At 61.3% G+C, this 68193-nt stretch overlaps 2 protein-coding genes across 2 annotated transcripts in view; both read left to right on the top strand.

The window, feature by feature from the left end:
• Positions 1-7523: 7523 nt before the first annotated feature.
• Positions 7524-30234, top strand: ASPG (asparaginase). The gene is made up of 16 exons (XM_040257605.1): positions 7524-7605; positions 12873-12981; positions 13501-13612; positions 15432-15557; positions 16377-16460; positions 17038-17164; positions 21744-21856; positions 22850-23032; positions 23136-23249; positions 23722-23838; positions 24475-24570; positions 24750-24913; positions 27234-27320; positions 28945-29044; positions 29391-29471; positions 29933-30234. Exons 1-16 carry the CDS (start codon positions 7524-7526, stop codon positions 29999-30001), a joined length of 1764 nt encoding a protein of 587 aa, XP_040113539.1. The 3' UTR covers positions 30002-30234.
• Positions 30235-54323: 24089 nt separating this feature from the next.
• Positions 54324-68193, top strand: part of KIF26A (kinesin family member 26A) — a 37230-nt gene continuing 23360 nt past the window's right edge. Inside the window, exons 1-3 of the mRNA XM_040257604.1 lie at positions 54324-54578; positions 54727-54972; positions 66150-66578. Coding sequence (XP_040113538.1) covers positions 54324-54578; positions 54727-54972; positions 66150-66578 — 930 coding nt within the window. The remainder of the gene's footprint in view (positions 54579-54726; positions 54973-66149; positions 66579-68193) is intronic.

The following is a 68193-nucleotide window of genomic DNA, read 5'->3' as shown; positions in this document are numbered from 1 at the left end:
AGATAGATTACTGTGGTATGCTTCACGTATTTTTATTTATTTGCTTGGCTGCATTGGACCTCAGTTGCCCCACGTGGGATCTTTCCTTGCAGCACAGGGACTCTTGGCTGTGGCATGAAGGATCTAATTCCTTGATCAGGGATCAAACCTGGGCCCCGTGCATTGGGAGTGTGGAGTCTTAGCCACTGGACCACCAGGAAAGTCCCCTGATTGGCAAATTTAAGAACATCATCTAGAACCTAATTTCTTTCCTCAATAGGACACGTGACCAGTCCAATGAACAAAAATACCTTCAGCTTTTCTGTAGTAAGAAAATAAGAGTAGGTAAACTTAGACTTACTTAGCAATGAATGTTCCAGTATCTTGTTTAGAAATTATATTTAACGAATTCCCACCATTTATCTTAATTTAGCAGTTTCCAGTTACCAGCAATCTGGAGGAACTATTTTTGATGGTCCCTATTATGTTATTTTTCTTGCTGTCAAATTTTGCAACAGGAATAAAATCTTAATTGATTTTTAGGTATAATAAAAGTGTTATACTCAGTGTTGATGACCCTAAAGATATGCCTATATTAATTATACCAACAAGCTTAAACTTGGTTTCATTCATTAAAAATTAATCCTGGATAATTGCGACGGTTGGATGGCATCGCTGGCTCAGTGCACATGAGTTGAGCAAACTCCGGAGATGGTGAGGGACAGGGAAGCCTGGTGTGCTGCAGTCCATGAGGTCGCAGAGAGTCGGACACAGCTCAGTGGCCGAACAACAGCACCTGTGATCCTGAAGTTCATTTGAGCTTGTTTTATATTTCTGAGCATTTACAGAGCGGCTCGATTCCCCGGAAGGCACTTAAATACAGCGCTCTTCCAGGTTGGGTCCGGCAGTACCGCCCACCGACAGCACGCACGCGCACAGACAGCACGCAGACTCAGACCCCACAGTCCCGGTTCCAGCGGCAGCCACGAGCATGCGCAACAGTACAAGACCCAGCCAGCACAACAGAACGGGGGATACAGCCGATATTTTATAATGACTGTCAGGTAAAAAATAATCAGTTGATCTAAGAAAGAAATGGAAACTTTTCTTCAAACCAAATTTAAGGATTTTAACTCAGGAAGAGCATTTCAGACAGCTCTGAGAACTGTTCCTCCCGGTTAGAAGCCAAGGCACAGTTACAGAAACTGTTTGGGACAGAAGTTGTTCAGTCGCTCAGTCGTTGTTGTCTGAGTCTTTGCGATCCCATGGACACCAGGGACGCCAGGCTTCCCTGTCCTTCACAGACTGCAACGCTCCAGGCTTCCCGGTCCTTCACCAGAAGGCTGTACATCAAATGACGTATTTTTGAAACACTTTACATTATCCAGTCTAGGCATCATCCTGATGGGTGGTGTGAGCACTTCCCCCTTACAAGATCAAGAAGGAATGTTGTCGTTTAAGGAGTTGTCTTGTTGATGCAATATCATGGTAATCCAAGTCTATGCACCGGCCAGTAATGCTGAAGAAGCTGAATTTGAACAGCTCTATGAAGATCTACAAGACCTTTTAGAACTAACACCCCAAGAAGATGTCCTTTTCATTATAGGGGACTGGAATGCAAAAGTAGGAAGTCAAGAAACCCCTGGGGTAACAGGCAAATTTGGCCTTGGAGTACAGAATGAAGCAGGGCAAGGGCTAATAGAATTTTGCCAAGAGAACCCTCTGGTCATAGCAAATATTCTCTTCCAACAACACAAGAGAGACTCTACACATGGACATCACCAGAAGGTCAATACAGAAACCAGACTGATTATATTCTTTACAGCTGAAGATGGAGAAGCTGTATACAGTCAACAAAAACAACACTGGGAGCTGACTGTGGCTCAGATCATGAACTCCTTGTTGCAAAATTCAGACTTAAATTGAAGAAAGTAGGGAAAACCACTAGACCATTCAGGTATGACCTAAATCAAATCCTTTACGATTATACAGTGGAAGTGAGAAATCCATTTAAGGGACTAGATCTGATAGAGTGCCTGATGAACTATGGATGGAGGTTCGTGACATTGTACAGGAGACAGGGATCAAGACCATCCCCATGGAAAAGAAATGCACAAAGGCAAAATGGCTGTCTGAGGAGGCCTTACAAATAGCTGTGAAAAGAAGAGAAGTGAAAAGCAAAGGAGATAAGGAAAGATATACCCATTTGAATACAGAGTTCCAAAGAATAGCAAGGAGAAGTAAGAAGGGCTTCCTCAGTGATCAATGTAAAGAAATAGAGGAAAACAACAGAATGGGAAAGACTAGAGATCTCTTCAAGAAAATTAGAGATATCAAGGGAACATTTCATGCAAAGATGGGCTCGATAAAGGACAGAAATGGTATGGACCTAACAGAAGCAGAAGATATTAAGAAGAGGTGGCAAGAATACATAGAAGAACTGTACAAAAAAGATCTTCATGACCCAGATAATCACGATGGTGTGATCACTCACCTAGAGCCAGACATCCTGGAATATGAGTCAAGTGGGCCTTAGAAAGCATCACTACGAACAAAGCTAGTGGAGGTGATGGAATTCCAGTTGAGCTATTTCAAGTCCTAAAAGATGATGCTGTGAAAGTGCTGCACTCAATATGTCAGCAAATTTGGAAAACTCAGCAGTGGCCACAGGACTGGAAAAGGTCAGTTTTCATTCCAATCCCAAAGAAAGGCAATGCCAAAAAATGCTCAAACTACCGCACAATTGCACTCATCTCACATGCTAGTAAAGTAATACTCAAAATTCTCCAAGCCAGGCTTCAGCAATACGTGAACCGTGAACTTCCAGATGTTCAAGCTGGCTTTAGAAAAGGCAGGGGAACCAGAGATCAAATTGCCAACATCTGCTGGATCGTCCAAAAAGCAAGAGAGTTCCAGAAAAACGTCTATTTCTGCTTTATTGACTATGCCAAAGCCTTTGACTGTGTGGATCACAAAAAACTGTGGAAAATTCTGAAAGAGATGGGAATACCAGACCACCTGACCTGCCTCTTGAGAAACTTATATGCAGGTCAGGAAGCAACAGTTAGAACTGGACGTGGAACAACAGCCTGGTTCCAAATAGGAAAAGGAGTACGTCAAGGCTGCATATTGTCACCCTGCTTATTTAACTTATATGCAGAGTACATCATGAGAAACGCCAGGCTGGATGAAGCACAAGCTGGAATGAAGATTGCCGGGAGAAATATCAATAACCTCAGATATGCAGATAACACCACCCTTATGGCAGAAGGTGAAGAAGAACTAAGAGCCTTTTGATGAAAGTGAAAGAGGAGAGTGGAAAAGTTGGCTTAAAGCTCAACATTCATAAAACTAAGATCATGGCATCTGGTCCCATCACTTCATGGCAAATAGGTGGGGAAACAGTGGAAACAGTGGCTGACTTTTCTTGGGGGGGGACTCCAAAATCACTGCAGATGGTGATTGCAGCCATGAAATTAAAAGACGCTAACTCCTTGGAAGGAAAGTTATGACCAACCTAGACAGCATATGAAAAAGCAGAGATATTACTTTGCAATTGTTATGCCCAAGTCGCGAAATCTCCCAATGACCACCAGGGAGCCAATATCTGATGCAAAAGCAAGAGAGTTTTTATTACCAAGCTCGAGCTGGGGCTCCCACCAACACCGACGCAGCAGCTATAGGGAGGGAGCCCCGAGTTTTGGGTTACACTGCTTTTATAGGGAATATTCAGGTAAAAGGATAAAAAGGGAGTGTTCAGGCTTAAGGACAACTGATTGGTTACTTTGGGGGGGGTTCAGGCTGAAGGGTAACTGATTGTTTACTTTCTTCTATAGGGTTTGTATGTGAATTCTTGATTGGTTTTTACTTTCAAGGTAAATCACAAGTTCCTGAACGTAAAGTCAGGAGGTTTAACCTAAGGGCCGATTGGCTCGTGAACAGTGGGGCAAGGTTAGGTAATATCCAAAGTCTAAGTCTGTTTGCCGGGAACCTTTACAAAATGGAGTTCTTTTACAAGATGGAGTAGCTTAGGCTGTTCACTAACAAAGGTCCATCTAGTCAAGGCTATGGTTTTTCCAGTAGTCATGTATGGATGTGAGAGTTGGACTATAAAGAAAGCTGAGCACCGAAGAATTGATGCTTTTGAACTGTGGTGTTGGAGAAGACTCTTGAGAGTCGCTTGGACTGCAAGGAGATCCAACCAGTCCATCCTAAAGGAGATCAGTCCTGGGTGTTCATTGGAAGGACTGATGCTAAAGCTGAAACTCCAATACTCTGGCCACCTGATGCGAAGAGCTGACTCATTTGAAAAGACCCTGATGCTGGGAAAGGTTGAGGGCAGGAGGAGAAGGGGACAACACAGGATGAGATGGTTGGATAGCATCACCGACTCAATGGACAAGAGTTTGGGTGGACTCTGGGAGTTAGTGATGGACAGGAAGGCCTGGCATGCTGCAGTCCATGGGGTCGCAAAGAGTCGGACGCGACTGAGCGATTGAACTGATCTTGATGCTGGGAGGACATTGGTCTTTATGGTTGAGTAGGTATTCCTGCTATGGCAGAAGTCTTGATGCCCAGCAGGGCCCTGTGGGGCTCCCAGGCACAGAGGCCTTTTTGTCCCCCATTTCTTATAGGCAAGACTCCAGCCTCCCTGACCTTCCCTTTGTTCCAAACAGCAGGTTCTAACGGTTGCTAATCGGGAAGGAGCAGCTATGAAACCACCTGAGGCAAGATTAAAGGGCCAGAGAGGCTCATTCAGATATAGAAACTCACCAGCTGAGACCCTGCGCACACCTTGTCAGCAACCCCACCCTTCTGAAACTTGGCCGAAGGAAGAATGCAGGACTGTTACTGCCTTGATCCTTATCGCATACCCCTTTGTTGTTCCTGTTAAATGCTACATCCTGTTAGACTCTTCGCAACCCTTTGGACTGCCCCCTTCCAGGCTCCCCTGGCCTTCACTGTCTCCATGGGTTTGCTCACACTCATGTTCATAGAGTCGGTGATGCCATCCAGCCATCTCATCCCGTGTCTTCCCCTTCTCCTCCCGCCCTCAATCCCTCCCAGCATCAGGGTCTTTTCCAATGAGTCGTTCTTTGCATCAGGTGGCCAAAGTATTGGAGTTTCAGCTTCAGCATCAGTCCTTCCAATGAATATTCAGAGTTGATTGCCTTTAGGATAGACTGGTTTGATCTCCTTGCTGTCCAAGGGACTCTGGAGTCTTCTCCAGCACCACAATTTGAAAACATCAATTCTTCAGCATTGGCCTTCTTTATGGTCCAACTCACATCCATACATGACTACCAGAAAAACCATAGTTTTGACTGACTATAGGGACCTTTGTCAGCAAAGTGATGGCTCTGCTTTTTAATATGCTGTCTAGGTTTGTCATAGCTTTTCTTCCAAGGGGCAGGCATCTTTTAATTTCCTGGCTACAGTCACTGTATGCAGAGATTTTGTTGTTTTTGTTCAGTTGGTCAATCGTGTCCGACTGTCTGCGATCTCATGGACTGCAGCATTCTAGGATTCCCTGTCCTTCACCGTCTCCCGGAGTTTGTTCAAACTCGTGTCCGTTGCATCAGTGATGCCATCCAACCATCTCATCCTCTGTTGCCCCCTTCTCCTCTTGCCCTCAATCTTTCTCAGCATCAGGGTCTTTTCCAATGAGTTTGCTGTTCACAAACTCATTGGCCATCTCTGATGGCCAACGTATTGGAGGTTCATTTTGGAGTTCAAGAAAATAAAGTCTGTCACTGCTTCCACTTTTTCCCCTTCTATTTGCCATGAAGTGATGTCCTAGGATAGGATGCCATGTTTTCTTAATGTTGAGTTTTAAGACGGCTTTTTCACTCTCCTCTCATCAAGAGGCTCTTTTGTCCTTCAATTTTTGCCATAAGGGTGGTATATGCATAAGATGGAGAAGGCGATGGCACCCACTCCAGTACTCTTGCCTGGAAAATCCCAGGGACGGAGGAGCCTGGTGGGCTGCAGTCCACGGGGTCGTTAGGAGTTGGACATGACTGAGCAACTTCACTTTCACTTTCATGCTTTGGAGAAGGAAATGGGAACCCACTCCAGTGTTCTTGCCTGGAGAATCCCAGGGATGGTGGAGCCTGGTGGGCTGCCGTCTATGGGGCCGCACAGAGTCGGACACAACTGAAGCGACTTAGCAGTAGCAGCAGTACCAGTGGTTCAGACGGTAAAGAATCTGCCTCTAATGCAGGAGACGGGGCTCAGTCTCTGGGTTGGGAAGATCCCCTGGAGAAGGGAATGGCAACCCACTCCAGTGGGTTCTTGCCTGGAGAATTCCACGGACAGAGGAGCCTGGAGGTCTATAGTCCTACGGGTTGCAAAGAATCAGGCCTGAGCAACTAATGCTGACAAGTCAAGTTCTAAATTACCCAACCTTTTGTTTTGTCTTAGGATAGGAGTTGGGCTTCCCTGGTGACTCAGAATCTGCCTGCAATCCAGGAGACCAGAGTTCAATCCCTGGATCGAGAAGATCCCCTGGAGAAGGGAAGGGTGGAATTTGCATTTTTAAAAGAGGGACTAGATAAGAGTTCCTAGAAAGGACCAAGTAGAACATTTACATCTGAAAGACAGAGGAGGAGAAAAGCAAGTCTCTCCCAAGAAGACTTTGATCCCTTAAGGCCCCCCCCTTTTTTTTTCTCACTCTGTCTGGCCATAAAATAGAAATTTTATTTCATCACTTCCAGGAATCAGAATCAAGTCCAGAGGGCTCTCTCTGGAGAGGAATCAGTTTTCCACCAAAACATGTGGTTCCCTGCCCCTGTGTGGTTCCCCTACCGGGCCTTGGTGTGCTGCCCCCCGGGAGGGCTACACAGACTGGCTTCACTTGGTTCTTCCTGGTACTCTCCATCCTCCTCCTCCATCTCCTGGAGTGAAAGGCGTGTGTGTGTGTGTGTCTGTGTGTCTGTGTGTCTGTGTGTGTCTGTGTGTGTGTGTGTGTGTGTTCACGCTCTGTTGTGTCCGACTCTGTGGTGTTCCTCTCTCCGAGGGATTTCCTAGGCAAGAGTACTGGAGCAGGTTGCCAATTCCTTCTCCAGGGGATCTTCCCAACCCAGGGATGAAACCCGTGTCTCTGGAGATTCCAGCCTTGGCAGGCAGGTTCTTTACCACTAGCGACCCTGGGAAGCCGGGACTGCGACGGGTGGGCTCTATGTGGCCCTGGAAGGGGTCCCCTCGGGCTTCTGGACAGTGTGAGTGGACCGGCTGGGGTCTCTGCCTGCCCCGCCTTCCAGGGCACATGGTCTACAGTGCTGGGTCAGGGGGAGCGCCAGGGCCTGTGGGGGAGGGCCACCTGCTCTCCGTCGGTGAGGCCCAAGGCCTTTGTGCCACAAGTCACAGCGACTCAAAAAGCCCCGGGCCACTGGGGCCGCTGGGACCTGTCCCTAGTACCTCCCCCTTGCTCCGACACTCCCCGGCGGCGGGGACAGGGACAGGCCCGACCCTGCGGCGAGGGCCCGCCCCCCAGGCCCCGCCCCGCCGGCCCGCCCGTCCCCTCGGAGCCCTGGGTGGCGGGCATGGCGCGCGCGGCCGGGCCGGAGCGGCGGCTCCTGGCCGTCTACACCGGCGGCACCATCGGCATGCGGAGCGAGCGCGGCGGTGAGTGGGGCGGGCGCCCGGCTCGGGGTGGGGGGCGGAGTGGGGGTCGTGCTCCCGCCGGCCGGCCTTTGACCCGTCCTGACCCCCGCTCCGGTGGGCGCCCAGGGCCCCCCTGGCTCCCCCGGTGCTGCCGCCGGTTCCCCTCTGCCTGAGCCCGGGGGCATGGCTCCCGTCGGACCCCCGTCCCTGCACAGACGGGCTGGTGGGCAGGTGCTCAAGGGCTGTCCGGGCCTCTCACTCTGGACACCAGGGGCTGCGGGGCGACCCGGCCACTCCCCACTGTCCCTGGCCGGCCCGCCGGCTCTGGGCAGTGCTCACTGGCACCAGGAGACCGGGCGGTAGCGTTCGCTCTCCTCTGCCCTGGGGCTCTGACGGGATTTGGGTCAGGGAGGGGTGACTGCTGGGCGGGGGAGGGCCTGGTGTTGGGGGGGCGCTGGGCCGCAGGGCCCCGGGGCAGGGGTGTCCTGAGGCCGGGCAGAGTGCCTCGAGCAGGAACCTGGTCCGGGGAGCCTGCAGGGGTGGGCAGGGCCCCGCACGCACCCCCAGGGTGTTGCAGCGTGGCCTCCACGTGGGCCCTGGGTCCTGGGTGTGGGGGTGCTCGCCCTCCAGGAGGGGCCCAGACAGCCCCTCAGCCTGTCTGGAGCCTTGCCCTGCACTCTGGAGCGGGGGCGCTGGCCCTCCCCCGCCTGTGTCCCCCGCCCTCGGCTGCTCCCTGTGCCCCCAGGCCCCCCGCTGGCCTCACTCCTGGGGCCGCCCCACCCTGCCCTGGGGTGTCCTCCTACTGGGAGCTCTCCCAGCTCCCCAGGGCCCTCCACCTCCCTCAGAACCAGCTGTGCCCCTCAACAACCCCCAGGGCCACAGAGCATCCTCCACGCCCACCCCCCACCACGAAGTTCCCCTGAAGCAGCTCCTCAGATGCCACGAGCCCTTTCTTGCCAGCGACTGCCTCCCGTCCTCTGTCCTTGTTAATGGCCCCCTCCCCCGGCCCCGCCAGTTCACAGATGGTTCCAGGCACCGTCTATGCTGGGCCCCGGGGCTCAGACCCCCAAACAGCCCTGTCCAGGGGGGTTTTCCACATCCTTCCGTACCCTGGGGGGGTCACTCCTCCTGGGCTGCAGGACTGGGGCAGAGAGAGGGGAGCAGGCAGGCTCTGCCAGTGTCCTCAGATGGCCCTGACCCACCCCGGTCGCTGCCCAGCCCCCCAGGCTTGGCACTTGGCCAGCTGTGATGCCTGTCATCCCATTGAACTCAGCTCATGGGTGTCGAGGGTCCGGGCTGAAGGGACTAGGGGGACTCTGACGGTGACCCCATCTGTACTGCACTGTGTGCCCCCCATCACTGCCCCCGCCACCCGGATGCCCCCGGCTCACTCCCACAGGCCCTGCATTTGCCAAAGAGCTTGCAAATCCCCTTGTCTGGAAGGGGCTATAGAAAGATGGAGTGTGGTGGGCAGTGACCTCCAGGCAGGCCAGTCTCCCAAGATCCCTCAGGGCAGCGGCCCCGGGCCGGGAAGGAGCGGGCAGGGGAAGAAGGGCAAAGGGGGCGCGTGGAGGACGCAGGCCTGGGGCGTGGGGACCCCACTCCAAGCCCCGATGGAGGCCAGGCCGCCCAGCCGCTTCAGGCCCTGTCTGTCTGGGGATTCCGGTCGTGGGGTCAATAATTAACCGGCCTGGCTCTGCGGGTATGGGCGGTGAGGGGCCGCCAGCTCCCGTGGCTGTTTGGATTCTCACTGTTGGGAGCATTTCTGCGCCTGCTGGTCAACAGTGGCCTGTCAGGCACGCAAGCCCTGCCAAAGGTCAGGATGCTGAGGGGAGGGCAAGGCCGCAGCGGCTGGGGACAGCCCTTGCCTGTCCCCTCTCTGAGGTCAGAGATGATGTCACTGGTCAAGGGACATCGTGAACATGAAATCAGTCGATGACAGCAAGCCCAGGGTCAGCAGCACCCCGGCCGGAGACCCTGATGCCCCGTGTGCCCCCTGTGGGCCCGGCTCCCGGCGGGCGGAGCCTCGGGGTCCCCAGGGGCCAGGACCTCCCAGGAGGCCACAGGAGGGCCCGGCAGCCCAGCCTTGTCCTGAGAGGCGATGCCCACGGCTTCTCCTGCCCTTGGCCTGGACGCCCTTCACTGAACAGGCTGCCGCGCACTCCCTGTCCTGGGGGCAGACTGGCCCTTACCGGAGAACGTGTCTGTGGGGCCGCTGCCCGTGACCAGTTCCCCGCTTGCACAGCAGGGAGACAGGGCCCTGTGGGGCCGCTTCTGCTTGCGGAGGGCCTGAAGCTTGGAGGCCTCGTTAAGAAAAAGAATCTGATTTACAAAATCAGAATTAGATGTGAAAACAGGTGTTTGTTTATTAGTAGTTTTGTTTTTGCTGCACTGCATGGCAGGTGGTATCTTAGTCCCCTGACCAGGAATCGAACCTGCGCCCCCTGCAGGGGAAGTCTTAACCTTTGGACAGCCAGGGAAGTTTCCCAAACCCCTCCCCGCTTTTTTTTTTTTTTGGTAACAAGTGTTTACTTAGATTGATGAAGGAAATAACAAACTTCCCATTCTTAAAAGCTAATAATATTACAAAATCCACAAAAATATTTTTTATTTGTTGATTTCCTGACACTCTCACCACCGTTTTCCCCACATTTTTGGCTGCTTTGTATGATGCGTCGGCAGAGTTTTGCCCCAGGAGAATAGAATGGAAGCAGTGTGGCCTCCTCTTGAGCCGCCCCGCTGGCCATGGGGCGGGATGTTCCCGGAAGTCAGGGCCCCCCCACCCCCGTGCCCACCCCCCTGCCCCGAGGCAACCAGCAGTGGCCTGGCCCTGGGGCGGGATGTTCCCGGAAGTCAGGGCCCCCTCGTGCCCCACCCCTGAGTCCACCAGCAGTGGCCTGGCCCTGGGGCGGGATGTTCCTGGAAATCAGGGCCCCCCACGCCCACACCCCTGAGTCCACCAGCAGTGGCCTGGCTCTGGGGCAGTGACCGTGTGCACCACCCGCCCTGTCTGTGGATCCTGATTTCCACGGCCCTCCCCCAAGGCCACCCACTGCAGGGGAGCTGGTGCAGACAGTGGTGGGGGAGCCTCCTGGGCCTGCCCTGACCTGGGACCCCAAACCAGGGCCTTGGGCAGCAGGAGGGCCCTCTGGAGACCTCCCCCACCCCGCCGGCTCTGCTCTGTCCTTCCTCCACCCTCCCCTGTGGGCGCTGAGCCCCCTCACAAGGACACCGGTGGAGGCCAGGAGCCAGCGCCATCTCCTGAATGCACGCCCATAGAGACGTTGCCTCTCGGTCCTGGGGCTCGGGGGGCACCTCCGCGGGCTGTCTGCTCCCCTGCTGCAGGTGGGTGGGTGGCCCTGGGCCTCCCTCAACGCCCAGGTCTGAAGTCGGGGCCTCCCCCCGGCAGCAGGGCTAGAGTCCAGAGCTTTGTGCAGCAGCCACGTGTCCCGACCATCCTCCAGCATCTTGGGAAGGTGGCCGGCCGGCGGTCTCGCACTGATGTTCCCTGAACCATGTTGCTTCTGCAACAAAGCGTATGGAGCCCCCACGGGAGCTTCCTGGGTGGAAGAAGGGGTGGCTATTCAAGGTGCCCCTTCCCCGAGGTATCCTTCTCTGGCTGGGGAGACGGCACCCTGAACTCTGAGGCTGTGCTTCCTGCGGGGCTAGTGGGAGCTGGGCCTGGGGTTTAACAGGTAGACGTGTGGAGGGGGTGCTAGGGCAGGAAGCCCAGCCTGCCACCCAGAGTCTGCGGCTTCTGGCCCGCAAACATTGCTGCTTTGGTTCCCTGGGTTTGTGATGATTTGTTCCTCGGAGGGGGAGGCACAGGGAAGCTGAGCCCTGCTCCGAGCTGCAGGGTGGGGACAGGGGCATCAGTGAGCTGGGGGTGGGGGTGGGGAGGAGGGTCTGATGCTGGGCCCACGACCCCAAGGAAAGGAGTGCGTGGCTGGATTCACGTCTGGGGAGAGATCCTGGCTGCCAGCCTGAGGACGAGACACATGCCCAAGAAGGGGCTGGGGTGGGCGGGTGGGGTGAGGGTGGGGGCGGCGGGTGGGGCAGCTGTCTGGCTCCACAGAGGGGAAGAGGCACAGGCGAGGTCAGAGAGATTCAGTGTCAGGCCCCACCGGCCGTTGCGGGGTCCCCCAGCCGGGGGTGTGGGCTGGGAAGACTCCTGGTTGTTATTGGCATGAACCTGAGTTCTGCCAGCCGCTGGGTGAGCCTGGACCAGACCTGCTCCAGCACCTCCAGGAACGACCCGCGACCCCCGAACTCACCCCACGCCCCACCTCCAGGCTGAGATAATGAAGGCTGCTGTCTAAGCTGCTAAACTTGGGGCAGCTTGTTACACAGCAGCAGGAGGCTGATACACCTGGCAGGGGGCGGAGACTGGGAGCAAGCTCTCCGCCCAGGGGCCTGTTGCTCCTGGTCCTGGAGGTCTTCTGTGTTTCAGCAAAGAGGCTTTTCTGGAATCGGGGGGAGGTGGGGTGCGTGTTGTCCTTGCTGCTGCGTCCGGGTGTCTAGCATGGCCAGGCACGTGGGCGATGCCCAGCAAAACCTCAGTGAGGAGGAGTCAGCCCACCTGCCCCAGGTCACGGAGGTCGCAGGGAGCAGGATGGGACAAGAGGCCAGGGCCTGGATGCAAAGATTCTTCTGGGAGCCTCCGCTGAGGAAGTTGTTTGTTTCCAGGAGACACTTGGGGCTTCTTAGGGCATGTGCTGTTTCTGCCTAGTGCCTCCTTAGATGCGTGCTTCTGGCCAGGGAAGGAGAAGGGATAACCTGGGTGTGTGTGCAAGGGTACCAGGACCTGGACATCAAGGAGGGCTTCCTGGAGGTGGTGCCCTGTGCCTGGAGGGGCAGCATCTGCCGGGTGAGAAGGGGTACGGAGCGGAGGGCGTCAGGCAGAGGCAACAGTGTGTCCTGGGCAGAATGGTGCGGATGTTCTGGGAAGCTGGAGAGTGGTGCTGTGTGTGTGTGTGTTGTGAGCCTCGCTGGGGCCGTGGGCTCGTCTGGAGGTGGAGGTGTTAGCCCGGATGTGGCCGGAGCCCCTGGTAGACCCCTGGGCTGTCTGGGGGGGAGCGGTGGCCCAGGCTCTAGGCAGTGGTCCACACTTGCCAGGGCCCTGGGATGGCTGCAGGCCTGAGCACCCAGTCCGACTCCCTCAAGGGCCAGAGCTCATCCGCAGCGCCCAGCCCCTGTCCAGCTCGGGGCCCAGCCCCCAGCAAGGAGCAGGGGTGGGGGGCCCTGGTGTTGGCTGCCAGCCCCTGACCCCCCGCCCGCCCCACCCACAGTGCTCGTCCCCGGGAGGGGCCTGGCCACAGTTCTGAGGACGCTGCCCATGTTTCACGACGAGGAGCACGCCCGGGCCTGTGGCCTCCCCGAGGACACCCTGGTGCTGCCGTGAGTGGGCGCTCCCCTGGGTCCTGGGCACGGATGACCGCCAGCTCTCATGGGGTGGGGGGCACCCTGAGCCTGGCACCTGTTAGGCCGAGTTAGCGGGCTGTAGCTTCTCAGGGTGTCTGCAGTGAGCTGCTGGAGGGTGCCAGCCCCACTTTGGTGGCTTTAGAACTGACCACAGTCCCCTTTAAAGTCCCTCAGGGGAGGCGGGGGCTGGCCCCGGGGTCCCCCCCTGCCCCCAGAAAGGTCCTGCTTCCCAGGTCGGGGCCCAGGCTGCCCGGTGCTCATCCCTGCTGGCCGCCAGCCCCTCCTGCCAGTGGCCCTGCTCCCGGGGGTGTCCTCCTGCCATGGAGCAGCCCCTCCTGGGGACCATGGTCCCTGTTCCAGCAGCCTCAGGCGGAAGGGGGTGCTGTGGAGGTTCAGGGCCTGAGGCCACGGCCCTGGGTGCCCGACTGGGCGGAGGGGACGGAGCCGCTGACGGAGGGGGTGCTGAGTGCGAGCCTGCCGTCCGCCCTCCCGCAGGCCGGCCAGCCCCGCCCAGAGGGTCTTCTACACGGTGCTGGAGTGCCAGCCCCTCTTCGACTCCAGTGACATGACCATCACTGAGTGGGTGCAGATCGCCCAAATCATCGAGGTGACCAGGGAGTGCGGGGAGGGCTGGGGGAGGGGTGTGGGGGGCTCCCACGAGCCTCTCTCCTGCACCCTGGAGGGGCGCATCGAGGCCCACGCCCAGCTGTCCAGTGAGGAGATGGCACAGGTGGCCGTCTCGCTTTGAAAACTTAGCTTGTCCCAGTCCGTGTCCTGGGTGGAGACGCGAGACACCTCTGCAGACTGACAGCTCCACGCCTGGCCCACCCCGCTCTGTCTGCCCCAAGCCCACCCTGGAGTGCAGTCTTAGTGGGTTTAGGGCTCGTGGTTTAGAGCACCGAGCGGACGCCTTACCTGCAGCCAGAGCCCCCCATCCCCATCAGCTCTCCTCTCCATCCCCCCCACCCCACCAGCACCGGCCCCAGCTACTGCCTCCCAGGGTGGGGGCCCTCCCGGCCTGTTTCTCACCTCCCCCCCTTAAGAAACCCCGCTCCCCAGAGAGAGGCTTGTCCCTGAGGCACCCTTCCTGGCAGCCGGGGGCTGGCCCCAGTGCCCCCGGCCTGGCGCTGCCTCTGGCGGGCTGGGCTGTGGCCAGGGCAGTCTCCCTGGTCTCCGGGCAGCAGCGCCCACAGCTGTGGCCTGACGGCTTTTCCGGGCATCTAGGACTGCCGTTCAGCCCAGTTCAGTTCAGGCGCTCAGTCGTGTCCGACTCTGCGACCCCATGAACCGCAGCACGCCAGGCCTCCCTGTCCTTCACCAACTCCTGGAGTTCACTCAGACCCATGTCCATTGAGTCGGTGATGCCATCCAGCCAATCTCATCCTCTGTCGTCCCCTTCTCCCGCCTTCAATCTTGCCCAGCATCAGGGTCCTTTCCAATGAGTCAGTTCTTCACATCAGGTGGGCACAGTGTTGGAGTTTCAGCTTCAGCATCAGTCCCTCCAGTGAATGTTCAGGACTGATTTCCTTTAGGACGGACTGGTTGGATCTCCTTGCAATCCAAGGGACTCTCAAGAGTCTTCTCCAACCACAGTTCAAAAACATCAATTCTTCGTTCTGCTGTCCAGCCATGCGCAATTTCCTGGTGTGGCCGGCAGAGGGCGGCCCAGTCCACCATGGGTCTCTGCTCCCATGCAGCTCTGAGCCGTGCCTGGCTTGGTCTCTCCTTGGGCTTCAAGAGAGGTCCTGGGCCCCATTGTTCCCCACAACCACAGCCCAGGCCAACTGCCCCCTGAGACCTTGGCTGCTCCCACGGAGGCGGTGGCTGGGGGGTGTCCCTGCAGAGCTGGCCTGCATGCCAGGGGGGCCTTCTGACTCCCCGGAGGGGCCGTCCCCATGCCTGCTGTCCGCACCCTGCCCACCTCCAACATCTCATCTTCCAGCGCGGGCTATGCCTCGTGCCTGTTGCTTGTGTGCATGCCTGGCCTTCCCACTGGACCAAGAGGCTGGTAGGCTTCCTTGCCTTGCAGCCCCTGCTGCCCTCGGGGGCAGTGGTCATTCAGTAAGGGGCCCTCCAGAGCACTGAGCTGGGCCCGGTGCTCTCGTCCAACTGGCAGTGTGCTCAGGAGCCCAGGTCGGGCATTGTGGGAGGAACCTTCCCACCTCGGGATCAAAGTGCCTGGAGACCCCCGCCAAGATCTCTCGGGGCCAAGGGGTGTCACTGGGAGACCCCTGGGGGTTCAGGGGAGGAGGCTGTCCTGGAAGAGAGCAGAGCACAGGGGCAGGGGCTCCGTTCCCTGCGGGCCTCCCCGGCTGGCAGTGACCAGGGCCCGGCCCGTGCGTCCCTGAGTTCCGCCAGCCACGTGTGGGGGCACCAGCCCCTGCTCCCAGGAGCTGGGCCGCCTGAGCTGGCCGCCGCCCCTGCAGAGCCACTACGCGCGGTACGACGGCTTTGTGGTCATCCACGGTACCGACACCATGGCCTTCGCCGCCTCCGTGCTCTCCTTCGTGCTGGAGAACCTGCAGAAAACTGTCATCCTCACCGGGGCCCAGGTACCTCTCCGGGTGCCCGCTGGGCAGAGGCCACATGGATCGGGGCCTTTCCCAGGCCACAAAGCCACTGCGAGGGCAGGCAGGTCTCCGGCTCCGTGCCCGGTCCTGTGGGTCCTGGTGGTTCTGCTTGGCCAGTGCCCGATCAGCGCCCGGATCCTGCCCACTGCCAGACTGCGGCCCTGCTTTGTCCCCTCCTCCCCCCGCGCTGGCCCCGATGGGACGCTCCTGCTATAACCAGGGCAGATGAGGCGCAGAGGCCGGGCAGCTGGCCCACGTCCACCAGCCTTATGAGCACCCAGGATAGTGGCTCAGCCCAGGGCGGTTCCATTGGAGGTCCAGGGGGACCCCTCCTCAGCCGACCCCTCTGCCCATGCCATGGCAGTCCAGCCCTTTTCCGCCTTCCAGTGTAGGGGTGGGGAGCTGGGTACGCATCAGTCACCCCTGGGGCATCGGCCCCACAGCAGATACGGGGCAGGTCTGTGACCTGGTGCTCGGAGGCCCCACCTGAAGCTGCTTGCCCTCGCCTGCACCTGCGGTCGGCCCCTGGCTCCCCTCTGCCTGCCCGGCCCAGGCACTGGCTTGGGCAGCGTGAGAGCCGGGCCTTGGTGCCCTGGGGGCCAGGGAGCTGGGCTGGGCAGCGACGGGTCCCAGGGCATTGTGTGCTCCCTGAAGCGTGAGGACTGGCTAGCACCCGGCAGGGGGCAGTGGGGTCTGGGGGGAGCAGAGGGGGCCAGGCCAGTGCGGGAGGAGCGCGGTCAGCAGGTGCTACCCCCTAGCGGCAGCGCCCACCGGCCCGAGCCCGCCCCGGCTTCTCCCCAGGTGCCCATCCACGCCCTGTGGAATGACGGCCGGGAGAACCTGCTGGGCGCCCTGCTGCTGGCCGGCCAGTACGTGATCCCCGAGGTACCGCCTCCTCCTGCGGGCGGGGCGGGGTCTGGGGTGCAGCACGGGGTGGGGGCTGGCGCCTGCCTTGGGGGACGCAGCTGAGGGGGCCGGCAGGGCTAAAGCTCCGTCTTTCACCTTGAACGTGAGAAAACGGGAAAGCAGCAGGCAGCGGGAGCCCGTGCCCGCGTCCCACCCCAGACACCTGCGGCTGGCGGCGCGGGGGGCTTTCCCGGGCTCTGCGTGTGTAACGTACACATATCTAACTTGTCCCAGCCGAGGACGTGGTGCGTATGTCCATCTCCATCACACACACGTGAACGTGCCTGTCCCCATAGAAGCAGGCCCTTCGGGGCGTGGTTTTGGGACCTCCTCTGGTCCCTCTGCACCTTGCCCTGCCGCGTGTTGGCACATCTCAGGGGAGGGGAGGAGCCCTGGGAGGCGGGCCCGCCGTGGAGAGGAGCTTCACGAGCGCCATTCGGAGCCCCCGCCCCAGGAACGGCTCCGGAGTGGGGTGGGGGTGCCTGGTGGGTGAGGGGAAGCTGGGGGGCGGCCCGGGCTCCCCGGCTCTGAGCCGCGGCCCCCTCCCGCCCCGCAGGTCTGCCTGTTCTTCCAGAATCAGCTGTTTCGGGGCAACCGGGTGACCAAGGTGGACGCGCGCAGGTTCGCGGCCTTCTGCTCCCCCAACCTGCCGCCTCTGGCCGCCGTGGGCGCTGACGTCAGGAGTAAGCGCGCAGGGCCTGCGGTGGGGGCGCGTCCCGCCGCAGCTGCTGCGGGGCCCGTGGGCGGCCCTCAGCTCTGCGGAGAACCCGAGGGGGCGGGTGGGGGAGCAGAAGGCCGCTCAGAGTGCGGACGCCCCCAGGTCACCCCGGCTCAGAGCCAGGCCATGTGGGGGCCAGCCTCGCGGGTGCCCCGCCCCAGCCACGGGGCCCCAGGCCCAGGAGCTCCTCAGTGGCCTCGCGGGGACATGGCTCCAGTGCGGTGACCGCAGCCTGGGGACTTTCAGGGGACCCTTTGCCCCAGCCCCCCTCCTGGAGCTGTCTGATGCCTCCAGCTGCGGGTGGGTCCTGATATCTCCCCCTGAGGCCCCCACGCTTGCCCTGGGGAGGAGAGGATCTCTGCCAGGTGGCTGTGGGCCACAGCGGGCAGGGGCGGGGAGACCCTTGACACTGCAGCGGGCAGGAGCGGGGAGACCCTTGACACTGTGTGTCAGAACTGCACACCGAGAGGGAAGGGACGTGCAGGGTGGTGTCACGGCCCGAGTCCTGAGTCCGTTCCGGTGCCTCAGCCTGCACTTCCCTCCCCCTGCCCACCCACCCTCCCTGCTTGTCCACATGCCCTGGAGGTTGGGGAGGCCCAGAACACATCTGTGTGTGTCTGTGTCTAAGGTGTGTGTAGCATGGCCGGGGTCTGGGGGTCAGGCAGAGGGCACGTGCTTGCTGAGGGTGAGAGTCAGGAAGGCTTCCTGGAGGAGGGGGCGCATGGGCTGGTGCTGGTGGATGGATCTGCCTCCGGGCTGTGCTGAGTGGTGGCGCTCAGACCCTCCTGCCTCGGTGCCAACCAGCTGAGGAAGGAAGAATGGGCACGAAGGTGGGGCGGCCTCTGTGCAGGCCTGCCTGCCCCGTGGGGCTGAGGCTGGGGCTGGCCCCTCACTCCTGGTCTGAGGCTCAGAGGGGAGCTTCCAGGACACAGCCCGCTGAAGGGTGCAGAGGAGTCCACCCTGGATCCCAGGCCCCGGCTGGGGCCACACCAAGCCCACGCTGGCCTCGAAGCATGGGGCATGCTGGTGCAAGTGGCTGGGCGGGTGAGTGGCTGACAGTGGCCCTGAGGGGCGAGACGTGGACCCCCCATGCCTATGAACCCGGGAGGAGCGTGTCCTCCAGCCCGGGGCAAGGGTGCCCATGTGGTGTCAAGGGCCCCAGGCAAGTCCTGGCACAGGTGCTGAGAAACGCCGGGCTTTGCCCGGGGCATGCCCGGCGGAGCCCCTCACTGCTTCCTGCTGCATTTCCCGGCCCTCTGTGAGTCCGGGGCTCGGGAGGGGCTGAGCTGTGCCAGGAGGGGAACACAGGGTGCTGCCCCCGACGCTGGTCCCGACACGCCTGCCAAGTGGCCACGGCACATGTGGTCACCTGGGTCTCCAGGAGCCCCGGGTCCTCCCTGGGAAGAAACCCGGGCCCTGGGGAGGGGGAGTCAGGCCTCCAGGCTCTGGCCAGTGGGGCCCCAGTGGCTGCAGGGGACTGGGACCCACCATCCCCCAGCGCACCGGGCTCGGCCGCGTCAGCCTGAGGCCACGGTCAGGACTGAGCGGGAGCCCGCCTGGTCGCAGGGGGCCTCACACAGCCTCCCTCCCCCTCGGCCCCTCTGAACGTGAGGGCAGTGTCCCTCGGTGGCCGGCAGGCCCAAGTGGACGGACTCGGGGTCCCGTGGGCTCTCAGGGGATGGGCTAGTCGTGTGGTGGGTGTGGGCCCTCTTTGTCTCCACAAACCCTCCTCTGCAGCCAGAACTCCTGGCTGCCTGGCCCTAAAATAAAGGACACCACTCCTTGCTGCTGCTGCAGCCACGCTCCTTCTGAGCCCACCCCCAGCTTCCCCCAACACTCAGCTCCCTCCTCTCCCACCCCCAGCTGCCCCCTCCTCCCAGCTCTCTGTGAAAGGGCAGCGTGTCTCTGGAATGTTCCTTGGTTCATTATTACATGACAGTTACTTTTCATTTGCAAAAATGGGTACAATAAAGGACAGAAATGGTATGGACCTAACAGAAGCAGAAGATATTAAGAGATGGCAAGAATACACAGAAGAACTCTACAAAAAGACCTCATGACTCAGATAATCACTAGAGCCAGACATCCTGGAATGTGAAGTCAAGTGGGCCTTAGGTAGCATCACTATCAACAAAGCTAGTGGAGGTGATGGAATTCCAGTTGAATTATTTCAAATCCTGAAAGATGATGCTGTGAAAGTGCTGCACTCAATATGCCAGCAACTTTGGAAAATTCAGCAATGGCCACAGGACTGGAAAAGGTCAGTTTTCCTTCCAATCCCAAAGAAAGACAATGTCAAAGAATGTTCAAACTACCGCACAATTGCACTCATCTCACATGCTAGTAAAGTGATGCTCAAAATTCTCCAAGCCAGGCTTCAGCAATACGTGAACCATGAACTTCCAGATGTTCAAGCTGGTTTTAGAAAAGGCAGAGGAACCGGAGATCAAATTGCCAATATCCACTGGATCATCGAAAAAGCAAGAGAATTCCAGAAAAACACCTATTTCTGCTTTATTGACTATGCCAAAGCCTTTGACTGTGTAGACTACAAGAAACTGGAAAATTCTGAAAGAGATAGTATTACCAGACCACCTGACCTGCCTCTTGAGAAATCTGTATGCAGGTCAAGAAGCAACAGAACCGGACATGGAACAACGGATTGGTTCCAAATTGGGAAAGGAATACGTCAAGGCTATATATTGTCACCCTGCTTATTTAACTTCTATGCAGAGTACATCATGCGAAATGCCAGGCTGATTGAAGCATAAGCTGAAATCAAGATTGCCGGGAGAAATATCAATAACCCCAAATATGCAGATGACTCCACCCTTATGGCAGAGATTGAAGAGGGACTAAAGAGCCTCTTGAAGAAAGTAAAAGAGGAGAGTGAAAAAGCTGGCTTAAAACTCAACATTCAAAAAACAAGGATCATGGCATCCAGTCCCATCCCTGCATGGCAAATAGATGGAGAAACAATGGAAACAGTGACAGACTTTATTTTGGGGGGCTCCAAAATCACTGCAGATGGTGACTGCAGCCATGAAATTAAAAGACACTTGCTCCTTGGAAGAAAAGTTATGACCAACCTAGACAGCATATTAAAAGGCAGAGATATTACTTTGCCAACAAAAGTCCATCTAGTCAAAGCTGTGGTTTTTCCAGTAGTCATCTATGGATTGGAGAGTTGGACTATAAAGAAAGCTGAGCACTGAAGAATTGATGGTTTCGAGCTGTGGTGTTGGAGAAGACTCTTGAGGGTCCCTTGGACTGCAAGGAGATCCAACCAGTTAGTCCTAAAGGAGATCAGTCCTGAATATTCATTGGAAGCACTGATACTGAAGCTGAAACTCCAACTTTGGCCACTGACGCTAGGAAAGACTGAAGGCGGGAGGAGAAGGGGACGACAGAGGATGAGATGTTTGGTTGGCATCACTGACTCAATGGACGTGAGTTTGAGCAAGCTCCGGGAGTAGTTGGTGATGGACAGGGAGGCCTGGAGTGCTGCAGTCTCTGGGGTCGCAAAGAGTCAGACACGACTGAGCAACTGAACTGACTGAGCATTCCTCTGGTGGAAACGAGCAGGAGGCAGGCAGGCTTACACCCGCCACAGGACGGGCTGTTGGAGGAGCCCTGGGCGGGGGTCCTGGAGCCCCCATTCCCCTCTGAGTTCTGCACCTGACTCTGGGCGGCCTCTCAAGCCCCTTCCCCGCTCTGGGCCTGGTTTACCTGGGCTGGATGAAGGGGTCTCCTTGGCACCTGCTTCCTCAACAACCTCTCGAGGGGTCTTGGCACCCACCCTCTGCCCGCTTGAGGGGCCAAGAGGATGGGACTCAGGCTCCATGCCATGCTCCTGAGGGTCAAAGGCCAGGCCTGCTGCCCAGACCCCTGCCCCTGCCACCCGCCTGTGGGTGCAGCAGGAGGGCTGGGAGGCTGTGGCGATGGGGTCCCTACAGAGTTGTGGCCTCTAGGCCCACGGAGAGCCTGAAGGCCTGCGGGTTCTCTGGGGTGCGGGCACTGAGCCCGCAGGCACTGCCGCTCCACTCTCCTCGGGGCTCAGGAGCCAGAAACCTGCCCTGGGTGTGGGGAGTGGGCTGGGCTCACGTTACCCCTAAGACTCTGGGGTGCATGAGATGGAGGTTTTCCCAGAGGTGCGGGATCCTGAGGACTCATTCACTCGTTCATTCATGGACCTGCTGGGCTTGGGGCCTGGTGGGCGCCCCGCCAGGGGCCTGTGAGTTTGGCTGCTCAGAGGCTGCCGCCCAGCCTGCTCCTGGGGCCCCGCGCCCTGCCCGCTCAGCGCTGCAGCAGTCGTGCCCTCGCCGGGGAGGCCCTACCTCCGAGCCACCCCCGCCTCCCGTGCAGGGCCCTCCTGCCCCTGGGCCCCATCCCACCACTTGGTTGGCTGGGGCTGGGTTGCACCGATTGCCTGAGCGGGCTGAGGCGGGGCAGGGCAGGAGGCTTCAGAGGTGCCAGGGGGAGGCGGGGCCCGGCCGTGGCCCCAGACGGCCTAAAGTCTGCTCTTGGTCCGTCTGTCCCCGCAGTCAACCGGGAACTGCTGTGCAGAGTCCGCGGGCAGGGCCGGCTGGTGGTGCACAGCAGCATGGAGCGGAACGTGGGCCTGTTGCGCCTCTACCCTGGGATCCCCGCCTCCCTGGTAGGGACCCCCGCCTCCCTGGTAGGACCCCCGCCTCCCTGGTGGCACCCCAGGGCTTCACTCCATGGGGGCTATTGGGCCGTCAGGGCAGGACCTGCATCGTCTGGCGTCATCCAGCAATGGGTCCCAGACTCCAGTCTGCTGGTTCCTGGGTAGCTGCCAGGAATAGGTGAGCTTTCACCTTTGGCTTCTACCTGGGAGAGAGCTGATGGCGGTTCTGATAAGGGCTGAAGGTTCTTGGAAGTCTTGGACAGCAAGGAGATCCAACCAGTACATCCTCAAGGAAATCAGTCCTGAAGTACTGATGCTGAAGCTGAAACTCCAACATCTTGGCCACCTGATGCGAAGAACTGACTCCTTGGAAAAGGCCCTGATGCTGGGAAAGATCGAAGGCGGGAGGAGAAGGGGATGATAGAGGATGAGATAGCTGAATGGCATCACTGACTCAATGGACATGAGTTTGAACAAGCTCCGGGAGTTGGTGAAGGATAGGGAGGCCTGGCGTGCTGCAGTCCATGAGGTCGCAAAGAATTGGACACAGTTGAGCCACTGGGCTGAACTGAAGGTTCTGATGGGGACATAGCCAGGGGGGTGGACCCTTAGCACAGGCTAACAGCTCAGCCTCAGCGGTGCCCTGAGCTCAGTGTGTCCAGCTGCAGGGCCCGTCTCCTCCCGCTGGCGTGCTGGGAGCACCGCCTGCCATGTGTCAGAGCTTCGGGCTGGACAGAGGGGCCGGGAGGGTGGTGGGCAGCCCAGCTGGGCTGGGGGCCCTGCCCTCAGTGAGGCCCCTGACAGCCCCTTCTCATGTCAGGCTGGCTCCCTGTGACCTCTGACCTGTATCCACAGTGTTCATGGCCCTAATGTTCAGAAGGGGACGGGGGTCACTCAGCGAGGATGTGGAGGGGAGCAAGGTGGACAGTCCCCGCTGCCCGGGGGCCAGCCTGTTGGTCCCCGTGTTTGGTGGAAGCGAGTCCCTTCCTCCCACCCCCACAGGTCCGGGCCTTCCTGCAGCCCCCCATGAAGGGTGTGGTCATGGAGACCTTCGGCTCCGGGAACGGGCCCACCAAGCCCGACCTGCTTCAGGAGCTGCGGGCGGCGGCCGAGCGTGGCCTGGTCATCGTCAACTGCACCCACTGCCTCCAGGGTGCCGTCACCTCCGATTACGGAGCCGGCGTGGTGGGCGTGGGTGGGGGGCCGTTGCTGGCGCCTGGGGCGGGGGCAGGGGCGAGCCCTGGTCGCCAGCCTCCTTCACGGTCCCCCCGCGCCCCCACGCCCCCAGGCCTTGAGTGGTGCCGGGACCGTGCCGGGCTTCGACATGACGTCCGAGGCGGCACTGGCCAAGCTGTCCTACGTGCTGGGCCTGCCGGGGCTGAGCCTGGACGGCAGGAAGGAGGTGCGTGTGCCTAGCCGGGGGGGTGTGCCTGGGCTTTGCGGGGAGGCTAGAAGCGGCCCCCATGACCTGTCACCTCCCCCAAGCCCCATACCGCCCCACAACCCCACACTCTGTTGGGGAGCCCCACGCCCCACACTTTCTCAGGGAGCCCCAGGTCCGCCCTGCTCTCAGGGTATCCCCACCCCAGTGCTTCCCCGGCTGGCCGCTTGCTCTGGGCAGAGGCCACCAGGGCCCAGGGAGACCCTGAGCTGGAGGCTGGAGGGTGGGCTGAGCTGCTGTGGGGACCTGGCTTGGCTCAGCTCTGGGCCCCAGGATGGAGCCTGATGGAGGCATTTCAGGTCTGGGGGCCCCCTCTCCTGGGGGCTGGGGGTGCCTGGCCCGCCTGGTGGGCCTGGACTGCTGGGTCCAGGCCCTGGTGAGCTGCCCGGCTCTCTCTGTGTGTACCCCCTCTCCCCTGGCCCGTGCACCCCAGCTGCTGGCCAGGAACCTGCGTGGGGAGATGACGCCGCCTGCTGCGGATGAGCCCCGGCCCTCTCTGAAGGGCAGTGTGCTGGGGCGCGGGGTCGCCCAGCTCCTCAGCCTGAGACAGGTGCAGTGTGGGTAGGGGCCCGGGGGGACGGGAGCGGAACACCCCCAGGCATAGCCTGCTTCTGGGCCGGCGGGGGGGCGGGTGCAGGCAGGGCTCGGCGGCAGCCGAGAGGGCTGGCAGGGACTCGCGGGCAGACATCCAGAGGGAGCTGGAAGGGGCTGGGCGGTCCAGAGGGGTTCTTGCAGTGTGCAGACCGTGGCTCTCGCCTGGTGGGGCAGCCCAGGGCCGGCAGGGTCAGCTGGGGCGAGAGGGAGGTCTGCTCTGAATACTCCCTGGAGGAGGGGCCAGACTGGGGCCCCTTCCCTTCTCGGCCAGGGTGCCTGGGCCCGAGAAGGGGCTGAGGGCTGGCCTTTGGGCCTGGGTTGTGGGATTCAAGCTGAACCAGGCTCCCGGCAGTGACTGGGACCTCTTCGTGACCCCCCTCACCGCCCTGCTTCTGAGCAGTGTCCAGACCCAGTACGGGGGCACCCCGTCTGGTTGCTGCCCCTGGGGCCCACCGTGTGCCTCAGTGTCCGCCCTGTGGAGTGAGCGTGGGGACAGGCCTGTCCCAGAGGGCGGTGGGGGAATGGGCAGCAGCCATACGGCAGAGGCCTCGGGGAGGGGCAGGGGTCCGAGGTGTTGCTGCCACCTCTGCAGGAGGCCGATGAGGTGTGGGGCGCCCTGGTGCCCAGCCTGGCCTGTGCCGCGGCCTATGCGGGCGACCTGGAGGCCCTGCAGGTGCTGGTAGAGCTGGTGAGTCTCTCATCCGCCCTTGGGGACCGGCCCGGCCACACAGGGCCCAGGGGTGGGCTGGATCTCCTTTCCCGGGGACTGCTCCCCTTACTGCAGTCGACGGGGCCTCGTGACTCTGCTGGGGTGTCCCTTCCCCGTGGCCTTCCCTCGGTGGGTGATGGACCCCTATGTCCCCCCAGGGCAGTGACCAGAGCCTGGAGGACTTCAGTGGCCAAACCCCACTGCACGCGGCTGCCCGGGCTGGCCAGGCTGGGGCCGTCACCATGCTGCTGCAGAGAGGGCTGGACGTGAACGCCCAGGACAAGGGCGGCCTCAGCCCCCTGCTGCTGGCTGTGAGGGGCAGGTATTCGGCAGCGGGCACCGTGGTGGGGGTGCAGGCACGGGCACTGCCCGGGGCCAGGCCTGGACGGAGCTGCCTCCCGGGGGCCTTGGGTGTGCCTGTGGTCACATGGCTTCCCCGGGCAGAGCCAGGGGGCACCGAAGACACCTGCTTCCTGGAGCCTTGCCCCCTCCGGCCTGGGCCCTTGGTACCAGCAGTGACCCTGCCGGTCGTGGGCAGGGCCCAGACTGGGAGGACTGCTCGGGGCAGGGTGGTTAGGGAGGGCTTCCTGGAGGTGACTGCCGAGCTGAGCACACCAGGTCCAGCAAGACCCTGACCAGAAAAGCATAAGAGGCCTTGTGTGTCCCCGCACCCTCTGCCTGAGGGGCTGGGGTGAGGGGGAAGGGGGAGCCCCCCACCCAGCACTGGGGCGAAGCAGGTTACAGAGCAGCTTGCGTAGTGCTAGTGGGCAGGGTGGGCGCAGGTGCCCTAGGGAGTGGAGGCAGCCTGCCTGATATTTGGGGGTGGTCCCCAAGCTGGCCCTGTCTGACAAACCCTGGCTTTTTAAGGCAGGTCCCCAACCTGAGTATTTCCGGGGAGGTTTCCCACCTCCCCTCCACAGGTAGAGACTTGCCCAGCCGAGTCCTTACTGAGGACCTGGTGCCCTGGGCAGTGCGTTTGGGCACCTGATGCCCAGTTCCTTCTGAGGGTTGGAGGGCACGGGCCCCTCTGCAGCCAAGGCCAGAGGCTGGGGCCACCTGGAGAGGTCACCTGTGTTGCGGGGTGGCCCCCGGCAGGGCTGGCTGTGTAGGGATCAACACGAGCTGGGGGTCACCCCCAGGAGCCAGGGCCTCAGGCGCTGAGCCCAGCCCCTGGGCAGGCAGCGGGCCAGCATGAGGGCAGAGGTGTGGGCATCTGGCGGGTGAACACGCACCCCGTGTCCTCTGCTGGGTGGGGGTCCCCTTGCCTCCACCCAGGCCCACCTGGCCTCTCTCTGAGGGTCAGCCTCGCCTGCTCTGCTGGTCCTTGGGGACTCGCAGTGGCCGGCACGTGGGGGGCCTGGAGGGCGCCTGGCCCCTCCCTCTAGGGGTGTAGGTCCCTCGGAGGCCGGGGACTTTCTGGGAAGACCGGCGAGCCTGGTGGCGCTGCCATGCCCTCCCCTCCCCCTGTCCAGCCGCCCAGAGCCACGTCACGCACGCCTGTGTGCGCACGCACATGCTGTTAGACGCCTGTGTGCGTGTGTGTCTGGAAACTTTCCTTCCCAGTGTTTTTGCTGTTGGTGAGTCGCCCAGTTGTGTCCAACTCGTGGCGACCCTGGGGACTGCACGCCCGCCTTCCCTGTCCTTCACGCCCATCCTGCTTAGTCTCCTCCTTCTGAGAGCTGAGCTCTGTGTGGCGTCTGCAGCAGGCCCCGCACCCCTCCCCAGGGGCTCTCAGCCTGTGGGAACCTGGTTTGTTGCTGGGGATTTTCTGAGTCTCACGGAGAGTCCAAGCCACCAACCTCTTCAGGTTGGCCCTGGGCTGGGGTGCCTCGTAGCACCCCCCCCTTCCCGGGGGCATCAAAGGTTTTCAGAACAGGCCTGGCAGTGGACAGAGGGGTGGGGTGCCTGTTGGGTGTGCCCGCGGCACCCAGGCCAGGCTGATTTGGCTGCAGACTCCAGGCTGCTCGTCCTGGGGCGTGGGTGGGTAGCGCGGTGAGCTCACCCCATCCTGGCCCCACCCCCTCGTCCGGGCCGCTGTCACAACACCTCCCCCTCCTCCCAAACCGGTCTCACCCCCCAGAGGGCCCTGCTGTGCCCTGAGCAGGGGGTGGCCCCACCCTGGAAGGCTCTGGGCTGGCGGTGGGGGCCAAGCCTGTGGAGTGGGGTGACTGTGCAGTTGATGGTCCTCCCCCTGGCCCGGCTCTCTGTTCCCCCGCCTCACCGAGCCTCACCCCCACCCCGTGAGCCCATGGAGGCTTACTCCACACGCGGGGCTCAGGCCAGGTGCCCCTGGACACCTGCGGTCATCTGGGCCCTGCTGCGGGCCAGCCTGTCCCCGCGTTCTCTGTTGGTATCTCCTCGCCACCCCACCCTCAAGGGCAGAGCGTGGGCCCAATGGACTCAGTCTTTTCAGACTCGACCTGAGTGTGTGCGAGCTCCACAAGGGCGGTCCCCCAGGCTGGGCCTTCCCGGTGCCCACAGCTGTGCCCTCGGGTGGGCCTGGGCCTTGAGCTGTTTGGCCTGGGCTGAGCCCCAGCGTGGGTCTGGGTGCATCTGGCGGGTGTGGGCTCCTGGTCCTGGCCTGCTGGCGTCTGGCAGATGCTACCTCGGGCAGGAGGTCACCCTGCTGTTTCTCACGGCAGGCATCGGGGTGTCATTGGGCTGCTGCGGGCAGCTGGGGCCTGCCTGTCCCCCCAGGAGCTGGAGGACTCGGGGACGGAGCTGTGCCGGTGAGGCTCGCAGGCGCACCTGTGCTTCCTGAGACATGGGGGTGCCTGGGGCTCCGAGGGGGAAACCAAGCACTAAGGAGGGATGGTGGGCTGTGGGCGGAGCTTCACACGGGGAGAGCCCGCCCTGCCCTCCGTCTGCACCAGCTGGGCCCTTGGAGGTGGGGGGTGGGCAGGTGGCAGCCCAGGGTCCTCTGACCCCCGGGCCCTCCCTGTGGGGTGGCCTCCCCGGTGCCCCCCAGCTTCTCTCATGTCCAGCCTGGGGCGCGGCAGGCCAGGCCCGAGGCCTCTAGGTTGGAAGCGAGGAGGGTCGTCGGGAAGGGGAGGTGAAGGCAGCAGAGGCCGGGGCACCTGCAGAAGCCAGGCTGGGGGGCTGGGAGCGGCGCTGAAGTCAGAGCCCCCAGGGTTGGTGGCTGGGGCTGCATCTCAGGCTGAGTAGGTGGTGGCGGGGGGTGGCTGCCTGCTCACCAGGATGAGGACCTGAAGCTCCAACCCCCCGGGTCCCCGCCGGCCAGCCTCTCCCCGGCCCCCTGCCTTGGCTCCAGCGAGGTCTCACCCCGCCCGGGGATCCCCATCCTGTACAGAGTGGGGTGCACAGACCCCACCAGGTCCCCAGTCTCAGCCCCTTCCCCCTGGAGTTCAGTGTCCCCGAGCAGACGTATCCTGCTGACTTTTCAGCGGTGACAGGGCTGGGGGGTGGGGGTGTGACCCACGGTGACGGGACCCAGGCAGGAAGGGCTTGGCTCCAGAGAGACTCCTGGGGTGACCCGGCTCAGGGCTGCACCCCGGGTGGGCCTCGACGGCTCCTCGATTGACAGCCGGGGAGGCAGGTGGAGGGGCAGTGACAGGTCCCACGGGAGCAGGTCATCCAACCTGAGCTGCTTGGTTGGCCTGAGGGGGCCCTTGACAAGCTCCCCGAGAAGTGAGTGTGTGGGAACCAGCGTGAGAGGCCTGGGGCCAGGTCCGAGGGCTGCTGGCGGTGCGTCAGCATGATTCACCTTAGAGACGACCCCGTGCCCTGTGGGGGCTGCTGCTGTGGGCTCCTGACTCAGAGGAAGTCCCAGGGTCGGCCCTGCCCTCCCCGCAGCCAGCTGGCACCCCTGGTGTGGACCCCGCCCGTGGCTCCTGGTCCCAGGCTCGGGGGGCACCTCTGAGAGCAGGGGGAAGAGAGAGGGCCGCCCCTCGGTGCCCCCACCTCTCCAGAGTGGGCAGGCCCAGACCCGTTCCTGGCCAGCCTGCTGGTCCAGAGCCCCCGACCCCGGGCCCCTGTGTGTCCCTCTTTCCACTACTGGGCTGCCTCTGACTTTCCTCCCGCCCCCGTGGGCCCTGCCCAGGGAGAGCTATCTTGTGAAAGATGAAACTGGCAGGCGGTGCTCAGCCAGTGGGGTGTGTGTGCACGTGCACGCGTGTATGAGCACTCGTTTGTGTGTGTGTGTGTGCCCTTTACCTGAGTCACAACCACCCTCACGGGTGACAGACACCAGAGGCCAGGCTGCTGGCCGGACCCAGGGACCCTGGTCCCTGCTGGGTCAGCTGTTCGGGGCTGGCTTTGCAAGGGAGCCCACGGGCAGTTGGCCGGGCACCCAGGAGTCCCCGACAGCTCCCCCTCTTCCCCTCCCCCTCCCAGGCTGGCATCCAGGGCGGACTGCGAGGGCCTGCGGGCATGGGGGCAGGCGGGGGCCGACCTGAGGCAGCCCGGGTATGATGGGCGCAGCGCGCTGCACGTCGTGAGTGCCCCTGGTGCCCTCTCTGGGACCACCTCCTCCAGGAAACCCTCCCTGACTGTGCCACTGGCTCCCCCCTTCCCAAATGCCCAATCCCTGCCCTCCTTGTGGCGGCACTCCAGGTGCGGGGACCGTGGGTTGGGGAGGGCTATCCCTCCTCCTGTCCCAGGTCCCCGCCCCCGGCACCACGGTCCAGAGCTGTGGGAACAAGGCGGGCATGGAGGAGACACGGGGTCCTCGATGCATGGGTGGGAGCGCACCCTGGTTGGGGGGTGGGGTTCCGGGCCAGCCTGCTGGTCCGACGGCCTGAGGCAGCGCCCCAAGGCAGCGCCCCCAACACCCCCCACAGGCAGAGGCAGCTGGGAGCCTGGAAGCGGTGGCCCTCCTGCAGAACCTTTGGAGTGGGGCTGGTGACCAGGCCCTGGGCCCAGTAAGTCCCCTACCCACTGTGCTCAGGCACTGGTGGGGACAGTGTCCTGGGGGCAGGGCAGGTCAAAGCCCCTCCTGTGGGCGGGGCTCACCCTGTGAGGAGAGCTGCAGTTTCTGGACGGAGGGCTTCCCAGAAGGATGGCCGAGCTCAGACCCACACTCCGTCCGGCCAGGCCACCCCACAGGGCAGCCGGCCGGCCTGGCCATGACCAGGAAGCTCCCGAGCCTGGAGGGGCCCTGCTGGGCCCGCCCCGGTCAACCTGTACCTGCTCGGACCCCAGCACCCACTGGGCCAGGTGGACTGGGCTCCCAGCTGGCTCCCCACCCCCACCCCGTCAGCTGGCCTTCTGGAAGTCTCTCCCTCTGGTTGGCTTTGCTCAGGTCCTTGGGTCCCTCCCTCATGAAAGGCTGGGCCCCACTGACAGGTGCCTGGGCTTGTCCGTCTGCCCTGCCCTCGTGCAGTACCTGGGCCTCCACTCCTTCTCCAGAGACCTCCCTTTTCCAGGAAGTGCTGCCTGCTGTCTAACCTGAAGCTCTCCTGCTGCGGCGTGAGCTGTTCCTTCCTGTTGAGACCTGCTGGAGGGACAGCGCTGCCCGGGGCGGCGGGCCCGCCCCCGGGCGGGGGGGGGGGCGGCCGGCCGCTGCCCCCCGCCCCCGACCCTGCTGCGGAAGCCGCTTCCCATTCTGTGTCCAGGATGCAGCCTGAAGGATGTCGTTGGGGAGAGTGGCCATAAAGTCCCTCTGAGGACCGTTCTCCACCCCCAGCCTGGCTCTAGTGGGTCTGTCTGGTCCCGAGACCGAAGGGAGGCGTGTGGGGTGTCAGGCCTTAGGCTCTGCATCAAAGGGCAGTGTTTTCGGCACCCTGGGGGCGAGGGAGGCACTGCCAATCCTGCCTGAGGAGGTGGCAGGGTGAGCGAGTATGCGTCCCGCTGGGGGTGGGCAGGCCGGGCCCTCTGCCCCACACAGCCTCTGGCCCAGGCCCTCCCCTCCCAGTCCTCGTCTGGAAGCGTGGGGTCACCCCTGCAGGCACACCCCACCCACATCGCTCCGCCAAGCGTTCCATGCAGAGACTCTCTCTCTGGTCCTCCCGGGCCCTCCCGTCTGCCTCTCACGGGGGCTTCTGCCGCCCGTGCACCCCTTGGCCGCGCTCACTCCAGGCCCACCCCAGGGAGGCAGAGAGGGCAGCCTGGGCTGGTCCTCGCCATGACAGCCTGGGTGGGATGTGGCTCTCTGAGGCCCGGCCAGGACCGAAGTCAGGCGTCTGGACCTCAGGCCTCCTCTGGCCCTCTGTCTGGTGGGACAAGGATGCACCCTCGATCCTGGGCTGGCCTGAGGCCTCACTTCCCCACTCTAGCCCCCAAGCCCCTCCTGCTGAGCCTGAGGAACCGTGGAGGCCTCCCTGGCCCGCTCTAAGCACCCACATGGTCTGTGTGGGCCCTGGGCTAGGGGCTCAGGAAGCTGCTGTGGGCCCAGCCCGTGGGCACATGCTCTGTAGATCTGGGGTAAAAGTGTGACCCCAAAGGGCTCTCCCTTGGCACCCACCACACAGCCTTCTCCCAGCGGGGCTGGGCCGGGGGCGGCTCCACCCGCACCCCCAGGCTTCTCAGCCTGGTTCCCAGGCCCAGGCTGGCACCGCGGCTGGCACCATTCCAGATCTCGCCCAGACACGGGTGTGCCTGAGCCTTGCACAACCAGGTGACACCACACGAGGAGTGTGCCTCTGCCCCACACCCTGACGAAGGCCAGGGCGGGGCTTTGGAGGGCTTGGGGGGCCCTGCAGTGGCCCGTGGGCTGGGCCCCTCAGAAGGCTGGGGAGTGGGCGGCAGGACCACTGCACAAAAGCTTGGACTGCTGGAGGACCCCTTCCACGTCCCAGGGCTGGTGGCGCTCGGCACTCAGCCGCTTGTTTGAAGCAGCCGCCGCTTTGACTGCTTCCGAGGGGACGGGGACAGCTCAGAGCCTTTGCTTCTCCCAGGCCCCGCAGAGCTGGGCTGTGAGAGCTGTGGTTGGACCCGCATGGTGCCTCCATCCCCGAGCAGGAGCTGCCCTGCCCCCTAGAACTGCCCCTGGAGCCTGGGGTCCCAGGGGGAGCCGCTGTGTGGGCCTCTCACCAGGTGGGTCACTGAGGGCCGGGGAGAGGCTTCTGCCTGCTGGAAGCTGCCCGCCGCCGTCTGCACTCCCAGTCCTGTGGGACGAGGGGGTTGCCCTGAGGGTCACCTGCCTGGGGGCACCGGCCTACCTTCCCGATTTACAGCAAGAAAGCAAGGCCCAGGCCTGTGCTCAGGATCCCAGGCTGGCACGTGGCAGAGCTGGGCTATGAGCTTGCCTGGCACCTCTTGTGGGTGGTGGGAGGTGCGGGAGGGCGGGGTACCCGTGGGAGGCGCCCGGAGCCCCTCGGGCTCAGAGCTGCATGGCTCACGTTGGTGATTTCACCGGGTGGGGCTCCAGCTCCTGACAGGGCTTCCCCAGTCACCGCGATCTCAGTGTTATCGCTGGCCAACATCTCGCTCTCATTTAGGCCATTATCCACATTTACCCAGCGTCTGCCATCCTAAAATCAGGCTCAGCAGGCAGGGAAGTACCCCCTCCCCTTTGCGGCTCACACCTCAACACCTCCTGCCGCAGATGGGGGCCTCAGGCTGCCGCTTGTCGCCGCTTCCTCCACACTCGTACCGGCCCCCCCTGGCGCTGAGGCAGGTGGACTGGACAGAGGGGTCTGCCCTGGACCGAGCTGGTCCCAAGCTCCTAGTCACACGCACGTCTGTACCCCCCTGCCCCCAGGTTCCGCACACCCCACCCGGGTAATGACACTCAGGCCTGTGGACTCAGCAGAGACGCCAGATGTGGAGTTCCAGCTCTGCTGTTTGACCTCCGAGAAGTCACGGTTTCTCTCTGAGCCTCAGTTTCCCCAGCTGCAAATGGGAACAGTGAAACCTCTGCTCCCTTCACGGCAGTGGGGCAGGAAGACACACACACAGCCTGTGAGAACGCCTAGAGGGCCCAGCCCAGCCTGGTGTCTGTGTCCTGGCCTGGGACCAGCCTGGGCTCCCGAGCCCAGAGAACAGTGTCCAGCTGGTAGGGTGGTCGTGGGGGCTGCCCTGGACTCAGCCCAAAGAGGATGACCGCCGCCTGCCTCCCACCCACCCTGAGGACTTCAGGGGTCACCTCCCGATCTTCTCTTTCCTACAGCTTGAGCTCCCCCACTAACCCCAATTAGGGTTAGGGTTAGACAGCTCTGCTGGAAGGAAGTCTCTGGAGGCCGGCCGGTGGGCCCCCCAACCTCCCCAGCTGACTCAAGTGGCCAGGCCGGGGCGGAGCGGGGAGGGGGGCGACGGGGGCAGGGGGCGGTGTGCCGGGAGGGGCCCAGGCTCTTGTGCGCAGGGGGTGGGGTGTGTGGCGTCAGGATGAGGCCCCCCGACGTGAGCGCGGAGGAGGGCGGGGCTCCAGGCTGCCCTCCCTACCCTCGGGGAGGAGACCCACGGGGTCTGAGAACCAGAAACCTGCCTGCGCGTCCTCGCCGCCCTCTAGTTTCACTTTCCTTTTGTTCCCCTCCTCCCCCTCCCACGACGCTCCCTTTGAAGTGAGAGGGACACTGATGGGCGTGTCCAGCCCGGCCCTCCCGCCACCCATGAGCCGAACCGGCCGGACTTCTGGCGGCTCCGGTCCTCACCTGGGGGCCAACTCGGGCCAGGGTCTCTCCACCCTCCCCGCCGTGAGCCGGGCGCCCCGGGTCCCTGGCAGGACGGTGCCGCTGCGGTCCACCCCCGCCCCGCACCGGCCCGGGCGGAGAGCGGACCCCAGGAGCGCCGGGGGCGCCGGGCCGGGCGCTGGAGGCGGGGGCGCCGGGCGGGGCCGGGAGGCCGGTGAGTCAGGGCCACCCCCGCGTGGGCGCGCCGAGCAGGTACCCGCGCCGCAGACGACCAGCAGCGCGACCTGCGGGCCCAGGAGCCGCCCCGCCCGGAAAAACCGGTCGGGCCGGCGCGGCGCGAACGCATTCCGGCGGCGGGGGAGGGCGGCTGCCCCGCTTAAAAGGCGCCGCGGCGCTGGCCGCCGCCACACGGACGCACCGCCGGGCTTCGTGGAGGGGGCGCGCCGCCGGGACGGCTGGGCTCGCGGGGCTCGGCGGCCGCGGGCGGGCGGGGGGCTGCGTCCGGCGGCCGCGCTCGCCCGGCAGGTCGTGGCTCGCGACCGAGCTCCGGGGCGGCGGGGCTCCTCTCCACAGAGCGCGGCGGACGAGGATCGCGCGCTGGGTCGAGTGGTTCTTAACAGTTCAACAGTTCTGTAGCGCAATTGTGAAATGTTTAGGACCACTAGACCCGGCGGGCCTGGCGCCGGCGACAACGATGGGGCGCCCCACGCGCGGCCCGGGAGCGCCGGCTTGGGCAGGGCCGCGCCGGGACCGCCGAGGAGGAGCCCGCGGACCCGGCGCCGCGCACCTCGGGCCGGCCGTTCCCTGCGCGCCGCGCCCCGCAGACCCCGAGGCCGGGCCCCGGGCAGACGGCCCCAGGAGGCGGCCGGGCGCGGCGGCGCCGAGCGCAGGGGACAGCCGGGATGGGCTCGGGTGCGGGGCGCCAGGCCCACGCTCCTGGCGCGTTGCCGGCGCAGAGACGCCACCACCGCCCGCCAGTGCCCCGGGGGCTCCCACCCTCTCCAGACTCCGCCGGCTTCCCAGCGCGGCCCTGGCGGTGGCCCTGCGGGATGGAGGCGCGCTCCTCGCCTCGGGCCTCCCGGGAGTTGGTGATGCGGCGGCCGCGCCCTCGGGTTGGGGACAGAGGGTCGTGGGCTCGCAAGGGGAGAGCTGGAGACTTCGCTTCGCGGGGGACCGTGGGGGGCGAGCGCAGGGGCCGATGAGAGCGTGGGGAATGAAGGAAGGACCCCGCTGAAGAACTCGGACGCGCTGGGGTTGGGGGGGAAGCTGGGAGCCCGCGCTCCAGGTAGGGATCAGGCCCGCGGACTCGGTGGGCCGGCCCGCCCGGGCAAGAGCGTCACCACCCACCCCCACCCCCACCCCAGGCCTCAGGCTCCGCTCTGCAGTGGGGCCCGGGAGCGCCGCCCGTGATCCCCGGGGGCGGGGGCGCTGGGAGGGGCTCAGGGAATTGCCGTCCATTCCCACCTCGCACCAAGGGCGACGCTGCTCCTCCCCAGGATGACTGACCTGCTCCAGAGCCTGCCTGGCTCGGGTCTGGCCACACCTTCTGGGGAGGAAAGGTTCTTGCCGCCCGGCCCCCTTGGAGGGGAAACGCCGCAGGGAGGCCTGGCTGCTGGGTCCCACAGGCCTGGGTTTGAGGCCAGCGGCGCACGGAGCTGCCAGGTAGCTTGAGGGCCAGTCACGGCTCATGAGTCTGGTGGTGGCTGGGGGGCGGTCGACCGGAGAGGCGGTGCTGAGAGAGTGGGCTGCGGCCCCATCCCCGGCGGTGGACCCCTCGGCGGCCTGGGGGAGGGGGCCGTGTTCCCTGGAGGCGTGTCCACCTGCCAGAGGGCACCCCCTTCTGCCCAGCAGACCCCCGTTGCAGCCGGCGCAGGGCCGGGCTGGGCGCCCCTGGCTCCGAGGGGCCTGGAGGGTTTGGGCCGCCAGCGCTGCTCTGCGGCAGTTTCCTTCCACCATGCCCCCGGGCGGTCCACGCCGCCCCCCAGCAGCCCAGGGACAGGCCCCCGCCGTGGGGCTCAGGTGAGGGGTCCCCGGGCTTCCCCAGTCTGTGGCTTGGCATCATTTTGTACAGTGTGAACATGTGTGCATCGCAGATTGATGACAATAAACTTTTGTCCTAAAGCGTCCCCTTGTCCGGCCGTCCTCTCTCCCCCGCTGCTCACTCATCTCAGCCTCCCCGTCTTCCTTCCAACCCGAGGAGGAGGAAGGGGGACAGTCCCCCTGGGCCTGGCTGCCAGCCTCCCCTTGCCTCAGAGACTGTGGTCTCTCATCCAGCCCCTCTCTTGCGGGGGCGGGGAGAAGGGCCACCTCCTGAAACCTTCCCCTGCCCCCCTGCCCCACCTTCTGCCGCCTCAGGGAGCAGGCTGGGGAGAGGACTTGGTCTTGGGGCCCCAATTTCGGGTGCTTCCAGCTCACCCCATCCTGGCCCCCTGGCCAGAGGCTGCCATGCCCAGCCTGCCCGGGCTCCTGTTCCGGGGAGGGGCAAGCTCGGGGGGCTTAGGGGCTAAAGTGATGGAGGCCCCGCCTCTGCTGTCCCCTGCATCCCAGCCCAGACTGAGAGTCGGCCATGTGCAGCCTGTAGCTGTACAGCAAGTCTCAGCCCTGCTGCCCGTGAGCAAGGGCCCTGGCACGCCCTCGTCAGGGAGCCCATTCCTTCCTCTTGCTGAGGGGGTGCTGGTGCCCATCTCACAGGGGCTCGCTGGAGGGGCCGTGCCCCAAGTGCTGACGCCGGCCAGTTAGACCTCATCCCAGGACCAGTAATACCTGGTGTGTGTGTGTGGGGGGGGTGGCGCTGGGGGAGGATGCAGGTGGCAGTGCGGTGGGTCTCATCACAGGCCCCCTCAGCCCCTGGGCTTCCTGAGGACAGGCAGCTCCTCCTCCATGACAAGCCTGTCCTTGCTGACAGACAGTTCCCCCACCCGACTCCTGGGTCAGGCCTCTCCTCTCTGGCTGCTGTCTCTGGCGGGCGGTGCTCAGGGTCCCCAGGACCCATTCTTTTTAGCAGTGGAAACCCCTGGCTGCACACATGGCCCCCTGAGCTGCTAGTGGGGCGCTCTGGCCTGCCCCTACTTTTTCCTACTTCCAGTGGAACCAGCCCTCCGTGGTGCTGAGCCCAACCTGGCTTTGCAGGCAGGACCACCCTGGGCCAGAGCAGAGCATTCTGGACGAGGCTGGCCAACCTGTCAAGGTTTGCCTGGGACTGTCCAGTTTTAACACTAGAAATCTCATGTTCTGGGAACCCTATTTGTCCTGGGCAACCTGGGACCTGATCACCCTACCCTGGACCGGCTCGGGGGACTCGCCACCCTGGGTCCTTGGACCATGTATCAACTTTTCTTTCCCACAGAAAAAAATTAACCTTTTGTCTTTTTAAAGCTGCAGTTCTTTTGGTCTCTATTAAAGTAGCTAAACCGGTCTTCTGAGTGAGTGGTTCTCCAGGTTGCCGTGTGGCTGTCGCCAGGAGGGCTGGCGAAGACCCCCAAACCAGGCTCAGAGGGGCGGGGTGGGCACCTCACGTCACCCTGGCCAAGTCCCCAGCCGATCCTGATCCCGGCCCAAGGCTGAGGATCACCGGCTTAAGTGGTAGATCTCAGCAAGAGAAAAGAAGTGAGCGGAGACCGACCCCGTAACCTGTGGCTTTCGGTGATGTCCGGAGCCTCTAATCCCCAGGGCAGCAAGAGCCCAGAACAGGCACAGCCTGTCAGCCCCTCTGTCCCCAGCATCCCTACTGCCCTGGCAACCTCCTGGGGGGCCCCCACCAGACTGCCAGAGTCTAACTCCAAGTGCCTCTGAGGTTGAGAACCTTCACAGAGGGGGAGGGACACTCGTCACACGCTCGGTGACTTGGTGAATGACCCCTCTGGGAGGGCTCGGGGGCCGCTGTGACAGGCTGTCAGAGCGCCTGCTTGGGTCCGTAGAGGCTGCAGGGGGCACGGATGGGGCACATTCCAAGTGAGCTGTCTTCGAGCCCTCCAGTTGGGGATCACCCTCTCCTTCACTTTTCCAGTTCTTATAGGCATACTTAAGGTATAGTAAACAGTGCAACAGGTGTTTAAAGTGCAAGCTCTGATGACTTCTGCTGTGTGCCTACATCTGTGAAACCCTCACCCTCATCAAGATAAGGGGCAGACCCACCACCGACGGGGTTAGCCTGGCCCCTGGCAATTCCTTCCTCCCTTCCCCAACAGCCCTAAGCCCCCTCCCTCACCCCTGCCCTGCTCTTTCTTGGAAGGTTTTCAAATGCAAATGCAGTATCTTTTCTTCTGGAGTGAGTTTTATCAGTTTGTATCTTTCAAGAAATCTGCTTAAGTCGTCAGATTTTTTGGTGTGACGCTCCATTATCATTCTTTTGGCACCTGTAGAATCTGTAGCAAAGTTCCATCTTCCCTTCTTTTCAATTTTTTTAAAAAATTTATTTTGGGGCCATGCCTCGTGGCCTGTGAGATCTTAGTTCTCTGACCAGGGATGGAACCCCAGCCCTCTGCAGGGGAAGTTCAGAGTCTTAACCACTGGAACACCAGGGAGGCGCCCCCCTCACTGCTTAATATTGAAGGTTTGTGTCCTCTCAGTCTGCTAGAGGTTTGCTGTTTTTACTGATCAAATCAAAGAAGCCGTTTTGTCCCATCTTCTATTTGCTTTAGGCTTTGTTTGTTCTGCTTTCCTAGCTTCTTAAGGTGGCATCTATTAGGCCACGTTTAGGATGATCCAAAGCCACCTGAAGCTCTGTTCATTGTTCAGACTTATTTTCTCTGGTTCATTTTGGATAGTTTCTATTTCTAGCTAAATAACTGTTTCTTCTGCAGCGTCCAATTAGCTATTAATTCCATCAGTGTAATTGTCATCTTAGTCAGTTAGTTAGTTCATTCGTTCAATTGTGCCTGACTCTGCGACCTGATCAACTGCAGCACGCCAGGCCTCCCTGTCCATCACCATCTCCCAGAGCTTGCTCAGACTCATGTCCATTGAGTCGGTGATGCCATCCAGCCATCTCATCCTCTGTCATCCCCTTCTCCTCCTGCCTTCAATCTTTCCCAACATCAGGGTCTTTTCCAATGAGCCAGTTCTTGGCATCAGGTGGCCAAAGTATTAGAGTTTCAGCTTCAGCATCAGTCCTTCCAATGAATATTCAGGACTGATTTCCTTTAGGATGGATTGGTTTGATATCCTTGCAGTCCAAGAGACTCTCAAGAGTCTTCTCCAACACCACAGTTCAAAAGCATCAATTCTTCAGTACTCAGCTTTCTTTATAGTCCAACCTCACATCCGTACCTGACCACTGGAAAAGTCATAGCTTTGATAAGACAGACCTTTGTCGGCAAAGTAATGTCTCTGCTTTTTAATGTTTGTCACCCTGGACGTTAGATCTTCCATCTGTGAAGTTTGATAGGGTCTGTTTCGTAGTGTCCATATTGCTGCTTAATGCATTCAAGCATCCCTAGATCTTCTTGAACACATTAAATAAAGTTACAGAAATAGTTTTGAAGTTCGGGTCAACTGATTCTATCGTCTGCATCATTTCTGAGTCTGTGTCTTTTTGTGTTTGTGTGGCCTTTATTGGGCTTCCCTCGTGGCTCAGATGGTAAAGAATCTGCCTGCAGTGCTGGAGGTTTACTTATTGGAGTGTGGTTGGCTTGCAGTACTGTGTTAGTTTCACGTGTACAGTAAAGTGATTCAGTTTATATATATGTATATATTCTTCTCCAGATTCTTTTGCACTATACATAGGTCATTACAAGAGATATTAAATATAGTACCCTGTACCATACAGTAAATCCTTGTTGTTTATCTGTTCTATACAGAATGTATCTGTTAATCCCACACTTCTAGTTTATCCCCACTTTCTCCTTTGATGACCATGAGTTTGTTTTCTATGTCTCTGAGTCTGTTTCTGCTTTCTAAATAAGTTAATTTGTATTATGTTTTTTCAGATTTAAGATTTTGGATACCACATTTACGTGATATGTAATATTTATCTTTGTCTGACTTACTTCACTTAGTGTGATAATCTCTAGGCCCAGCTATGTTGCTGCAAATGCCACTCTTTATATACCCCTTTATATACCCCTTTATATACCCCTTTATCAGTTCAGTTCAGTCACTCAGTCGTGTCCAACTCTTTGCAACCCCATGAATCACAGCACGCCAGGCCTCCCTGTCCATCACCATCTCCCGGAGTTCACTCAGACTCACGTGCATTGATTCTGTGATGCCATCCAGCCATCTCATCCTGGGTCGTCCCCTTCTCCTCCTGACCCCAATCTCTCCCAGCATCAGAGTCTTTTCCAATGAGTCAACTCTTCGCATGAGGTGGCCAAAGTACTGGAGCTTCAGCTTCAGCATCATTCCTTCCAAAGAAATCCCAGGGCTGATCTCCTTCAGAATGGACTGGTTGGATCTCCTTGCAGTCCAAGGGACCCTCAAGAGTCTTCTCCAACACCACAGTTCAAAAGCATCAATTCTTCGGCACTCAGCCTTCTTCACAGTCCAACTCTCACATCCATGCGTGACCACTGGAAAAACCATAGCCTTGACTAGATTGACCTTAGTCGGCAAAGTAATGTCTCTGCTTTTGAATATGCTATCTAGGTTGGTCATAACTTTTCTTCCAAGGAGTAAGCGTCTTTTAATTTCATGGCTGCAGTCACCATCTGCAGTGATTTTGGAGCCCAAAAAAGTAAAGTCTGACACTGTTTCCTCTGTTTCCCCATCTATTTCCCATGGAGTGATGGGACCTGATGCCATGATCTTCGTTTTCTGAATGTTGAGCTTTAAGCCAACTTTTTCACTCTCCTCTTTCACTTTCATCAAGAGGCTTTTTAGCTCCTCTTCACTTTCTTCCATAAGGGTGGTGTCATCTGCATATCTGAGGTTATTGATATTTCTCCCGGCAATCTTGATTCCAGCTTGTATTTCTTCCAGTCCAGCGTTTCTCATGATGTACTCTGCATATAAGTTAAATAAGCAGGGTGACAATATACAGCCTTGACGTACTCCTTTTCCTATTTGGAACCAGTCTGTTCCATGTCCAGTTCTAACTGTTGCTTCCTGACCTGCATACAGATTTCTCAGGAGGCAGGTTAGGTGCTCTGGTATTCCCATCTCTTTCAGAATTTTCCACAGTTTATTGTGATTCACACAGTCAAAGGCTTTGGCATAGTCAATAAAGCAGAAATAGATGTTTCTCTGGAACTCTCTTGCTTTTTCCATGATCCAGCAGATGTTGGCAATTTGATCTCTGGATCCTCTGCCTTTTCTAAAACCCGCTTGAACATCAGGGAGTTCACATGTCACGTATTGCTGAAGTCTGGCTTGGAGAATTTTGAGCATTACTTTACTAGCATGTGAGATGAGTGCAATTGTGCGGTAGTTTGAGCATTCTTTGGCATTGCCTTTCTTTGGGATTGGAATGAAAACTGACCTTTTCCAGTCCTGTGGCCACTGCTGAGTTTTCCAAATTTGCTGGCATATTGAGTGCAGCACTTTCACAGCATCATCTTTCAGGATTTGAAACAGCTCAACTGGAATTCTGTCACCTCCACCAGCTTTGTTCGTAGTGATGCTTTCTAAGGCCCACTTGACTTCACATTCCAAGATGTCTGGCTCTAGATTAGTGATCATATCATCATGATTATCTGGGTCGTGAAGATCTTTTTTGTACAGTTCTTCCGTGTATTCTTGCCACCTCTTCTTAATATCTTCTGGTTCTGTTAGGTCCAGACCATTTCTGTCCTTGATCGAGCCCACCTTTGCATGAAATGTTCCCTTGGTATCTCTAATTTTCTTGAAAAGATCTCTAGTCTTTCCCATTCTGTTGTTTTCCTCTATTTCTTTGCATTGATCACTGAAGAAGGCTTTCTTATCTCTTCTTGCTATTCTTTGGAACTCTGCATTCAGATGCTTATATCTTTGCTTTTTTCCTTTGCTTTTCGCCTCTCTTCTTTTCACAGCTATTTGTAAGGCCTCCCCAAACAGCCATTTTGCTTTTTTGCATTTCTTTTCCATGGGGATGGTCTTTATCCCTGTCTCCTGTACAATGTCACGAACCTCATTCCATAGTTCATCAGGCACTCTATCTATCAGATCTAGACCCTTAAATCTATTTTTCACTTCCACTGTATAATCATAAGGGATTTGATTTAGGTCATACCTGAATGGTCTAGCGGTTTTCCCTACTTTCTTCAATTTAAGTCTGAATTTGGCAATAAGTATTTCATGATCTGAGCCACGGTCAGCTCCCAGCCTTGTTTTTGTTGACTGTATAGAGCTTCTCCATCTTTGGCTGCAGAGAATATAATCAATCTGATTTCGGTGTTGACCATCTGGTGATGTCCATGTGTAGAGTCTTCTCTTGTGTTGTTGGAAGAGGGTGTTTGCTATGACCAGTGCATTTTCTTGACAAAACTCTATTAGTCTTTGCCCTGCTTCATTCTGTATTCCAAGGCCAAATTTGCCTGTTACTCCAGGTGTTTCTTGACTTCGTACTTTCGCATTCCAGTCCCCTATAATGAAAAGGACACCTTTTTTGAGTGTTAGTTCTAAAAGATCTTGTAGGTTTTCATAAAACCATTCAACTTCAGTGTCTTCAGCGTTACTGGTTGGGGCATAGACTTGGATAACTGTGATATTGAATGGCTTGCCTTGGAGACGAATAGAGATCATTCTGTCATTTTTGAGATTGCATCTAAGTACTGCATTTCAGACTCTTTTGTTGACTGTGATAGCTACTCCATTTCTTCTGAGGGATTCCTGCCCGCAGTATCCCTTTATATATATTATGTATAATACACACACACACTTTCTTAATCCAGTCATTTGTTGATAGGCATATTGCCTCCATGTCTTGGCTACTGTGAATAGGCTTCTGTGAACATTGGGGTGGATGTATCTTTTCAAATTAGAGTTCTCACCTTTTCTGGATATATGCCCAGGCGTGGGATTGCAGGATCATATGATATTGGGTTGGCCAAAAGTTCGTTTGTAAGATGTTACAGAAAAACCCAAACGAGCTTTTTGGCCAACCCAATAGCTTTAGTTTTAGCTTTTTAAAGAAACTCCACAGAGGCTGCATCCGTTTACATTCCATGGACAGTGCAGGAGGGTTCTCTGGGCCTGTTCCTACGGACTGATTTTTTTCCTCATTTTACAGTTTTCTATTTCTTTTCATGCCTGGCCATTTTTGATCGGCTGCCAAACATTGTGGCTTTCACGGTTGGGTGCTGGATAGATTTGTAACTTACAAACATTGCGAGCCTTGTTTGGGGATGCAGTTGAGCTACTAGCAGAGAGTTTTGATTCTACCAAGTGTTGCTTTTAGTTTTGTAGGTAGGATCCGTTAAACGTTTACTCTGTCTCCCCAGCAGTGAAGCAGCCCCGTTGTGAGTCCTCTACTGCACGTCTTGCAAATGACTGAGGCTGTTCCTTCTGCTTGGTGGGAACACACACCATTCCCAGCATATTTAAAAGACTTTTTTTTTTTAATGATGGGAAAATATACAATAAGTAAAGTTTATCCTTTTAACCATTTTTTAAACACGCAGTTCTGTGGGATTAAGTACCCTCACGCGACTGTGGAACTGTCACCGTCATCCTTCTCCAGAACTTTTCATCTTGGAAAGCCGAGCCTCTGTCTCCGTGAAACAACAGTGTGCTGTCTCCCGCCCTCCCAGCCCGCAGCACCGCCATTCTTCTTTCTGTCTGTAAGAACTAAGACAGTGACCGCAGACGAGCAGAGCTGTGCGGCATTTCCGTCTTCTGTGACTGGCTTATTTCACTGAACAGAAGTCCTTGAGGTCCACCCATATTGTAGCAGATGCCAGAATGTCCTTCATTGTTTTAAGGCAGAACAGTGTTCCTCTGGGCCTTCCCATGTGGCGAAATGGTGAAGAATCCACCTGCCAATGCAGGAGACACAAGAGACACGGGTTCGACCCCTGGGTCTGGAAGACCTCCTGGAGGAGGGCGTGGCAACCCACTCCAATATTCTCGCCTGGAAAATTCCATGGACTGGCGGGTGACAGTCCAAGGGCTGCAAAGAGTCCAGCATGACTGAGCAACTGGGCACACATGCATGTGTGCGCACGCACGCACACACACACACACACGCACGCACGCACACACACACACACACGCACGCACGCGCACACACACACACACACACACAAGGTTCCACTGTGTCACAGCCTGCTGACCCGTTCCTCCTGGCCACTGTGAGCGATGCTGCTGTGGACACGAGTCGCACATATCTGTTTCAGCCCCCACTATGGTTAGGAGCGAGGGTGCCTTTCCTCCCCCTCCCTTCCGGTGGCTGCGTCCCAGGCTTTGGGGCGTCCTTTCTTGCACACAATGACGGGCTCTTGGCTAGAGGCTCAGGGGTCTCCGTTGCCCACCAGGGCCGTGGAGGTTCCGGCAGCTCTCCTCTCCGAGACTCTGCCCTGTAGCCTTGACTTCCCCCGGCTTCCAACAGGACCCCTCTTTCCAGTGATGTCCAGGAGCTCCTCCTGTGCCTTCTTCCTGTGCGAAGGCCAGGCAGCCCTCGCTGGGCAGTGGGCGGGGCCAGCGCAGGCCCAGGGATCTGTGCCCTGGCGGGCCTGAGACTAGATGTCCCGTGAACTGCTGTTTCTTTATTTTCTCCCATTTAGGATGTTTTTTGTGGAGGTGTGAATCTGGTCCCTGATGCTTTATCTTGACTCAAAATCACCCCCTCCTCTGGTTACCCCAAGAACACCAGCTCAAATCTCCCCCTGCAACTGCTGACACTCTGCCACGGTCCTTTCCCAGAAATGCTTCTGGCTGTCCCTGAGGGATGACAGGTTATTTCAGACACACCCCAGCAGTCTCCAGCCTGCCCTCACCTGGAGCTCCATCTCTTCTGGGCTCCTCCTGCTGGCCACCCCCGAGGCTGGATTCTGCCGGCTCAGGCTGGAGCCTGGAGGACTCCATCACAGACAACCTGAATGCGCGTGCAGGTCATCACACACTCACACAGCTTCCCCGAGGGCCTGACCTCAGCAGAAGCGTGTGAGACGGCCGCTCCCAGGAGTAGCTCTTTGGGGGTGGGGTTGTCTAAGGGGCAGAGCCAGCTCCGTCCTGGGAGAGGGGACTCTCCAGGCACTTGGTCTTCCTCCCTCCAAGATTCAGCCTTTCTTTAGCTCTGGGCTAAATGCCTGCAGAGTGCCTGGGGAGGACACCCCAGCATACAGGCCCAAGTGGCACGCCATGGGCACGCCATGGGCACGCCATGGGCACGCTGACACTTGGCCGTTTCGCAGAAGCTTTCCTTCGCTTATTTGGCCATGCAGCGCAGCGTGCAGAATCTGAGGTGCCCGCCCAGGGACCAAACCCGTGCCGCCTGCATTGAGCACATGGAGCCCTAACCGTGGGGCCACCAGGCAGGCACCTTCCTTGTTTTGGACACATTCAGATAAGGATTTAAGTTTCTTTGACGTCCCTTTGGCCTCAGCCCACGGGTGGTGATAGAAAGCCCTCCATTGCTTTTGGTGTAGTTTCCATCGGGATTTTCCTCTAGAGTTGTTCAGAAGTGGGTTTTCACCTTCATTCACATTTCTAAATTAAAAATGAACCTTGAGCATTTATATAATTTTAAAAGTCAAATAACAATTATCAATATAAATTTGTTAGGAAAAAACAGGAGCCTCCTGCCCTATGTATTCTCTCCCCAAGTGAGCAGGTTGTTGCCTAGCCTACTTATCCGTGTCTGACTCGCTGTGACCCCATGGTGTGTACCGTGTCAGGCTCCTCTGCCTGTGGGATTTCCCAGCAAGAATATGGGGGTGGGTTACCATTTCCTTCTCCAGGGAATCGTCCTAACCCAGGGATCAAACCCTTGCCTTCTACTTGGCAGGTGGGCTCCTCACCACTGAACCGCCTGGGAAGTCCCCAAGCTAGCATGCAGTGTCACCATTCCTTTCTGCTACAGCTTTTAATTAAAACATAATTGCCTCATTTTATTATTATTATTTCCTCGTTTTTAAAATTTGCATAGTTTTCTATGCAATAGTGACTAACTCCATCCTCCGTGATGAAAGTTTAAATCTTTCTTAAATGTGTCCAAATACATTACATAATTTATTTCCCTCTCTCCCTCCCTTTTCTTGAAGGCCTTGTTGTAGATTGCTCTGAATGCCTGCGTCGATCTGGATCCTCATGACTCCGCTGACAGCTGTAAACTTCTATTCACCATCCTGGAAATGCCTTTTGTCTCTTTCCTGGGTCGGGGTCCCATTTCCCTGATCCCATGTTCCTTTTATCCTTAGTTTAGTTCCTTATTTGTGGGGGAGTCCATCTGCCGGGAACTTGGAGAAAGAGGAAAATCAAGTTTTTTTGTTTTTATTCTATGGTTTTGGGGGTCTTTATTCTACTTCTTCGCCAGTCGATAGTTCGGCTGGGTCTAGAAGTCCAAGTAGGGAGTCCTCTTTCCTCAGCGTTTTGGACACTGTGCTCTGTCCTCGCTTCATTTCCACTGCTGCTGCTGAGAAGTTGGAGGCCAATCTGCAGCTCGTTGGCCGTGTGGGCCCCTCCCACAAGCTTTTAGTGTCTTGTGGGTTTTCCTGGTGGTGTTTTGAAATTTCACAAAGATGTTGACCTCTCTTTCTCTCTGTCGTGGAAGCCATCAAATCCTCAGTATTTGGTTCTGCTTTCGTTTCTCATTATTTCCTTACCTGTACTTTTCCCGGGAATTGCTATTATTCAGACATTGAACTTCTCACCTCAACCCTGAAATTCTTTTCTTTTCCCCCACTCTTATTTTTCTATTTCGTTTCCCTCTACTTTCTGGGCTATTTCCTTGACTTTATCTTTCAGTCTTTCTTTTGACTTTTATTTGTCTCATATCTTTATTTTCCAAGTGCTTCATTTTATGTTATCTGAATTTCCTCTGGACTTTAGTTCATGGCGCTCAGCGTCTTTTCTGCTTTCTTTGAGGAGCCCCCATGCCATACCCAGGTGGGCTCTGGGGATGGGGTTCCTGAGGCAGGCACTTGACGTGGTCCGCGGTGCTGCCTGGACCCCAGGGTCTGGGGGTGTGGCCCCTGCAGTGTCTCTGTCTTTATTCATTCAGCAACCAGCTTGTGCTGTGTTCATTCTCAGTGTATGTGATACATCACACTGTTCACACACACACGCACACACACACACGCACACACACACACGCACACACACACAGAGCGCCTGTGCTCACAAGGCCACCACCTGTGTGTCCAGCCCTGGTTTCTGCAGGTCCAGGGCAGAGCTGGACTCTGCCCGGCGATGTCCCAGGGCTCTGTGTGGGACAGGCACCCAGACGGGGCCCTCAGGAAGCAGCAAGGCCTTCTCGGGCACGCTGGCACCGCGGTGATGTGCCTGCACTAGGGGGTTCCCAGAGCTTTCCAGCTTTCACCCCTGAGCCCTGGGTCCCTCTGCCTCGGTCACTGCCTGTCCTCGAGCTAGAGGCTGAGCCCAGGTCTCTGAGCAGGAGAGGGAGCAGGACCTGGGGGAGGGGAGGAGAGAGCTGGGGGTTGGGGGAGGCCCGAGGGATTAGCAGGGCTTAGTGGGCAGGGGACACCAGAAGGCACGCGGAGGGGAGGCCTCAGGACTGGCACCTCTCACCTCTCACCTCTCACTCTGGGATGCTGCAGCCCCTCGTGGGGCCTCAGTTTTCCCTCTGTGTAAGAGGGAAACAAGTTTCTTAACACGTCTTTTTCATCAGAGACTGTGGCCAAAGGGCGCCCTCTGCTGGCCATGAGTGGCAGTGTCCCTGTTGCGTCCGTGGCTGTGTGTTCGCAGGGGGTTGGTTTCCCAGAGTCCTGCTTTCTCCTGTCTGACCCCACCAACCCAGGGAGTCCGGGAAGCGGGGCTCTGCTCCTGCTACCTTGCGACCTTTCGGGCTGATTTCCCGGCTCCCTTAAACATTCTCTGATACCTGGGAGTCGGTGATATCTGTGCCACATGTGGCAGGAGTGCCAGGACTGGTTCTGCCTAGGCTGGAAGTCTTCCTGGAAGAGGTGGCATCTGATTGTGACCCAAAGCTGGAGTTGGCCAGCTGTGAAGGGGAAATCTAGGCAAAGAGGACAAAAGAAGCAAAGGAGCTGAGCCCCAAAGAGGAGGAGGCGATCCTGGCTGGGCACCTTGCAGGCTGCCAGGCTGAGGGGCTGCCACTTTAAGGGGGGCACCATGGGAGGGTTCTCAGGATTTCTAGCAGGCCTGGGAGCCCTGGCTGGCTGGGATGGTGGGCCAGAGTGTACCTGTCACAGTGAGGCCACTGGTTACAGGGTTTAGGGACAACTCAGTGCCGGGGAGGTGCAGACAGATCAGAAAAGCTTCCATCTGGGCCAGGAAGTGTCCTCAGGCTGGTCAACTCAGGGCTGGGCTGGGTGGGTCTGGTCAAATCATCCCAGGGTCAGTGTCTGGCCCTGTGGCCTTGTTCTGGATGGGGTGGGAGGTGGGGAGGAGCCAGTGAGGGGCCAGTGAGGAGGCCAGAGCAGGCATGCAGGCAGGGGGCTGGCAGGGGCTGCAGCTAGGTTGGGGTGGAGGGTAGGGACCCTCTGCAATAGGAAATCGCCTGGAAATGGCAACAAAAAGCATGTGGGGGAATTTTCCAGGCCTTTGTTTCTTCAGCAGCTATCAGTGGGTACCCATTCTGTGCCAGGTGTGGGAGGAACAGCCAATATTCTAATAACGATTGTTGTTCAGTTGCTCAGTCATGTCTGACTCTTTGTGACCCCAATGGACTGCAGCACACCAGGCTTCCCTGTCCTTCCCTATCTCCTGGAGCTTGCTCAAACTCATGTCCACTGAGTCGGTGATGCCATCCAACTGTCTCATCCTCTGCCATCCCCTTCTCCTCCTGTCCTCCTCTTTCCTAGCATCAGGGTCTTTTCCAATGAGTCGGCTCTTTGCATCACGTGGCCCAAGTATTGGAGCTTCAGTGTCAGTCCTTCCAATGAATCTAATGGGGATTATAGACCATAAACAAGACAAATAAGAAACATTCACAGTAAGCACGGTAGGCGCTGAGGAGGAAAACTAGAGCGTTGGAGTGCTGGGGAAAGTTGGGAGGGTTTGGGGATTTAGGTAAGGTGGGTAAGGAGAGCTTTGCTGTGAAGATGACCTTCCAGAAAAGAGAGAGAGCAGAGTGGATGTCTGGGGACCGGCGTCCCCTGTGGCGGGAACAGCAGAGTGAGCGCCAGAAGGGGTGTGCCCAGTGACAGCGAGGAGTCTGTGGGACGCGGGGGGATCCAAGGGGATGGCAGTGGTCACAGAGCCTCCAGAGAGAGGCCTCTGCAGTAAGCGTGAGAGTGGCTGAGACGGGGCCCGGGCAGCACAGGCTGGGAAGAGCAGTCTGACTCTGGACCTTCTGTCAGGGGAGCAGGAAGAGGAAATGCTGATGGATACGACCCAAGGGTGGTGAGAGCCAGCAGGAGTCACGAACGGCTCCAGGGCGAGTGAACTGAGTGAATGAGTGATGGAAACCCGACACCCAAGACCCGCCGCCCCGCCGCCCCGCCCCCACCGGCCTTGAGCCCACTCCGCCTGACTTGTAGAGAGAGTGGAGGCGGTTCTGGGCCAGCTGGAGCCGCTCTGCTGGCGCTGGCCAAGGTGCTGAATCCACCGTGCCGGAGGGGTCCCTTCGCTCTGGGCCCGGGGCTCCTCCTGGCCTGGGGTGCTGGGCGGGGGTGCAGGGCGGAGGGTGGGCAGGGGGCAGGGGCTGGCCCCTGTGAGGTCCTTGTTCTTCAGGCGGCCAGCCCCACCCTGCTGTTCTCACTCTCCTACTATTTGACTACCTTATCCTGCCATCCACTCTGGTGGGGTGTGGGTGGGGCGGGGGAGCTGACTATCCTCACCTCCTCTTCTGACCACAGGAGGGGAGCCCCCAGGCCAAGGTCCTGTCCTGCCCCACACAGCGGCACTACTGAGGCCAGGCCCCGGGAGGAAGGGGTTCCCTGCACACATTCTCAATCCAGACTAACTGGGATGCATTCTGGCAACTTCACGCTGTGCCTGTTTCCTCTCCTGTGTGGTAGAGATCGAAACAACGCCCGCTTCTAGGGTTTTTGTGAGAATAAGATGAGTGCCTCTCCCCCCATCCCGAACCCCATCACACACTCAGCCACCCCAGGAGAACTGGCAAAAAGGCTGACCTGCTCCCAACCCGAAGCCTACCCCACCCCAGCCTGGGAGCTGAGGAGGAGGAGGAGGGACAAAGCCTGGCCAGGGGCCCAGGCCCTGAGCTGAGGTGGACTTCTCTCACGGACACAATGGGGCTGTCATCATGGGCTGCCCTCCGGAGGCAAAATTCCCGCTCCAGGCACGAGCCCAGCCTTCTGGAAGGGGGCTGATGGGGAGCCTGGGGAGCTGACCAGACGTGGGGAGGCTGGGAAGGTTGCAACCCCCCTTTTCCTCCCCAACGCTGCCCGTGGAAGGGGGAGGAGGGGCTGCTCCATGCTGAGTGTGGTTCTAGGTCTCAGACCTCAGAGCATTCTGTGTCTGGCAGCATAGGCACTCCAGCCCTTCCTGACCTCTTGATTAAATACCGAAACTCATGGCTATAAACTGGATGAGAGTTAAGACCACACGGCCTCTCCCTGGCCCACCCTCTCCTGTGCACTGAAGCAGCAACTCCTGCCTGTCTGCAGCATCTCCCCCAGGAAAGGCCCAGGCTTTGATGGGCATAAATGCTCTCCAGAAGCACGCACTTGGCCGTGCAGCACACACTGGGCATCTTTCCGGGAGCCCCGGCCTTTGACCTGTGTCTACTCTCACCAAGGACCAACTGTCAGGGTTTGTTGCCCACTCCCTGACTCGTCCAGGTCCCCACCATCAGGGAGAAACGGCTGCAGGTGTTCATCTTCTGAAGTGCAGTGTGGATGCTGGGCAGGTGCCTGCCGAGCTCTCAGATTGCTGGCTGGAGGGGCTTGGCCCCTCTTTGAAAGGCTGGCTGGGGGTGGGCTGGGGGTGGCATGTGGCGCTGTGTGTGTGTGTGTGTGTGTGTGTGTGTGTGTAGGTGGGGGGTTTCCAGTGTCCCCAGCAGATCATGGCGGCGGCGGTATGGTGAGCTTGGGTTCCCCATATCCACTTCAGGAATCTGACCACGGCAGCCTGGTGTCCTCCCGCCTTCCTGAAATATTGCCACGTGGGGTCTGATTGGAAGCTGAGTCCCGCAATTAATCCTGTCAGAGCTCTGCTCAATTGCAGGGGTTTTTCTCTTTTGCTCCCTTGGCCTAGATTTCCCTGGGGACAGCTCTGACTGGCCGCGGTGTGCTTGGTAAATTAAATGTTAAAAAAATCCCCATGATGGCTTTAATCAATCCACCGAGGTAGTGGTGGCCACCTCCCAGAAGAGCAGGGCTCACTGGAGGAAGCCCCCTCAGGCTCAGGGTGCTGGAGGACAGGGGAGGCTGGACAGTCCTCTGCAGAGCCTGTCCGAGCGGGAGGGAGGAGGCTGGGAGGTCCCTGGAGTGGCCTTCTGGAGCAGAGAGGAGGGGGCTGAGGGGGGACTCTGGCCCCCTTTACGGCTTGTCCTGATCTCTGCCCCAGGCCAGGGCTGGCCTCAAGGACAGGGGCCGGGCAGCTCCCCCCGCGGTGTCTCGCCTGACCCGAGGCCCCGGTGGGACAGAGCAGCGGTCCTGCAGTCCTGCGCCCGGCAGGTGAGTCGTTTATAGCGAGCCCATCGGTGTAGTCAGGTGGAGACTAAGTCTTCCGTCTGCCACTAGGAATGTCAGCGGTGGAACTCCGGGAAGCAGGAGGGTCTCCCGGCAGATGAAGAGTTGGGGGCGAGAGATTCATGGTCCTTCCCAGGGCGCAGAGGTGGCTGCGAGGCTGGCCCGGCGTCCCGTCAGGCCGACAGCGCGCCTGCGCCTCTGGAACGTCCCGGCGCTGAGACCTCCAGGCCTTCGGCTCTTCGGTCGTCCCTCTGCGCCTGCTTACCTTCCAGGTCCTGTTCAGGTTCATCTCCCCCCTGGCGGGGTCCCGAATACCCCCCTCCCCTGCTTTGACTCCCAAAGACCTCCCCGAGGGCCTAACTTAGTCTACCCTGTCCTGGGGCTCCATCCTCCCCAGGCAGGCGTCCCGCCCCCCCGCCTGCGCCCCTAGGGGCTGCCCCGCCCAGCCTGCGAGGCTGGGGGCTGCGCATAGTAGGAGCGCGGGATTCGGCCTGGGTTGTATTCAGGTGGAATCCACCCCCTGCTCCCCAAGGGTCCTGCTACTGACTCCGACCCTTGGTCGCACCCGGCGAAGAGCAGGGATCCTCCAGCCAGTGGTGAGTCCCAGGATCGGCCGGAGGGGCCCAGGTCAAGGACAGAGAAGGCTGCAGATGGGTGCGGAATCGGGGTCCTTGGAGTGGGGGCACTCTGGGGTCCTGGCGGGGCGGGCCTTAGGAGTCCGTAGCTCAGGCTGCGGTGTGGGATGGAGGGCTTCCGAGGAGGGACCCCGGGTAGGGTAGCTGCGTGGAGCGGGGGGGGGGGGGATCGCAAGGTCACTGGGCTCCCTACATGTGGCCAGGGACTGGGGACCCAAGGTGCGGGGTCCCCTGGGCGGACTGGAGATCGGTTTGGCGAAATCTCGCTTGGCGCTGCCTCCGGGTCGTTGTGCTTCGCAGTCAGAGCAGCGGGTAGGAGGCGCGCGAAGCAGAGGGGTGCAGACCCAGGCCAGGTCCTGGCCCCCATCCTCCGCCCCATGGCCTGCAGGGTTTTCACCCCGCGCCCGGCTCCTCGAGTCTGCGTGTCTGGAAGTCTAGCTCGCCGCGCGGGCGAAGGGGGCGCTGTCTGCGCGGGCGGGAGGGGCCGGAGCGCGGGGGCGCGCGGCACCGAGCAAGCGCAGGGGCGGTGGGCGCGGGCCTCCGAGGACTGGGGACCCGGCTGGCGGTCCCGTGCGGAGCGCGGCGGCGGCGGGAGCGCGGCCAGTGAGCGCGCGGGCGGGGAGGAGGCGGCGGCTGCAGCGGCGGGAGGAGCTCGGGCCAGCTCCCCGCGCTGCGCTCCCCGCGCTCGGCTCCTCCATGGCGCTGCCGGGGCCGCCCGAGCCGCCCCGTGGCGCGCCCCGCAAGGTGCCCAGCCTGCTGGAGGTGGGGGCGCTCTGCCTGGACTCGGAGATTATCCTGGGGTTCACCAGCCACCTCCTGCGGCGCCGAACCAAGGTGAGGGCCAGGCGGCGGACCCCCGCTGGCGGCAGCGGCGCCGTCCCGCGACTTTGCGGCGGGGCTCCCGCGGCTCGCGGTGAGGGAAAGAGGCGGCAGGTCCTGAGCAGCGTCCAGCAGGCCGGGCCGCACTTTCCCGCGTTAGTGCTGACCTGTCTCCTCTCAGCGGGACCGTCGGCGTCCCACCGCGCGCCTTGCTGGGGAGGGCGAGGCAGAGGGCCGGCGGTCTCGTGGCTGATCCTGAGTCCCGAAGTGGTCCAGGTTCCGCGCGGCTGAGTCTGATCACTCCTGGGAACCCGCGTGCAGGGTGCGAGCGTGTGCTTCTGGAAGCGTCGCAACCGTGCGGACAAAGTTGCGGGCGTGGCCGGTCCCAGACACAGGACCGGGGCTCCTGCGCCAACGTGTTTCTGGAGGTGCAGGTGGGGAATGTGGCCGTGGGTGTGCTACGCACAGCCGCGCTTCCCGGGCCTGCGTGTGTGTGTGTGTCCTTGTTCCGGAGCAGTTGCGGGGCGGGGGATGCGAACGAGGTGCTGACGCCCCTTGTCCTTTACGAGGCTTAAAGGAGCTGGGAAAGAGGGGATCTTCGGCCGCCGGGCCGGGTGGAAACGGGCTGGGCGGCGTGGGACCGTGGAATGAGAGTGGGTAGCCTCTGTCCACTTTGTGCGCCCCCCCTGCCGCGTTGCAGGCCATTAAAGACTCGGAGAGGCGGTAGGGGCATGATCACCGCGCTCCTCTATATTTTTGGGGAGTGAGGCCCGTTCAAGAGACAGGGAGGGTGGGGGCAAAACATAAAGGAGGAGTCGCTTTGAGAGGCTCAGGAGAGGCGAGGAGCGGGCGGAATCTGCGTGCCGGGGAGCGCGCAGCGGCTGGGGTCTCCACCAGGACCACGGTTTTCCTAGGCGCGCCTCTCCGCCTGGGACGCGTGGCGCGCGGTCTCCCCGGAGCCTGGCGGCGGCGGGGACGCGGCGACCAGCAGGGGGCGCCCGCGTCACGAGCAGCCGGGCGGCCGCGCCCGCCGACCCGGACCCCGGGCTTCGGGCGGATCCAGAGCCCGGACGCCGCGCAGCCCGCCTTCTCGGAGAGCGGCGACCCCGAGGCCCGAGCCGGAGCGGGAGCAACTGGTCTCCGGAGCGGGGGTGGGGGACGGGGGGGTGAGCGGTGGTTGGGGGGGCGACCTCCCAGCCGGAGACAAACAGGCAATTAATTCCGCAGCTAAGTTCCCATCTGCCATGCCGGCTGACAACAGGTCCCGCGCGCACCCCCGGGGCCACCTCCTCCCGCTTCCCGGGCGCACGGCGCGCACACTCGCCTTCTTGCACGCGCGCGGCTGCGAAGCCCCGTGTGCTGTCTGCCGACACGCCTAGACACAGCAGATGCACGGGCGTGAGCGGCGCACGTTCCGGGGCGCAGACCGCGGCGAGCCTCACCCACGCGCGACAGACACAGACGGTGGTCTCAGCGGCACGCGGAGTGCCTGGATTTCGGGGGAAAGCGATCGGGAGTCCGGGAGCCGGGGCTCATCCCCTTCCACTTCGATGTGTGACCTTGGGCAAGACCTTCCCCACGGCGGTCTCAGTTTCCCCGCTTGTAAAGTGACGAGTGGGTTGGTGCCTCCCGGGAGACCCCAGTGTCCTGGGAGCGGAGCGGCCAGGCGCGCGCGCGCGCGTGTACGGGGTATCTCACCGCGGGCCCCCAGCGCCCCTCCCTGGGACTGAGACTCGCCTAACAGGTTGGGGGGGCTCGGAGCGGGTGGGGCCGCGCTGTGATGCGTGACCCCTTCCCCCATGCGCTGCGGAGCGAAGGCCTGGGGCGGCGGGGGCGGATGGGGGGGGCCGCGCTCCGGGAGCCCCGCCCCACCCCGCCCCGGAGTACCCGGCCCCGCCCCGGCCCCGCCCTCGCCTCCGTGCGCGCCCGCCGCAGCAGCCGCCGCGGAGCTCTGTTCTCCGCTCGCTCGCGCCGCGAACTTCGGAGCGACCGGACGGGCCATGGGGGCGTCCCTGGGTCGGATCACGTAGCTGCGGCGCCCCTGGAGAGCCCGGGTGGCCCCGAAGCGCCCGCCCAGCCCTTCCTGCGTCCGGGCCATGGGCAGCCGCGGCGGCCCCTTGTGCGCGGCGCAACCCGCGGTACGCGCTGAGGGCCCGAGAGGAAGGCGGGCGACTGCGGGCCGCCAGGCGGTGCGGGACCGATCCCGGGACCCCGAGGATGCTGGCGGGCGGGCGGGCGGGGGGCGCGCGGCGTCCCCTGGGGGCGGGGCCTGGAGCACCGCGCGGGTGGCGCCGGGCCTCCTGCTGGGGTGGGGGGAGCCCCATCAGGACCTCCTGGGATGGAAGAACGCGGTGGGCTGCAGGTCGGCGCCCAGCGCTCCTAACTTTTGTCGAGCGCGTCACTCTCGGGCTGGGGCGCACTGAGGTCTCGTCACCGGGCCTGGGTCCTTGGGGTGGCCCCGCCCAGCGGCTCAGGCTCACTGTCCCCTTCCCCCCGCAGGTGGCCGAGGGCGGCCCGGCCCGGGAGCCGCTGCAGCTGCTGGAAGTGTCCCCCCGCAAGAGGCTGACCGCCGGGCCGGAGCAGGACCCATGCGGGAGCCGCCCTGCGCCCGAGGGCGCCGGGCCGGGCGCCGAACAAGGCCCCTCGGCCGGTGGAGGCGGATGGTGCCGTCACTGCCACACGAAGCTCGCCGAACTCAAGCGACAGGCCTGGAAGCTGGTCAGCGGGCCTGGGACACCCCTCCGGGTAAGTGGCTCTTCGTCGGGCCGGTCCCCAGGGCAGGGCCCATGCTGGAACTTGGGAGACTCGGGTGCTGGAGGCAGGCGCAAAGCTCCACCGTGGATTTTTGGCCCATCTCCTGCCTCCTCGGTTTCCGTGTCTAACACCCCTGGGGGGCTTCATCCTCAGAGGGTCCCACGGTCTGATTGGAGGGGGCTTGGGCCGGGTTCCCGCTGCAGACAGGCGGCAGCTGGAATCCAGTCTGTGTGTGGGAGGGGGAGGGGAGAGAGGGAGGCGGCAAGGCCTCCACCCTGGGCGGGACAGCGCCTGCCCTGCCTGCAGAAGAGGTCACCCCGTGCGCTGTTGCCCTTGGGGCACCTGGGCCCCCAGCCAAGTGTCTGGAAACTGCACACCTGGGGCAGGAGGGCTTGGAGGGCCAGGGGTGGGTCCCCCCCGCTGTGATGGGTGCCCTCGCTGCTCCCTTCCTGCTTTGTGGGTGAGTCGTGTGAGGGACACACTCTGGGGCGCTGCCACTGGAGACCGTGGTCAACCGTGTGCTCCCCCAGGCTCCGGTCCAGCTGCCAAGGTGTTTGCCAGGGGCCTGGGCCCTGCTGAGGTCTGCAGCCAATGGGCTCGCCCTGGTCTTGGAAGGAGCAAGACCATTGTTCCCGGAACAATGCACCCTGGAAGTTTGCACAGCCTGGGAAGGTGGGGGGGTGGGGTCTCCAGAGGAAGCCCTTCCCGCCGGACCTGCAGCCTTTCTGAAAGCTGTCCTGGGAAGTAAGACCGAATAATCCCCATTGAATCTAAATATAGTTCTCCAAGGAGGCCCGCGGTCTTGGGCAAGACCCTGGCCTCCTGGAGTCCAACCGTGTTCCCTGTAGTGTGGGCATGGGCAGGGGGCAGGAGGGGAACGTAAGTCTGGTGTGTGCCCGGGGCACCCTTTCTCGGCAGTCAGGGGAGGGGCCTGTGGCCTGGCCTGGGTTGGGGCTGGAACCTCCCACATCTGCTGCTCTGAGCAGGGGGTGCAGTTTAGCCAAGCTCTGTGCCCCGGATGGCCTGAGTTTGCTTAAAAACACACCATCTTCAGGCTCCAGGAGAGCATATTTGCGGATATACGCTGGGGGCCTGTCAGAGCCACAGGGCCATCTTGCTCCCCCATTAGGGGCAGACGAGGCCATAGAGAGGAGGGGCTCTGTTGACGGAGCCAGGCTTTGCCTGGTGGTGCTGGACGTGCGGCTGGCGGGTCGCAGGTGGGCAGCTGATCCTCGAGCTCCAGGTCACACCAGTCGCTGGTGGACTCAGGGTCCCTCACCTGGGAGGTCTCGGCGGTCTCTTCCTGCAGACAAGCTCATCAGGAAAGGCCCCGAACACCCAGAGTGCTTACTTCCACCTCCCGTGGCCTCTCCAAGTTTGAGTTTGGCGACGGGTACCCCTCAGTGCCAGCTGAGGGCTCACCCACTTCCCCAGCTGTCCCTGGCACCCAGCAGACCGAGGTCCTAAGCGCGGTTCCTCTCTATGGCCCCCTCCCCCGCTGTTTCCTCCTTTGTCAGATGGGGCTAGCCTCCAGCGGCCTTTCTGGGGGTGCTGTTCAATCTGGCAGTGCTGTGCCCGAGGGAGGGAAGGCCCTGTCGTTCTCTGTTTCTCTGGAGGGTTTGCAGGCGGGTCCAAGGGGGCTGCAGGCTCTCCAGTGGAGCCTCCCGGGCCCTGGGACGGGTGGTTGGGTCTCAGTGGGTGTCTTTGTCCTCGGAGAGCAGGCCTCTCCTGGCCTCCCCAGAGCTTTCCTTGGGGCAGCGGAGCAGGTGTTGCCCGGATGGCTGCATCCACTTTCGGCATGGGAGGGATGGCGGGGCATCCCTGGGTAATGGCCGGGCCGCTGGAGGGTTGGGTGACCGGCTCTGGCTGAGCACCTGCGGGTCCTCCCAGGAGTCTGGCCCCAAGGTCCAAGGGCACTGGGCTCTGCTCAGAAGCTGAGGCGCTGGAACGCAGAGGTGGTTCCTAGACTTTTCCTGGGGGCCCTTCTTGCTTCTGGCCCTGAGCAGGTGAGCTTTGTGAGGACGGCGCTCAGCAGGTCACAGAGAGCTTTGTTGGCTGCCCTCTCACCCAGTCTCACACTAGGGGCCTCTGGGGATGCCCAGGGCAGGAGGTGGCTTGCTGGGCTCCCAGGGCAGGGGGTGAATGAGGGTGCAGCCTGGACCCCCGCCTGGCCCAGAGGCCCTCTCCTCAGGGGTCCCTGCTGGGTCTCAGGTGTGGACAGAGGCTGATCTTTCCACCAGCCCACAGCCATCCCATCCTCTGCCCTCAGAATCCCAGCCAGGGCTTGACCCCTCGCTGGCTTCTGGTACACCCTCCTGCCAGCAGACGGACGGCTCCCTGCTGTGGGACCTCGGGCAGGTTCACTCGGAGCTTGTGGCCTCGATTTCCCTCTCTGTACCGGGACCAATACTTAGGCCACCTGATGCAAAGACCTGACTCATTGGGAAAGACCCTGATGCTGGGAAAGATAGAAGGAGGGAGGAGAAGGTGGTGGCAGAGGATGAGATGGTTGGATGACATCACCGACTCAATGCACATGAGTTTGAGCAAACTCCTGGAGATGGTGAGGGACAGGGAGGCCTGGCGTGCTGCAGTCCATGGGGTCACAAAGAGTCGGATAGGACCAACTTTACACCCCTTTCCCGGGTGTGTGGGGCCGCATCTGGCATACGTGTGCCTGCACACCTGGGCCCTAGGTGCTTCCTGGGATGTGGGCTCAGGCTCATTCTGTGTCCGGGTCTTTGGTGCCCACTGGAGGTGGGTGGCGGTTGAGGCCTGCCCAGCCGTTGGGTGACCTAGGTGGAGAGCCCGCGTCTCCCTGGCTGCCTGTGCCCCCTTCTCCTGTGCGTGCCTCCGTTTCTCCATCTGGCCAGTGAGGGTAACTGAGGTTCCCGTCCAGGGACCTCCTCCCCAGGGCGGATAGGACGTGTCCCCTGCCCTCTCTGAGCCCCACTGCCCCTGAGGACACGGGGGAGGGAACACACTCTGCCCGGCCAGGTTGGAGCCCACCCAGAGGCTGTCTCGCCTGAACCCAGACAGGAGGCGGGCCTGGCGGGAAGGGGCCAGGCTGGGGCCCCTGGGCCCCTACGGAGGCGCCTCTCCTCTCACAGGTCCTGGGCCTCGTTTCTGAGTGATCCCTGGGGCCCTGCAGGGCCCGGAGCCTGTGGTTTGGTCTGTCTCGTGGTCTCCCCGGGCCGCTCCTCCCCAGTGCCCCCACCTCCCCTTCCCCTGCCTCTGAGTAGCCCCTGCTGGGGGCTCCCAGCGCCCCCTGCCCTGCAACCAGGGCCCGAGATTGGGCCTTCCTCCTTAGCCGCAGGCGAGTGCCCTCCAGCTTAGCACTGGCCACTCTGTCCAGGGTCAGAACCGAGGCCCTGTGCTCCCTGGCGAGTTGGTCCCTGGCTTCTGGCCAGTCTGTCCAGGGTCAGAACCGAGGCCCCGTGCTCCCTGGCGAGTTGGTCCCTGGCTCCCGCAGACCACGCTCATCGCTCCTCCTTCCCACCGCCCCCCTTTCCTCCGCGTGGCTGCTGTGTGGTCCCTGTGGCCAGTGTCCCTCTGCCAGGCTGGGCGCTGTGTCAGGGCAGGCACGGGGCCGGGCCCTGCAGAGACGTTTGCTGAATGACGGAGGGCCCCGACTGTCCCTCCCACGCCAGCTGGGTTCGTCTGGAGGGCTGCTGAGCTGGACCTTGGGCCCTGACAAGCGCCCCAGGGAGGACAGTGGGCCCTGGCTGCCAGGGGGGCAGGGCTCCTTCTTGGGGGTCCGCTCCAGCTGCCACCCAGATGCACCACGCCAAGGGGGCGACTCGGGAACCGTGACTTCCATGTGTCAGTATTGGCACTGAATCGATTATCGCCCCGATGGGGGAAAGGGATCAACCCTCCTTTCACGCTCGTGACTCTCTCGCTCACCCGGGCAGGGGGGTTCTTGTCCTCCCCGGCCGTGTGAAATTCCAGAACCACCGCCCAGCCCTGCGGGCCCAGCCCTGCTTCAGGTTTTCCCTGAGCTGGACGTCGAGTCCGAAGGCTGCCCAGAAGGCTGTGGCTTGTCCTGTGCACGGCCCGGGGTGACATGGCCAGGTTTCTAAGATTGGAGGCGGGGAGACCCTTCCATCTCTGTCCGGGAACACCCGTCCACCCTGGACAGCGTTCCACGCTGGCTCGGGGGTGGCGGGCCTCTGTGTGCCCTGTGCCCACGGCCCCCAGCTGTGACCACGCTGGCATGCAGTGGTGGGCTCTGTGGCAGGCCAGGGCTAGGCCGAGCTGATGCTGAGTGTTTGCTGCCTGCAGCCAGGTCCTGGACCCAGCCCCCCACACTGTCTGAAGCCTGGCCGGAGCCCTACCAGCTTCTGGGGGTTCCCCGGGGCGGGGCACCTGGCGTCAGCAGCGTTCTCCAGCTGAGCCTGGTGTTGGCAGGCCCCAGAGCAGCGGGGCGGTGCTCCCTGGGGCTGGCTGCTGGGCACCCTCCCAGCTGGCAGGAGCCTGGTGACTCAGCTGGGGAGGGCACAGGCCGTGGGGACCTGAGCCTGGGCGGCCCCTGCTCCCTGGATGAATGGCGGTCTGGCTGCTGTCTCCTGTTGTCTCTGGGGGCTTCCTTGGGCCCCGAGGTGGAATGATGGGCTCCGTGTGTCCGTCCTGTGTCCTTGCTGGTCTGGGGTTTGGGGGTGAGGTCAGGCTGTGGGGGGCGGGACTGAGCTTTGGGTCATGAGTGCCTGCCCTCTGAAGCGGGGATGGGGCTTTGGGGCTGGGGTGGTGAGGGGGCTTTGCATCTTGCAGGAGGGAGCTTCCTGAGGGGAGTCCAGCTGTGGTCAGTGGTGGGGCCCAGCAGGGGAGTGCATGGTGGTGACTCACTGCCCCTCTTCTGAGCTGGGGAGCCGGGCGTCAGCCTGGCCTCTCAGCTGCTCAGAGCCTTGCTGGGGGCTTGTGTTGGTCTGAGATGGGGGTCGGGGGTGAGTGTACTCTTGCCCGCAGAATTCCATGGACAGAGGGCCCAGGCGGGCTACAGTCCACGGGGTCACAAGGCGTGGGGCACGGCTTGGGGACTAATGCTGTCACTGGGGCCTCTTCAAGGCCCCATCAGGTGTCCTGAAGGAATCTTGAATCTGGAAGTCAAAAGAGCTGGTTCTTGTCTTAAATGGTGAGCAAATTCTGGTTTTCTTTTTCCTTTGCCTGCCAGGAAGCTCACAGCAAACGTACTCTTCAGCTCCTGCCCGGCACGCGGGCCCTTTCTTACTTGTCTGTCAGAACTGGTCGCTCCTGCTTGCTCTAACATGAATGGTCGTTAGCCACGTGGTTTTGCCTAAAATTCATGCCGACTAGTTCCTGGAAGCCACCGCAGTTTGTGTGGAAGGAGACGCAGGGTGTGATAGATAAACAGGAGGGAAGCGGGCCCGGCGTCCCTCAGGCGGGAGTGGGCCGGCGGGTGCCCACCAGGCGTCCACGCCTCTGCTCCCTGGGGCCGGGGATCCTGGGTGGTGGTGCTCAGGGCCAGCTGGACTCCTGTCAGGCTTCTGGAAGCAGCCAGGCTGGGAGGCCTGGCCTCCGGGAGCTGCCCCAGGCCTCCACCCCGGAGCCCTGACCTCCATGGTTCCCCTTCCTGCTGGGTGGACACGGGGAGACACTCTCCTGGTCTGTGGCGTGGCCGCTCCCGGGCAGGCCCTCCCTGTCAGGGGACAGCGTCCTTGGCCAAGTAGCCCTCTGGCCCCTCTGGGTGAGGAGGCGATTTCGCTTCTGGCGCCATGTCTTGTGGCTGAGGGACCCGCGTGGACTGCGGGGTTCCTGGCCCTCTGGTGGCTCCGTGGCCTTGTCTGGTCTGGTCCCCGTCCCGGGCAACTTCCCTGGCTTCAGCCATGGGGGCTGGACTGGCCCAGGGATGGCGGACTTAGAGTCCTCCACAGCACAGTGCCCACTGCCCAGCACCCGCCACGCCCGCCTTGGGAAGGGGCTGTCCCGGCCCCGTGGTGCCTGCTGCCCTCTGACCCCACGTGATGGGTGCGGGCTGGTGCTCTGTCTCTGGGTGGAGCCTGCTGGGCCCTGGGCCTGCCCCGGGCCTGCTCCTTCCTAACGGTCCCGTCCTAGGCGCCCTGGCCCCGTTCACCCCCTAGGCCTTGATGCGAGGCCGCCGCCGATTTGGCCTCCTGGAACCCTCCCGCCAGCCCCACACGCCTAGCCTTTTCGAAACCCAAGGGACTATCCGGAAGCCCTCTCAGCTCGACCTGCTCGGTGGCTGCCCTTGACCCAGACACAGACCCCCCGGTCTCCTCCCTGGGGGCCCTGTCCTGGGCCCCGTCCCTTCCCTTGTGGCCCACCCTCTAGGCCCCAGGTCTGCTCCCCAAGCGTGTGGCCTGGCCTCAGGGTCTCAGGGTCTCTGAGCCTCCGTCTGTAAAGCAGCCACGGGTAGGGTGTTTCCCAGGTGGTGGTGCCTGGGAGGCTAGTCATCCTGGAGCCCCGAGGCCACTCTCCAGCCCGGGCAGGCGGCCTGTGGGAGGCGTGGGCTGCTGGGCGTCGAGGTGATGCCAGTCGTCCTGCCGGGCACCTCTCCTCCCTGTGGGGTCGCTGGTGGGAAGGGTCGGATGCCCAGCTGTGGCTCTCAGACCCCCCGAGTGGTGTTGGGAGGCCCGGGCGGTGCTGGGCTTGTGGGGGGCAGCACACCCCACCCTGGGTAGGTCTGGGCAGCCCGTGGAGGCGCTCTATCACCTGGTGGTCCGGATGAGGAGACTGACGTCCACTGCAGTGCCCGAGCCTGGGGTGGGTGGTTGGACTGAAGGCCGTGTCCAGCTGTGCTCCAGGCACACTGCCCACCGCGCCCCCGCCCCCAACAGCCGGGGTCCTGACAGAGCTGCTTCTCCGTCACCCTTGCCCGTCCGGACCCTCCTGCCCGTCTGGCCTCTTGCCCCCCGGGGCACCCGCTGGGTGGTGGACAGGGAGGCCATTGAGGGGAGGAGGTCTCAATGAGCTAGTGTGTACCCCGAGCTGCCCAGCTGGCCGGCGCCTGGCACAGGGCCTCGGGGATGGGTGCCGGGCAGCGCTGGGTGGGCCAGGCTGTGCCCCCCTCGGCCCCCCTCCAGTGCCAACTCGGGGCCTCAGAACTGCAGGCTTGCAGGTCGGGGAGGCAAAGGGAGGCTCAGGTCTCCCCTGGGACTCAGCAGGCGCCAGGGCCTGGGGCTGAGGGTGGGCCCCTGGTGAGGCGCCCCGTGGTGGGAGGACCCGGGATTGGTGAGGCAGGTGGCTGGAAAGCTGAGCCCCCGACCGGCAGCCCCAGCCCGCCCGGCTGCACGGGACCTGGGCACGTCCTTGACAGCAGCACCCGGAGGCCCGGGATCCCTTCCTGGACCTGTTGTCAACTCGGGAAACGGGGGCCACACAGGGTCACGGCCCAGCTGCTTTGTTTGCGGAGGGAAGGGGGGTGGGCAGGAGGGGGCTGTGGCCGACGGGCTGTGCCTGGTGCCCGCTCGAGGAGCCTGACCGAGTGGCGGCTTCAGGCGTTCATCCAGACCTGGCCTCTGGGCCCTGGGCCTCCTGGCTGCCCTGCCAGTGGGGACCAGGCCCCCTTTTAAAACCCAGCATGATGGGGGCTCAACAGGGTGGTCTCACAGCCCTGAGCCTGGGGGCTTTTCTGACCTGACCCCCTCCCCACTCCCGTGGGGCGCTCATGGGGGTGGGGGGCAGTTGCTGGTCACTCCCATCCATTGTCTGGGTGGGTCTGGCCGGCCTGGGTGGGGGCAGCCCATCCTGGCAGTTGTGGTGGGGCAGCATGACCACCCCCGGGAGAAAATGGAAGGATTACTTAAAGCAGCTTGGCGACCCTGGAAACAAGATGAAGAATGGAGAGGCATCATTTTTAAGTGGGGGGACCTCCCCGAAAGCCAGGCAGTGTGCACGGGTGGGTTACACTACACTAAACTGAATCAAATGAAGAAAAACATTTTCCACATGCAAGTAAATATCTGTTTAATTCGACCATAAGGAGGAAATTAACAGTAATATTTTGTGGTGGGGTAATTACTGTCTTTCTGAAGGTGCGGGGCTCCTGAGGGAAGGGGTGGGTGCCTTGGCTGGGCCTTTCATGGGTGGGGGTTAAAATTCTGCAACTTGAGGCTGTGACTCCTCTGGGGCCTGGGCCCAGGGTGTTCCCTGGAGCTGCCCCAGGCCCCGGGGAGGGTGGGCCACCCCTCCCTCCCACCCCCGGCTCCCCACTGTGCTGGGCTCTGCTAGGACAGGGGTGTGGCTGAGGACGAGGGCTTTTATCTCCCTGGGGGCTGCCCAGGGTCAGCACCTTGCCTTCCTGTGTCCAGGAGGCCCATCTTGGGAGTGGCCAGTGCCAGCCCCCAGGAGAAGCCCCCTCAAGGAGTCCCCGAGCCCCAGGCCAGGGTTCTGGGGGCAGGGGGCCTGCTCTGGGTCGATCCCGCCTGAGGCTCGCAGGGTTGGTCTCCAGGGGTGGGCTGTGGGTCTGAGCGAGCAGAGGGCAATGACTGTCCCGGGATGCTCAGCAGCCCAGCTTCCGCCTGAGCTGCCCTCTGGCCCCCGTGCTGGCCCAGCCCACGCTGCCTGGCCTCGGTGAAGGGCTCAGGACTCCCTGCTCTCTGTGTGGTCATCCCAGCCGCGCCTCTCCTCCTTGCTGATGTCGTGCGTGTTACAGGGCTTGGAGCGGTGGGCCTGCCCCACGCTGGGAGCCCCCCAAGGACTGGGGGGCTCAGTGGGCCCTATGCAGTGATGGTGGTGAGGGTCCCCTAGGGGAGTGGGCTTGGCTGCCGGTGCTGGAAGAGGGGCTTGGCCCCTCACGGGGGCTTCGGCCACGGGATGGGGCCTGAGTAAGTTGCGGCTGGCCCTCCTGGGAACTCCGGGGAGACCATCTGTGGTCTGGGGGTGTTCCATGAGCATGGAAGCCCCTGCAGTTGGCTTGCCAAGCCAGCCTAATGTGACGGGGGCACCGGGGTGTGCTCCCTGGGGGCCGGGCTCCCCACCGCAGGCAGAAACCCTAAACAATGGGCGGTGGGCCTGGGGCGGGTGGGGCGCCTTTCAAGTCGGGTTAATGGCTGTAGCAGGCGGCCCTCCCTTCCCCTCACCAGCCCACCATTAGCCGCCTCCCGCTGAGTGGAAAAACCAGAGTCATCAGAGTCGGGTCTGGAAAAATCGGGCAGGGGGGCGGTGGGGGGACAGTGACAGCCGGGGGCCTGTCTGAGCCCGTGTGGCTTGGGGATGGGGCGTCTGGCTTCCATCTGTGGCCCGTGGACAACCTGAGTGAAGTCCCCAAAGCGTTTCTGGGGCCCCATGGGGGAGCTGGGGGGCGGGGCTGTCTGCTAATTGGGACCAGGCCTGCCAGGCACTTCAGAGGCTCTGGGGCCCGCCAGCCCCGGCCAGAGCAAAGCCAGGCCTTCCGGAGCGGCCCGTGGATCAGGCAGCTGGCGAGGCCGGCCTGGCCAGGTCAGCCCTCCTGCGACCTGGTCCCGACAGCTCTGTGGCCTAGCCTTCGGGGAGTGTGGCTGGCACAGGCTCACCTCGTTGCCTCGAGCTTTGCGGATATGGCGTTTTTGTACAAACTTGTGGCCACCCTGCGTTGAGGAAGTCTATCTGCGCAGCTTTCCTGACAGCGTTGGTTTCTAATTCACGTGGGTTTTCGGTCTTGGATTGTCTTTTAAGGCCCAGTGCTGCTGCACACCGAGGAACCTGCAGTCGAGTTGAACATAAAGCTGTTGAAATTGGGAAACTAAAAGCGTCACCCAATTCGATTCATTTCAGTCCTCACTCTGTCACAGTGATGTGGACCGAACCGGAACTATTTCTGAGTCTGCCTGTCCTGGGGTCACAGAGGAGGGCGATCGCCAGCTAATGCTGGACCAGAGGCTGTCCCCTCGAGGCGAGGCCACCCGACCTCAGCAGTCAACCCTGTGAAGCCCTCCCAGGGCTCTGTGGACACTGATCTGGCTGGCCGCAGGTCAGGCTCGGGGGCGTCCCGGCTGGGGTGACTGAGGCACCCCCGTTTGCACGGTGCCGTCGGCCTTTGCATCTGAGGGTTTGAGGAGGTCATAGTCCCTTTTGTGGCCAACTGGGCAGCTGGACTGCAGCCACAACCTCTGGGGGGAGCTGTGATCAGGGAGGGGAGGCCTCCCGTTCTGCAGACTGGAGGTGACAGGGAGAGCTGAGCCCAACAGCTGCCGGAGTGGAGACCCCGGCCCACATGTGGGTTTGCAGTGTCAGCTGGTGGTGGGAACGTCCCGGGTGGTCACGGAGGGACTGTCCCGACCCTGCACGTGGTTGGGGCTCGTCCCTGGGGAAGGGCACGAATGCTGAGGGGCTGGCCCCGGTGCAGACGCTGAGCCCTATGGGACTGCCCCCCAGGAGGGGCTGAGGCAGAGCCCGGTGGGCTCTTGAGGCGCTGGGCCTTGGCCCCGGGAGTGGGACTCTTACGAGCTTCCCTCCAGTGAGGCTCCTGAGAACTGGCTCCCTCCTCTTCGTCTTTTTTCTTCCAGAGATGTCACCTCCTGCAGGCATCCCTCCCTGACCCTCCAGGCTAGGTGAGGGCCTCCAGAGGCTGGGCTCCTCGGCTCCTGTTCTTGGGCTCCTGATCCTAGGCTTGCAGTTACGGGGAGACCCAGGTGTCCCCTTCTGCGCAGGGCAGGGGGCGGGCTGCAGGGACCAAGTCCACACCTGTGGTGAAGCGTGGTCGGTCTCCTGCCAGCCATGCCCAGCCTCGGTCCTCCTGTGGGCCTGGAATTGCCCACTCGGTCCTGCAGACCAGGGCCAGAGAAGGCGCAAGGGCAGAGAGAGGCGCCCAGCCCACAGTCCCATGCCCACGGGCTTCGGAATAGATTTGCTTCCAGCTGGGGCCCTGGCACCGGCTGCCCCTAGCCCGCTGTGGCTGCCTCGCTTCTGCCGGCCCCCTGGCTGCTGCTTAGGCACGCGGCCTTGGCTGTTGGAAGTGGGTCGTCTGGGATCCGGTGGATGCCTCGTTAGCCGAGAGCGGGACGGTCATGACCGGGGAGGAGATGGGCAGCTCTCACGGGCACTGAGGGCGTCTCAAGCCCCGATGATTGCTTTCTGGCGGGTTTGGGGGTCATCACTGCTCGAGGCTTATCAGTCGGTTGCAGACGGTGCGGTGGCTGCTGTGGGCATGAGCACTGGGCGGTGGGTCCTGGCGCCCGGACCCTGACCTCCTCCGTCTCTTGTTCCCCCAGGACCCCTGCCTCTCGGCTCTGCTTCTGGACAAGCTACCTGCGTGTCGCCCAGAGGCTGAGCGCCGCTGTGATGTCTGTGCCACGCACCTGACCCAACTCACGCGGGAGGCCCTGCAGCTGCTCCAGGCGCCTGCCAGCCGCGAGGACCCCGACGCCCCCCACGGAGGCCCCAGCCTCGCGCCCCCTGGCCCTAACACCACCCCCAGCCTGAGGGATGGACCGGCGGGCCCCACAGGGAGGCAGTCGGGCCGGGCGGGGCCCGACAGGAGGAAAGGGCCGGCCTGGCCGTCCGGGCCCAGTGTCCAGGTGTCGGTGGCCCCCGCCGGCCTGGGCGGGGCCCTGAGCACGGTCACCATCCAGGCCCAGCAGTGCCTGGAGGGCGTGTGGAGCGTCTCCAGGGTCAACAGCTTCCTGCCGCCAACGTGCCTGGTGAGTACCCTGTGTCCGGTGGGCTGGGGGCTCCCGGGATACCGGGCAGGGCTGGACTCCGCCGGGCTGAGTGCCCGGGTGTGAATGGGGCCCCCCAGTGTGGTTTCTGCAAGGGGAGGGGGGCTGTGCGTGATGGGGGAGGCCCCAGACCTTCCCACGGCGCACATCAGGTGTGCAGGCAAGGTCACGTGGGCAGGGCCCTCTGCCATCCCCTGGAGCCTCGCTCCTGCCCCGCGCAGTCGGCTGAGGTGGTCCAGTCACTCTGAGACCCCCCTGTGGTGCTGGGCTTGGCGGAAGGGCCTGCAGGCTCCTGGGAGGAGGTCAGGCTGCCATCCAACCTCTCCGCTGGTCCTGCCCCGTCCAGGCCTCTGCTGCTTGGAGCACAGGCCTCCCTGGGGACACGCCTGCGCCATGGACAGATGCCGGAACCAGGAGTGTCAGGGGGGCCGACCTGGGGCCTGGCCTCCTCTTTCTTCCTGGCGTCCTCTGACTCTGGGATGCTCCCCTGCCCCTCACTCTCCTGGGCTCCCTCTCCTGGGGTCGCCCGATTGTCACCCACAGCTGTGGAATGGCCTCGTGGAACCAGCTCTGGGCACCAGGGGGACCGCGTGTGCTCGGGGGGCCCCCAAGGTCTGAGGAGACCTCAACTCTGGAGGGTGGAGCTGGCTCCTCACCCCCATGGGTCACAGGGCTGTGCTGGTGGGAGTCTTTCAACCCAGTGTCCCCGTGACCCCCAGTTTCCCATCTAGGAGGAGGGGTACCAGGATGGGGGGGGTGGGCAGGAGAGGATGGGTTGTAGGACAGGGGTTGCCTGGGATGCGGGGGGTTGGTTTGGATTTGGTGGTACACGGGGCTGGCTGAGGGCTGGGAGGGTCTTTCCCCAGAGGGCTCCCTGCTTCATGATGGGGTGGAGGTGCCTCAGCTGCACCAGCTACTCAGCTGGGGACTGAGACCCAGGGCCCAACAGACCCTTGTAAAGTGGACAAAGTAGGACGAGCCCTCCCAGCGGAGGGCAGGGTCCATGTGGAGGCCTGGAGGCCTCATCAAGAGACAGCGCTGAGGGTGGTCAGGCCAGGCCCACACGGGTGTTTGTGGCTGTGTCTCTGTCCCACCCTGTGGAGCCCCGGGGATAGGTCAGATCGGAAGTGGCCGGGGAAACCTCCCAGTTGCCCGAGTGGGCTGCACCGTCTTGCCAGTGGGTGTCTCTGAAACAGCATCAGGCAGACACCTCCTGGGGTCCCTGTGTCCCCTGAGGGGCTGTGGGGGGTGGAGGCCCTGGAAAAGGCCCCCAGCTCTTGGGACCAAGTCCCATACAGCCCCTGCTGCAGGGCAGACCCTGGCCGGCCCCACCTCTGGGCTGGCTGGCCCCTCTGAAGGCGCTGAGCTGTGCTGACTGGACGTTGCTGCCTTCACTGTGGCCTTTGACGAGATCCTGCCCGAGCTGGGAGCGGGCCCCTGGGCACTCGCTGCTGGGGCCAGTCTGTCTGAGGCTGCCCTGTCCTGGCGCCCTCCCTGGCCCTTGGTAGCTGGGGGCACAGGGGCCTTCCAGAAAGAGCTTCTGGTTCTGAACTAGCTGTGCCTGACTCCTCCATTCGCTGAGGCCTGGGGCGAGACC

Source organism: Oryx dammah, unplaced genomic scaffold (genome assembly GCF_014754425.2).
Source record: "Oryx dammah isolate SB20612 unplaced genomic scaffold, SCBI_Odam_1.1 HiC_scaffold_16, whole genome shotgun sequence".
NCBI lineage: Eukaryota > Metazoa > Chordata > Mammalia > Artiodactyla > Bovidae > Oryx > Oryx dammah.
This window is presented reverse-complemented; position numbering and strand designations above follow the sequence as displayed.

What these genes read in the sequence shown, in the direction of transcription:
- ASPG (XM_040257605.1), top strand. Translation starts at nt 7,524, where the DNA reads ATGGCGCGCGCGGCCGGGCCGGAGCGGCGGCTCCTGGCCGTCTACACC. An exon ending in CATGCGGAGCGAGCGCGGCG is followed by an intron (nt 7,606 to 12,872) that starts GTGAGTGGGGCG and finishes CCCCACCCACAG; the next exon opens with TGCTCGTCCCCGGGAGGGGC. An exon ending in AGATCGCCCAAATCATCGAG is followed by an intron (nt 13,613 to 15,431) that starts GTGACCAGGGAG and finishes CCGCCCCTGCAG; the next exon opens with AGCCACTACGCGCGGTACGA.